General features: G+C 38.4%; 1 protein-coding gene across 1 annotated transcript; it reads left to right on the forward strand.

The window, feature by feature from the left end:
• Positions 1-16,708: 16,708 nt before the first annotated feature.
• On the forward strand, positions 16,709-55,307 carry NOX3 (NADPH oxidase 3). The gene is made up of 13 exons (XM_009570357.2): positions 16,709-16,817; positions 17,482-17,577; positions 17,783-17,893; positions 19,706-19,790; positions 28,306-28,451; positions 31,496-31,677; positions 34,288-34,417; positions 37,569-37,661; positions 38,776-39,029; positions 42,448-42,610; positions 49,762-49,908; positions 52,976-53,100; positions 55,181-55,307. The coding sequence occupies exons 1-13, from the start codon at positions 16,773-16,775 to the stop codon at positions 55,305-55,307; spliced, it is 1,704 nt and encodes a 567-aa protein (XP_009568652.2). The 5' UTR covers positions 16,709-16,772.
• The last annotated feature ends 5,641 nt before the right edge of the window (positions 55,308-60,948 follow it).

Here is a 60,948-nt window from a genome sequence, read left to right on the forward strand (position 1 = left end):
AGTAAAATTTTTAGAGAAAAATGCTGACATGCCCTATCTGTATCACTGATAAGCTGCTGAAGATGCTACCAGCAATTAAGCAATAATTTCCAGTTGTTCTTACTTCGGATTTGTGGAGCTAGAAATAAACTCAAAGAGGACTTGTTTGCCATTACCATTCTTTTTGCCTTTTTTTGTAAAAAAAAAAACCCAAACTGTCATAGGATATGTTATTTGTTTTGTGGTGTGCTCTAGTCTTTAGAATCTCCCAAAGACACATGAAATTTCTGCTGAGATCAAAACTTCACCATGTCTGTAGTAGTTAGCGAGTGTTATATTGATTCAGCTTTCATTTCTAATCAATGGAAGTTCACTGGAGAAGTTGTGCCAAAACAGTATTAATTCCCCCATCAGGCATACTGTCAGAAGGAGATGCTTGCACTTTGTCCTTTAATTGTGCCTGCGGGCTACCCCTGAAGCAGCCCTGAGGATGGGCTGGCAGAGAAATCACTCAGGAGCTTGGGCGGAGACAAGAAGGAACAGCTTCTTTAACAGTCATCACTGAATATGCCAGCAAGCAAAATCCTTGCCTGCGGAAAGTCAGGCAGGTTACACGAAGCAAGAAGTAATACCTTGCCTTGTCCTGTCTTTAATGTCTTAGGTACTTTCAAGACGGAGTGATTTCTGGATCTTTTTTTCTGTTATGTATGTAGGACTATGAATAAGAATCAAGCTGTTTAAGACAAGGAAAAAAAAAAAAAAACTCAAAAATTGGAACAGAGGACAAGGAAAAGGGATTTAAAAATGCCTTGGCTACTTAGGAATCACCATTAAAAAAAAACAAAAGTAAAATAAATAGAAAGATCTGGGACCACTCAGACAAGAAGATAATTGTACATGAACTTAATGACTTTCCTTTGGACATTACATTAGAACACTAAAGATATATCATGGGAAGATATTCATAAAACATAGCTCCATTTTTCCACCCAGCATGGAAAGTTTTACAAAATTACTCTTTGACTAACTTTAGATGTAGAACAAAAATTTAATTTCAAGAGCATCTTGGCAAGTAAACCAAGGTTTCCAAAATGGAGCACAACAATATTAATACGGGGTAAGCTATCAATTTTTCTGCATTAAACTATATGGATGGCAACTAAATTAAGAGAGACCTTTAAAAAGCATGTTTATTGTATTAAGAGCTTTGTGGAAGCCATTAGCAACAACTATTTTCTAAAAGGAGTAAGTACTATTGGGGGAGGGGGCGGCCTGCTTTTTTTTTTAAAAAAAGATATACTAGTATAAAAATTTCAGTTGCTTAGGAATACATTTGTTCCACAGGGATTTTCATTTCAAGTCAGGAAAAAGCAGTGACAGCCGATAAATTCCTATGTGCATATTTTTATGCAAATATCTCTAGTAATCAATAGGGAAAAGTGATAAAAAACATATATGCTCTAGAAACAGAATTATTTCTATATAAAACGTTTTCACAATTTCCCATGAGAAGACAGTAGTTTTAAAAAATAAGTTGCAAATGCCATCCTTAATCTGAAAAAAACCAAATATATCTACAGCAAGTTTTTCATAATGTATTTATGAAAGGCATAGACGTAAGAAGGGTGTGAACTGTCAACTTTGGAAACAGCTCCCATTAATTAAATATGTGCACAATTCTAGCTATTGTGTTGAAAATACGCCTCTGTGAGAGCATCTGGCTTAGAATTCCCTGTCATCTAGTCACCAGATTACCGTCAGGGAGAGCAGCTACCCAAATATTTTCAGCCTTGACTATTTCCAGAGAGCCCAAACACTGTTTGTGTTTTAATGCCCCTGCTCACTCAGTGGATGTTGCTGTGCTGGTTAGCATCCTCCCTTCAAGTTTCCTCTCAAGACAGACTTTGCTTTCCTGTCTTGTTCCTTTCACCCAGTTAATTTATCGATCTTCCACCACAATACAAATTTGTCCTTTCCCATTATTCCTATAAAAACTGCAAGGTGGTTTCCACTTCAGCTCTATAGAAAGCACATAAACATGAGGTGAATGGGGAAATGAAGTAACCAAGTCATTCAAATACAAACTTCCAGAAAACAGTGCCACTTAGGCTACTTTAACTGTCTCTGTGTAACCATTCATGTTTAGGTATACGTACAAGAAATTCATGGCTTGTCTCTCTTGTCTTTGAAAAGACCTGCAGCTTAACAAACACACCACAAAGACAGGTCAAACTGTTACTTTATAGCCTGTTATACAACTTATTTCTCTCTCTCTCTCTCTCTCTCTCTGTCTCACACACACATACACACACACATACTGAAATCTTGAATTCATAGCATCATAGGATGATTTGGGTTGGAAGGGACGTCAAAGATCATCCAGTTCCAATCCCCTGCCATGGGCAGGGACACCTTCCACTAGATCAGGCTGCCCAAGGCCCCATTCACCCTGCCCTTGAACACCTCCAGGGATGGGGCAGCCACAGCTTCCCTGGGCAACCTGTGCCAGTGCCTCACCACTCTCATGGTGAAGAAATTCTTCCTTACTAATCTAAATCTTCCCCCTTCCTATTTAAAGCCATTCTCTCTCATCCTATCACTACAAGACCTTGTAAAAAGTCCTTTCTCAGCTTTCTTGTAGGCCTCCTTCAAGTACTGGAAGGCTGCTATAAGATCTCCTTGGAGCCTTCTCTTCACCAGGCTGAACAACCCCATCTCTCTCAGGCTGTCCTCATAGCTCCAGCTCTCTGGTCATCTCTGTGGCCCTCCACTGGACCTGTTCCAACAGTTCCATATCCTTCTTATGTTGGGGATTCCAGAACTGGACATAATATTCCAGGTGGGGTCTCACGAGAGTGGAGTAGACAGGGAAAATCACCTCCCTCGACCTGCTGGCCATGCTTCTTTTGAGGCAGCTCAGGATACAATAGGCCTTCTAGGTTGCGAGTGCGCATTGCTGGCTCATGTCAAGCTTCTCATTGTTGAGAAACCCCAAGTCCTTCTCCATAATGCTGATCTTAATCACGTTGTCCCCTAGTCTGTATTGAAACCATGGATTGCCTTGACCCAGGTGTAGGACATTGCACTTGGCCTTGTTGAACCTCATGACTTTCACACAGGCTCACTTGCCCAGATCCCTCTGGGTGACATCCGTCCTTCTGGTGTGACAACTGCACCACTCAGCTTGGTGTCACCTGCAAACTTGCTGAGGGCGCATTCCATTTGACTGTCTATATCACCAATGAAAATATTAAATAGCACTGGTCCCAGTATGGACCGCCGACAGTCACCATCTGTCATGGATCTCCATCTGCATATTGAGCTATTGACCACTACTCTCTGAATACGACCATCCAACCAATTTCTTATCCACTGAACAGTCCACCCATCAAATCCATATCTCTCCAATTTAGAGAGAAGAATATTGTAGGGCACTGTGACAAAGGCTTTACAGAATCCAGATGGATTACATCCATTTCTTTTCCCATGTGCACTGATGCAGTCATCCTATCATAGAAAGCCACTAGTCAGGTCAGACAGGACATGCTGTCTGTCTCAAATCACCTCCCCGCCCTCCATGTACTTTAGCACAGCTTCTAGGAGGATCTATTCCATGATCTTCCCAGGCACAGAGGTGAGGCTCACAGGTTGGGAGTTTCCAGGGTCATTTTTTCTACCTTTTTAAAAAATGGGCACAGTGTTGTACTTCTTCCAGTCACCAGGGAATCCCCTTGAGTGCCATGACTTTCCAAATATAGAGGGTGGCTTGGCCATGACATAAGCCAGTTCCCTCAGAACTTTGGGATGCGTTTCATCAGGTCTCATAGACTTATTTATATATGATCAAGTTTTTCAGGTGGTTCTGAACCTGATCTTCCCCTACAGTGGGAGGGACTATATCCCCCGTCTATTGATCCAGGAGAGGTGAGGAGAGTGCTTGCCAGTGAAGACTGAGTCAAAAAAGTTGTCGAGTACCTCAGCCTCCTCCTTGTCTGTTGATATAAGGTCCCCATTTTCATCTATCATAGGGGGTATACTTTCTTTAATCTTCCTTTTCTGGCTGACGTACCTATAGAAGCCCTTCCTGTCATTCTTTGCTTCCCTGGTCAAGTTCAGGGAACTTCCTGTGGAACTTCCTGACCACACCATTTAGTTCTCTTTCTTAATCCAGTCACTTTGAGGCACCTTCCTTTAGAATGGATACAAAAGCACCTTCTTCCATTGCAGAAAGCCAATGGGATACAACCAGCTTTGCCTAAGACATAATGGAGCACTTCCAGCCTACACTGGATACGCACAAAAGGCTATACGTCTGCACAGCAGCTTTAAGACTATTAGCTTCAAAGTAATCCTGAATCTAAGGCAATCCTTTCTGTCCAAAGGAAAGTGTAAAAAAATTGAAATAACTACCTGCCCATTAAAAAATGAAACTGCGTTTGTCCCTCTTTTACACATGTACCTTTCCTGTGCCACTACACCGCCCCTCTTCCCATGCAATCTGACTCCATCTCCTATCATCCTCCAGCAGGCAGCTGCTGGATAAGTAAGAGGCTAAGGAAAATTCATACAACTTGAGTTCCAGCTCTCACTATGACATTTTGGCTCATAGAGAACTTATAAAGACAAATAGCCCTTAGTCTGTTGTCCACAAACACAAAGTGAGCCGTATATTTCCACTCTTCATTCCACAGGACAAAAATCTCACTTTATGTTCAAGTTAATATGTTGAAAATATATAGACAGAGTCTTCAAAATCATTGTCCCAGGCTTATCATCGATCAGGTCAGAATGAGGTCAGATTCACATCCTTCACTGTCCTATTGGCAAAGAATATATCAGGTACAAAACACCTTACTCTCAGTCTGTCTCCAGTGATAATAAAACACCTTCATTTTGTAGTAATTTCCATATGTATTCAGCTAAAATGTACTCTATATCTAATATATACTTGGAAATTATAGATTTCTTCAAAAGAAAGAAAATTTTAAGCATAAACTCTAAGACCAGTTCAATATCAATAGGAATGTAATCAACACTGGGCACCTCTCACCTTGACTTCCTGCATACACTTTTCACATTAAAAAAAAAAATACCGAAGTATTCATAAACTTGTGGGACAAAACGTGAAAGTAATAAGCAAACACGTGGTCATGACTATGGAATCTTTATTGGGTGTGTGCCTGTAAGTATCACACAGTTTTACTGAGATGTGTCACATTTATCAAACTTATCAAATGATCATTCATTCTTTGGACATAAAGAACATTGTTATTCTGAAAAAGAATTTTCAATTCAATGAAAAATCCAGGTTGTGAATTGTTTTCTATTCAAACTTGACTGAAAGAACAGTTTTGATTATACTCATCTCCAAAGGTACTTAGGACAGTTAAACTACTTTGATTATATGAAAAATAAGCAGCTGGGCACGACTATTTTAATGCAATTACTGACATTTTTTTCTTTTCAAAGAGAAAAATAGAAATTGGAAATTCCAAAAATGAAAAATGTTTGTTTAACATGTTTTAAGTATAAAATACCAGTGTAAACTGATATTGCCAAATTTAATATCATAATTTTGACTAAAACAAATTGGAACAAATGGTATTCTGTGATGGAAAATTGACTATCAATAAATATTCTAATGGCTTAGAGGATAAGAAACTGGATGAAAGAGAATAAAAGTATAAAAAAAAATGCACAAATTCACATTCAGTGAATGTTCAGACAGTGTAATTTACATGTATAGGAGACAGAGGGAAGTCATTAAAGGAAAAACAAATTATGGGATAGTATAAGTCAAAATTTGTTTCCTTAGAACTTTAATTAGTCACCCTCATCATTGCTTTTCTCTTATAGGCAATTCTGCCCGATCTCACTCAATCAACACCAGTCTAGTGCAGCACCTAAATTGAGGGATGTATTGCGTGTTTTAATAAGTACACCCATTCTCTGACAGGCTCAGTGTACAGCTTGTCACTCTTTATGATGTTGCTAAAGTTAGGCCAGCTTTGATGGAAGATTTGCTAACTCACTGCAGCCCTGATTTTTCTATCTTGGAAGCATGATCTGAGGCAAGCTCCTTGTGTTTTGTGAGACTTGCAGTGGAAATTTTATGACAGCAAATATGTATTTCAAAGGATTATTTTATTTGATTAAATGTAACATTGCATACTGTTGCAGACAGTATTATTTATGTGGTGTGTCTGATATTACATTTATTTCACACTGTTCACGCCATTTCAGATTTCAATGTACCACAGGCTGTCACTTCCCAGTTCGAGTTAATTGTTCATTCATACCTGTAGGACACTTTATGTTCCTCAATGATCTTCCCATGGTGTCTCTGAGGTCTGGAAAGCATCACTAGATCAGTTTACACTTCATTTATATTTTCAAGACTGTCACCACAAAAACAAGGTCTAGGATGTTGTTTATTATTAGTGGTAGGACTAAGGACAATGGGTATAAACTGGAGAGGGGCAGATTTAGACTAGACATAAGGAAGAATTTCTTCACCACAAGAGTGGTGAGGCACTGGCACAGGTTGCCCAGGGAAGCTGTGGCTGTCCCATCCCTGGAGGTGTTCAAGGCCAGGCTGGATGGGGCCTTGGGCAGCCTGATCCAGTGGGAGGTGTCCCTGCCCATGGCAGGGGATTGGAACTGGATGATCTTTAAGGTCCCTTCCAACCCAAACTATTCCATTACTCTATGATTACTTATTTGTCCACTGAAAGCTGAGATTCTTGAGCGCTGTTCCTGGGCAGAAGGTGAAAAATATTTGAGATTGTGTGCGAAAGTTTTTCAAAGGACAGTATTATCTTCAGCCCTGATCTTTGTGGCCATCTTCTCTATCATTACTGATTTTATGACATAATTTATGACTACCAGCTCTGGATGTATTTTCTTATATTGATTTTACGGAAGTTATAGAGCATGTCATAATCCTACCCCTGCTTAAGACTCCCACAACTGCATAGCCATCTTCTCACTCAGCCAACTCACTGTAAAAGGAATTCAGAAGGAGTCAGTTTTCTGCTGAAAACCTTGAACAATTCTGAATCTGCTTTTTGCCAGGAAACAAACTTGATCTTTTGCATACAATTTTTATTCTTATAGATTAGCATTCAAAATCCATTTCATTTGAAATGGCCAAGACTGCAGGATGAACCTGCAAGTGGACGTGGCTGGTGCATTCTCCTCAAGTCTGGGCAAGGGTTGGAGCTTCTCCCTGCATAGCAGACCCAGCCCCAGGGGCACGTCCCAGTCACCAAAGCCAGCATCAGTCATGACTTTAACACATGGATGCTGGTGCCACAAGGTATGGCAGCAGTTTCCCATTTAGCAAGTATTAACAATATGTGAGGTGAAAAGTCTTTAGAAGACAAATAATGAATTAAGCAATGAATCTGTAGTCACATTGATTTTGCTTCTTGCTGCCATTCTCTCAAGTAATCTATCAAATCACAGTAAAACATTTGGATCCAGTCATCACACATTATCTTTTTCTACACTATAATAACAATTAACAGCGCAGTTTTAATGTCCTCATATATTAAGAATGTTTCAGCATTTTTCAAATCAACAGTAAAAATAGTAAAAGTCTTGTGAACTGCTTATGAGATATAACCTGTTAACAGTTCCTGTGACTCTTTGGCAAGTCACTTAATCTCCCCTTCTGATTTTTCTTTTTATAATAATTTTTCATCATCTTGCGAAGTCTGATGTAGAGACTAAATAGAAATGTTTGAGCGGTACTTTAAGTATGGCAAGAGCTATGAAAAAAAAGAGTGCATTTTTTTAATTAAAACCACATTATTATATAATAAGATTATGGAATTATAAAAGTATATATTTATATAATAAAATATGTATCACACAAATGCATCAAATGATTATTCAAGTAAATTAAACAGAAACTTTTAACTGAATTACTGTTAAAACAATTTAAAAAATAGCATGACTTGTAAATAAGCTTTCCTTAACGTTTCATTTTTAAAAATAAATTATAAAAATGTCTTTTAAATTTTAATTTTTAAAAACTTTAAAATTAATAGCATTTTACTGATAGTCCTTCAAGTGTTTTATAATTTCTTTATTCTTAAGCCATAGGCAGTTGTTACTACTTTTATGAGATTTGAAATGAGCAATATTTGAATATAAAACCACTTTAATCTGTTCTGTTTTAAGGCATTATACTGGCAAAACCTTTAACAAAATTGAATTCATTAAAGTTGTAACTACAACATAAACAGGCATACATTAAATACTATAATTACCACATCCTTGCATTTACCTTTATGCTCATATTTACAATAAGGTAAATTTACAGCTCCACAGAAACTGCAGGCAGCTCAAAGCCTCGAAACACTTTCAATATTAATATAAATTTACAGCAAACTATGTAAGAGGTGACTTAACTGAGCCCTGATGCGGGCTGGTACCTGTGGAGGGCAGGTTTGTCTGGGATAAGGACATGGGACCAGGGCAATGGAGTGGTGCTTGTGGTGGTGACAGGGCAGCAAGGACGTGTCTGGTCACTGCCTGGCTGGAGGAGATGAAGCTGCTTGTGCTGCTTGTGTTGCTTTCTCAAGAAAGCATTGCAGCAGGATACCACCCTGCATATGGTGGGGAGACAAGGAAAAAGTCCCTGCGCCTTGCCCAAAGGATAGGAGAGGTGAGAAAGGAGCATGAGCTCGTCTGCTGCTTTCTTCTCCATGCTCTGACTCATATTCCCATTGATTGAGAATTGCTCCACTACAGTGAGAATGAGTGAACTTAGGATCTTACTAGAAACGAGTCACCGAGGCCTGGGGCAGCCTGATCTAGTGGGAGGTGTCCCTGCCCATGGCAGAGGGGTTAGAAGTAGATGATCTTTAAGGTCCTTTCCAATTCAAACCATTCTACGATTCTATGAATATTTAATTTCAGTTTCAAGAACAAAATCATTACATGTCTTCAACACATGCAACCACTTGGCCTTTTGGGATGGATCCATCCTAAAACTTCATTGCTTTATACATACCACATTAAATCAAATGCGTCACAAACTTTTCACATACTCATACTATTGTCAGGAGATGTTGGAGAAGTCTGACATACAACTAAATATTTTTAGTTCTTAAAAGTTACAGGGCTTTTAGGAAAAGTTTGGGGAGGAGATAAGGATGTTGGGAGAAAGTGCTGAAAGGAGAAATAGATAGAATCATGCATCATTTGGAAATCACAAGGGTGCTATTGCTTAGACTATGAAAACACAGTTTAAATGTCTGCCATCCTCCTACTTTTTTCTTTATTCATTGTTTCTTCACCATTTCTTGGTGCATTCGATCTTTATTCCTCCTCCCCTGCCCTGCCTATACCTCTTCATGGCTTGTTCTCACAAAAGAGAGATACTTTATAGACAGTGCCACTGGTTTATTTGAATTTAAGGTAATGGAGGCAAATAACATTTTAGTGGCAAAGAAATGAGTCCAGAACACTTACAGCTTATGCCTTTATATATTGCTATACTGCAGTGTTAAAAATTATGGCCTGTAATTACTTTAAAATACAATTTCCACTTTGAACGTGCTAGAAAATGCTTTCCACTAGGTGAATTCTTAGCTCTTGACCTCTGTTTTTGTGCACAGTTATGAACAGCCGTCTGGAAAGGCTGTACGTATTGCTACTCTTGCATGTCCATATGATTACTGACACCAAGGACTACATAGAAATGACCCTTTAATGCTCCTGTGGTAGGTAAACTGTATTTCATTTTAATTTAATATGGAATAAGATTCAATAATAATCTCAGAATGAATTTTGGAAGGAATGTAAAGTCTAAATGAGGAGAAATCATTCACCGAAAACCATTCAGATAACATACAGTTTTATCAGCTCTGGCAACTTTACAACTATGCAAATGAGGAATTTGCATGGTGGTGTATTTTTTAGAAAAATTATTTCCAGTTAACAATCTTAAAATCATACCTACATACAAGTCCTTATATTAATTTCAGTAGAGTTTTTATTTATGTCATTGCTACTAATTTTAAGGGTATGTCATTTAAATACCTATATTTCCTTCTTATCATTGCTTTTAGTTGCCTCCAGTGAAAGAATTTGAGACTACGTCAACCAAAATTGCTATAAATTATTACACTGAAAATATTCAATCTAGCACTCAAAAATATTTCATCCTGATAAAAACGGACTGCTAATGAGATCACAAAGTTCTGAGTGAGAGCCAGAAATAAAATCCGACTAATCTAATAACTTCTTCATGAAAATTTTAACAAAAGACAAATTAATTTAGTTAAATTAAGTATGTTCATAGTCTAGGGTAAGAAACTTCAGTGGTCGATTCACTTTTCTCTAGTAAACAAAGTGGAAATCACAGATATCAGAAAATGGCTGAGACTGGAAGGGACTTTGAAGACTGACCAGCCTAACCTCCCTGTTCAGGGCTAGGTCACCTACACCAAGGTGCTCGGGTTTGTGTCCAGATGGGTTTTGAGCATCTCCAAGCAGAGACTCCATATGCCCTCTGGGCAATTTGCACCAGTACTTGGTCATCCTCACAGTAAGAAAGTGTTTCCTGATGTTCAGATAGGAGCTCCTGTGTTTCAGTTTGTGCCCATTGCCTCTGATCCTCTCACTGGGCACCACTGGGAAGAGTTTGGCTCCATCTTCTTTGGACCTTCCCACAGGTATTTATACATAATGGTTAGATCACCCTAAGTCTGCTCTTCTTCAGGCTAAAAGTTTCAGCCATACTGACTGCTTCTGATCATCTTCTTGTCTTTCTGGTGTCTGGAAATCATTTTTCAGGAAGATTTGGCCAATCACATTCCCAGGGATCGAGCTGAGGCTGACCACATAAGGTTTCCCAGATCTTCCTTCTTGCCCTTCTTGAAGGTAGGAATAAAGCTTTCTTTCTTCCAGTCCTCAGGAGGCTTCTCCAACTGCCGTGACCTTTCAAAGATGATTGAGAGTGGCCTCGTGGTGACACGAACCAGGTCAGCATTCATAGGTGTGCCTCATGAGTTCCCATGGATTTGTATATGCCCAATTTGTTTAAATGTTCCCTAACACGATCCTCCTGAACCAATGGTATGTCTTCCTTGCTCCAGACTTTCCTGCTTGCCTCAGGGATCTGGGACAATGGAAGGTCATTCCTTATCAGTAAAGACTGTGGTGAAAAAGGGATTGAATACCTCAGCTTTGCTGTGTCCTTTTTCACCTGATCCCATCCTTGATCCAGTCAGCCCAGGAGAGCCTGGTGAGGATTACATACATGCAACAGTGTGGGGGAATTGGTTGTGTGCTGATGTAATATTTGAACAACCTTTTTATACTCCTATTGAGGCTCTTTCAATGCTTTCTTCATTGTGTCCCTGGCTTTGGTGGAGGTGAAAAGCCAGCTGGCAGACATCCTCTCACTCTGTCACCTCTCATGCCAGGGCACAGCCCTCTCTTCTTGTTTATTGTGGAATATACCCAGCCAGGCAGAGCCTGCTTCCAGAAGGGGCATCCTGTGAGCACTGTCCTGCAAAAAAATTGTTGCAGATTGGTGGACTTCATAATGGCACCCGATACAGGAGATGAAAATTTGGAGGAAGGCAAATGAATGCACAACTTCCTTATGCCATATTAGGAACATATAAGACAGGGCCAGATGAAAAGTATTTAATCTATTACAGGGTTTTTTATCAGGTCTGGCAACACAGAAAAAACATCATGGATGTTATTGTTACCGCTTTTTCCTCCTGCTCCTGTTTTTCCCATTTCTTAGCTCATCTTTAACCTGTTTTCCATGGCTAGCTACCTACAAAACAGCTAAAAGAAAAAGTCCTTTTGGGTAACCTGTGGACACATCTATTTGCAGAGGATTTCAGCTGCTTTGAGGGGTTGTTTTGTTTTATTAAGCTGGAAAACAGCTTGTGTGGGAAAAACAGCATTTAGCCCATGCAATTAGGAAGGTAGGATACTCTGTTTTTGGAGGTGCACAGTCAAGAGCTGGGACATTTGACACTTACTGAAACAAATAGCTTTTGAATGTCTGAAATTGCTCCTGAAGATATTTTGATTACAGTGTGAGCATGGTAATAAAGTCCCCTGAGAGACAAAAGATTTGGATTCAAATATTAATATTGTCTGCCTAGGGACTGATTATTTCCCAAGCTAGAGCTGTTAGTTTTCTCTGGTGATGGAAAGAATCAGAGTTGGAGTTGCCCCCTGCTAACAGGGTGCTAAGCCCTACTTTAGACAGAAACAAGCATTGTTCCCATACTGTTCAATGGCAGTGTCCCTTTTAGCCTCTAATGTGACATTTTATTTTGATCCCAGACCATTTGCATTTCACTATTCTTTCAACTCCTTTTCTTGACTCCTGTAGGTATTGCTGGCATACGCTGTGATTGAGATCCTGGCACTGCCTGACAGTTGAGATATCCTTGATACCGGCAACAGTTCTGCTAACCCAGGGAAAGGAGCTGCTTTATTGCACTGTGTCTGTTTTGTTGCACTGACTTGAGGAGTTCAAGAGGAGCTGGACCTACAACCAGAATACTTTTATTCTTTTTAAAGGAGTGCTGTAACTTTATTCTGCTTTTCTAGATAGAGACAGAAGTCTTTCTGCCCATTTTGTGTCTTGAGGCCAATGACTGGGTTTGTGGACATTGTCAATACTTGCTATATTCTTGCTAATTCTGCCAGCTGCATTACAAGTGTTTTGACAACTGCATTTTTTTTTGTTGCTTAAGCCCACTTCTGGGCCCAAGGTTTTTAATATTTCATTAGCAAATAAATACATTGTTACTGAAAAGAAAACATACATGAGAAGCCAAATGCCCTCGAAATCTCGGTTCTCAGTCAGCACTCTCCTCCAAACTGCACACTCTTGTTTTTGTAATTTCATAAATTTTAGAACAATCTGATGATTTTTAAATCTTTGGCACTGACAAGGTTGATACATTCTTTCAGAACTTTGGGGATTTTTTTAATGTTTTCAAGCTGCAAAACCATTTCTCCATCCATAATGTGAGAACAGTTCATAAAAAAAAAAGATCCATTAACATTAATGAGGTTGTTAAACAAAAAACCCCCAACACTTTAAGAAAATCTCTACAAATTATAAGGCTTTTTTTCTGCTACTAGTCATTCAGAAGCTGTTTACAGAAATTCAATGAGTTTCTTTTACAAAGGTAGAATCCAAGCATTGAAGAACAACTGAAGCTGAACCTTGGCCTCTGTTCTTTCAGAATTGTCTTTAAAAGATAAAGAAGAGGAAAAAAAAGGGAAAAGTTTGCACTCTGATCAGCTTCAGCAGCTTCTCTCTCCACAAAAGTTGAATAGTTTGTCAAATATATTGTGCAGCTTCTTCAGTCACCCAACAGAGACCAATCTCCCTCTCGCTTCTCACATTATCCGGAAACATTGAGAAATAATATAAAAATTAGAGAACACAGTACTGCTACCTTTTTGTATGATATAATACAAAGTGTACACTACGATATAGCCAGCAATTAAATGGCTGTCAGATGATCTGCAAAATTAAAGCACTCTGATCCTCTGAGTCACTTGTTTACCTATATCCGTCTCTAAATGTGGCATAGAAACTTATCAAGTTCATCCAGGTTACTAACAGACATAAAGTCAAGCACACAGGAAAACTGCAAAAGTGCTAGGGTAGAGTTGAGAGTCAACAGAAATCATTTTGCCTTTGAGAAACAAGGCACACATATCTAATAGTAAACTTAGGATAGCCTAGCAAAATGAAATATATATGTATATGTATACAGTCTCATGCTAATAATTAATTTGTCTTGTAAAGGGTAAGCATTGTTGAAAGTACTTTAAAAAATTACTGACAACCTCAGATATAGGTTGCTGTCAAATAAAATAGAACTAACTGCGACTGAGATCTGTAGCAGTAATTGATACAAACATTGACATTAATGCTGAGATACTTACATGGAAGAATTCAGCACCTCATAAACCTCTTTCCATGCAAAAATTGACCTTTTAAGCTAATGACAGGGTTGCCTGTCTCTTGCATGTGAACTCAGCATGCCCATCACTGCTTTTTCCCCAACTGCCAGAACAAATCCCCTTTCATCCTTATTCTATATCCTTTTTAGGATAGTTGCAGCTCATGATAATGAAGAAACAATAGCAAAATGGAATACAGTTAGTTCTTTAATCAATAAAACGTCCTTTTCTGAGTCTTGTCTGAATAGTTTGTGCTAGAAATTGGCTGAGATCACTGCGAATCAGTGTAATAAAATGATGACGACCAGTTCCTTTACAGAAAATGAAGCAATAAAAAGCTTTTGTGTTAGCTTTATGTTTTTATTGATAGATACCGTACTGGAGACCACACACATTACCATTATATATGAGAAAGAAACATAGCTGATTCAACAGACAAAAAATAAAGTGCTGTTGATTCGTTGGCTCCTTTAAGAGCTCTGGCATCTGGACTACATGCACTTCAAAGTCAAATGCTGTATTGAGATGTGCTGCTTTGAAGTACAGCTGCTGATCCAGACAAATTTTGGAGCCTAAACCAGCATATGAATCTGCTGTACTCTAAAAAAAAATTCTATTTCAGGTGCCAGTTTTGACTCATTTTAGAAAATTGCTGTCTGGATCAGCTGAACTTCAAAGCAGAACACTGCAGCGCAGCATTTCTCTTTGAAGTGCAGCTAATCCAGATAGTGGGTTTTCTCTCTCTCCCTTTTTTTAAGTAGTTAAAATTGGCATCTGACCTTACCAGTATTTCCCCTCACCCTCTGCACATTCTCCTTCCTTTTTCCCTTATTTCCTCTTCTTATGACCTCTCTGAAAACTACAGCAAAACTGACTGTCTTATTAGTTCCTGCATTACGAAAGCTATTAAGATGGTGGTTGTAAAAATAACCCATATCAAGTCACATAATAGACAGTGGCCAGTTACTGCAAGTGGCTTGTCATAAAGTTTATTAATAAATGTTTAATTCTACCATCCAAGAAAAATAAAGCTCAAAATAAATCCCTTGTATAAGTTTGTATTCAGAGTATTCATAGCTACATTTCCATGATTCTGCTAATTCATATTAATGGTCATTAGCACCAGTTTAAAAGGTAGCTGAGCTTAATAGCATTTCTACTTTAAGAAATAACTACTTTGACATCGAAAGGTATCCTATGCATCCAAGTAAAGAAGGTCTTGAGAAAATTGTTTTGCTGTGGGAGGAATGAAATTACTACAGGAAGATTTTGTGTGACTCCTGGAAATGGGAGGCAAGGGTAAATGTAGTGCACTCACCAGGACAGGACAAAAGAAGAGCTAAGAACTCGTTGGCCAGGAGGACCTTCCTGCAGTGGAGTTGACCATGCTTCAAAGCAAGCCTTACCCCAATTGTTGTCAGTTCCACTACCTAAGGGAGGGCAAGGGCAAAGGATTTCCCTATGGAGAAGTAAAAAAAAAAAATCAATAGATTATTGTTCTCTTTTAGTAAAGGCAAATAAGAAAATGTGCTCTTCATGTTTAATATGATCATGGTGCTGGTTGCTCAAATAACCACCTACTAAAGAAAAGTCTTGAACAGACTAACAGCATGTTACACTAGCCTATCCAAAGATTTTGATCTTGCTGAGAGTTACTGAAACCTGCTGACTCATTTTGTAAATGGCTTGTTAGATCCTCACAGGACTAAACTTCCAAGGAGAAGCAAGCAGGCTGAACAGTGCTCCGGACAAACTTGGAGGAATAGGAACATTTAGTTTTACAAACAAAAACAAATCCTGAAAAAAAAAATGGGTAAGCTCTAGCCCTGGAGAGTGTTTGCAGATTGCATTTGGAAGATGTTTTTATTTCCTGAGTACTTTAGTCCTGCCAAAGCAATGTCATTGCGGAGAGAAAAAATGTGTGAGCAGGGTCCAGAGCACAGAGGGAGCCACAGCATCTGCCAGGCTGCTCAAGCCACACATACAAATAAAGGATGTGGTTTTTCCTAACCCTTCTGTGTTCAGGCCTCTGAAACAGGCACCCTCTCTTCACCTCACAGGTCATGGGTGAAGGCAGTTGATGTTTGTGAGGCTTGACAGAGAAGCCCAGGAGAAAATTAATTGTTATTTCTCTCCTCCTAGCAGAAAGAGAAGGAAGGATTCATGTCCTTGGACTGAACGTTGTGAATAGGAGAAAGAAAAAATAATTGCTTATTTTATAACTGTGGCCAAATTCTGTGGCCAAATTTCATTCAAAAACTCATGCTTTTTAACATTGTCACAATCTATATGTGCAAGAAATCCAGACAAATGTTAGAGGGGCACCTTTATTCTGAAAATTCCCAACTTCTGCCTGAGTGATTTTGCCACTCCCAATTTTTTTTAGCAATGCTCCCGTCTTACACACACATAAGGGGTGCCTCTATTTGCTACTAAATTAAAAGACAAATCATGAAATGTTGCACTCTGTTCAAACAGAGTTTTTTGCAGAGAAGCAAAAAACCCCACTCAGATACGTGCAAGAGGACAATTTAATGACAGCATCTCTCATTTGCTGAGAAATAACTCCAGAGAGAAAAAGGACAGGACAATGACCAGCATTTTATTTACACAGGTCATGAGACATGTCACTGGGGTGATCTGTTCTTGTCAGGCAGTCCTTAATTAGAAAATTCCTAGAGAAACCTCCTGCTCCCACTAGCTGCTTATTAAAATCTAAAGACAAAAGGAGTTAGTAGAAAAGCCTGAGGAATGGATGGAGAACTTGAGTTACACTGGAAGGCAAGAGTCAGCTGCTGCTAGCACAGGGAGAGGCACTCAGAATGGGATGGTGGATTTTGAATGAAAAACTCTCAGTGCTGTTATTAGTGAGTATTTTTAGCATTAAAAAATCTAATTGGATATATATAAATATTTTAAGCTTGTTTAAAAGACATTTTATGGTTTGCTTACAGTAATACTCCCAAGCTTAATGTAAAACTTGCCATAAAATATTCAGCAGCCTTTTCATAACTAGTCTTAAAAACAATTTAAATTCTTACTGTTTTATTTTTAATTATTTTTAACTCCATGTACTTTAGTCCTTAGATTAAGGGAACAGGGTTTTGCAATTGTAAGTGAAATTATATTCCGAATTATTATCAGAGGTTTGGGTGAACTGTGTATGGCGGGCAGAGAAAGACATTTCCTAAGCACCTATTTTCCTCCATTCCTACAATTCATTAATTTTGGGGTTTATTGCCTTTTTGGAAACCAGGCTAAGCTGTGTGTTTAAGATCAAGTTTACTATCACGCTGTAAATGTCATCTATAGCCTCTGCTGGGTGGGCATAGGACTGTAATCCTGCATTTGCTAAAAGATAACCTTATTCCAGCAGGCATTTGTGATTTCTATCATCAGTGATCAAGAACTGCATTGCACACTGATTTTGAAGTATCTCTCAGATACTTTTATAAGTATAATCATAACCAGTTTTATAAAGATTGAAAAATACAGTAAGTGTCACTAATCTGTAGCCTGTCTGCCTTGTAGCTGGCATGGCTGGGACTGAATTTCTATTTGTTTATTGATACCTTCCACTGGTATGAAGATGAAGATGCTTACATCTATACACGGATTATGCTGGGAGTAAGTATGAGTTAGACTGTTAAAGGGCTCCACAACAAGAGTGCATGCATAGTCTAATTTTATTTATATTCTTTATAATAATATTTTTGATGCTTCAAAAGTAATTTTCCCATATAAGAGTATTATGTTAATATAGTATTTTCTTTCTTTTGCTCTTCCTATAGCAAGCTTGTAATTTAATTTCTTTATGCTGTTATATGTACAGTCAACCCTGGCTTGGGCAAGAGCTTCTGCAGCATGCCTTAATTTTAACTGCATGCTAATCCTGTTACCAGTCACTAGAAACCTTATTTCATTCCTAAGAGGAGCAAGCAATGTAAGTACCATTTCTCAAATAGCCACATTATCCTCCCTTTTTTATTTCTGTAGTTCAGCAGTATTATCCATATCAAACATTTTCCAAGGAATTTTAATTTTTGATGGAGAAGTCTGTACACTATTGCCTAGTTATTACCATTTAAATTGTCAGTATTCATGACTGAAGAGAAACAAATGGCTTGTTTAACACAGTGCTCTAAATGCAACACTGATTTTGGCAGCCACTGTAGAGCATAAAGTAGAAAGTGAGGAGCCAGAAAAAAAGGGATATAATAATGCAACTTGGCCAAATGGAGAAAATACATATCCATAACGTGTATCCTGTGTAGTTGCAAAGTAAAAACTGGAGAGAGAAAACAGAGAGAGAGATAAAAGTCTCATAAAGATAATAGGGAACATGTTTAAACCCTTCTCTCGGAGTGGTCACCATTCAAGTATTTTCTTACAAACGTGGTTTTGTAATGGAGAGGTCGTCTGCTCAGAGGCATTTACATTAACCTCAGCATCACACATAGGAAGTACTTAAGGCTTTAGCTCTACTAGATATAGCTTCAACTTGCAGTGAATTATTAGAGTCAGTGCAATTTCAATATCACAAGTTTGGGTAAAAAATTACTGCTCACTACATGACTCCAAAGACAATAGGAACTTAGAAATTGTAACACTATTTTATTTTATTATAAGCTGGTTCTTATTTTGATTCTGCCTTGGGTTTTTTTCCTCAGAGTCAGAGCTACATTTTGAGCAGTCTTTAGGCTGGGAATCAACATTGTTTTATAATTGTTGGAATCAGGGAGCTAAGCATTTAAGAAAAATGTTGTCTTGGACTCCTGAATCAGTTTGTGAATTAACGTACCATATATGCATGCCCACTTAGATGCTGAGTAAGAACTCAGAGAACTGGAACTCTTCTCACAAATAATCAATATTTTGTTCTTCTGAAAATATTCTGCCCTTGAGGAGCACGATGCAGTGCAACTTGAATGGCTATAAGCACAGTCAACACAGGGCTGGATCCAGTGACTCTCCAGGGAGGTGCTGTGTCTTGGCACTACACCCCATGGTGCTCCAGGTTTTTGGAAGATTTATTAGCTGGGAAACAACATAGACAAACACCGGGATCTTTGGCATGGCACTATGCCACGTCAAGCGAACAATCCAGACACCTACAACACCATTTGGAGCCTGAATTAGGTCTATGAGGACTGTCTGGTTTCCAGCAGAGCGTTATTTTTGGCTCACTGCAGCTCATCCTGGCCCCAGGCTGGCTCTGAGCAGAGACACCCAGCTGGCCATGAGAACGTCACCATCAAGCACTTCCAATAATGGGAAGACAGCTCAGTAACACATAAGCATGAAGCCACCTGAGGTCTAGACAACCTCACCCTCCCAGGGTGTGCATTTCGTGAAAGCAGTAAAAATGTTTCCATTGCAAGCTGCCTTTGCCAGCGGTTCAGCTGTGTTCATGCAGCTAAAACTGAGCTTGCAAAGCAATGGTGGCCCAGCCTGGTGTCCTTATACCAGCAAATCTGTTAATGAGCCCAGGCAAATCACTCACAAATCACAGCTGAATGTGTAGAGTTTTATCAAACCTCTTTTTGAGCCCCGACTAAAGCCGAATAACTTAAGAAATCCTGGAGCGTTACTATGCCAAAAACAGTTACCTGTGTGCCAAAGTTAAGGTTAACCCAAAATTTCCACTGAATTCCTTCAATATTCCATTTTTAAATGTACTGAACTCGTCTCTCCAAAATGTCAGTTGTAAATAGTAATAGGAATTATATAAAACAAGTTCTGCTTTTTCACCAAGTGCTGTGGAGGAGCACTGAGGAGACAGCTTGACAAAAACATCACATTTCACAAGATGGTTGCCTATGGAATAGCTGTAAATACAAGTAAGCGCTTTCTTTTTTTCCCTTCTTTGCCACTGACCTGTTTTGAATTTCACGGTGATTCTGCCTATTGCTGTAATCCCCATCAGCTCTGAGATGTGATATTTTAGTGCAATCATTTGGTGACTGCAGCTTTAAATAGGTGGTGGAGTCCCATCTGATTAACCATTTGTAAGCTTTGTTGCTTGAAAAAAGGTCAACTGTTAATTTTCAACCTGGAGAATAACTACTAGTTGCCATTTAGTTAATGTGACTGGCTTTTGTGCTCTAAATATTTAGTGTAAATAACTTCTATTAAATCCCTGAGAGTAGATGTCTGGGGAGATGACATAGCATTACAGCCTGATTTCCTAAGGAAACAGTGCTTATGAATCACACAGCTCATCTGTCCACTGCTGCATCTTCTTCAACAATTTTCCAACTAGGTAATAAATTTAATCTGAATTTGAGACAAACAGCTGTCTTGAAAATATTAAATTCCTATTTATTTTTTTTGTAAATAGATGATGGGTACTGGGAACTAATAGGCCCCTTGAGGAAAAGATTGCATCTTGGGATCAAAAGTTATCTGTTCTGCTGGTCCTAGTGATTTACTGAGGTATAGGCGTTCATTTACCTGGCTGAGAAGAAGACACGGAACCTTCCTGTTCCCAAAGTGGTTAAACAACCTGGAGAAGTCTGAAGCTTGTAGAATTCAGAGGGCATGGGGTGAACAGGACATAGCATGGAGAAAAGGGAAGGAATAATGAAAGGCAATAGGAGGAAGACATAAGCACATAGCAGTGGAGAGGTAGCTGTGGCAGATAGTTATCTTAGGAAGCAAGAAGGAGACACAGGATTAATCAGGGTTATTTGCAAGCATAAGACATTTTAGGGTAATACTTCAATCCCCAGGCTAACAGAGTGGATCCTGATTTCAATACTTTTTTTTTCATCTACAAGAGGCTTCTGAGTGTATAGGCTGTTAATTTCCTCATGCAGTGAGATAATAATTTGAAGTCAGGATTGCCATCAGGAACCAACAGCTGAAATTTGTCCTTTGTATGTAGTGCCACAGAATCCAGGGAGGAAGCTGGGGATGAAAATGTACATCTTACAGTGTAGTACGATGATTTACTTATCTGTCGTGTCCATTCATTTATCAGAATTCAGTTTCAGCATAAAGCAGATTCCTACAGAACGCAACATTGCTTCTTTAATTAACAAATCAACCCAGGAATGTAAATTAACCAACTTCTACTTGGTGTATAATTTGTCATGCTTCAAAAAGAAAGCAAAACTGCACAGTCAAACCTTTTATGTTTTTGTTTTTTACATTCATATAAAAATGTTTGCGAGTGCATTAAGGTGGACAGCTTGGGAAGTGCAATTCTATCAGAAAAGTGATTACTTTATGGCTTCAGTAATTCCTAGGAAAAAGACACACGAGTTGATCTGAAATGACAGAAAGCACCATTATTTAATTCTATCACTCTCTAGGGAGAAAATGAGGTTTGTTCTTGGGTTGTTATTTGGGTTGGATGTTTTTCCAGAATATAAAATGGAAAAATAGTTGATGAGGTATTTGAGGAGGAAACCAAAATCCAGGGAAGTCTAACGATAAAAACATGACAAGTTATGATCTCATGCTTCCCTAACAGACAAGTGAGAAACAACTATCATATTTGGGAAACACTACATCACCGTAGAGTAAGATTTGGGTAAATAATGGCCAGCAACTCAGTTGCCTGAAATTAAATTTCAAATTCATAAAAAAAAAATACAATCTACAGCACATATTGTGACAGAAAAGCAGCACTTCAGAGTAAAGAGGAACACACAAGTATATTGAGTCCCTTTTTATAAAATCTAACAGTGTTAAAATGTGTAAATAGATGCCATTTTCCTCTCAACTGACATATTATTTATCCAAGCATTGTACTACTTATATTATCTTTTGTTACACAAAAGCACAGTCAACTCATATTAGTCTATTGCAATTTAGTAATCTTAGTTAAATGAATGTTCTCCCCTGAATGATCAATAGCCTAAATGTGGCAGCAAGAAGTTAAGCCAATTTGCAGATGAGATCAGTAAGCTTAGCCTCACAATAGAAAATTGTAGACTCCTTTACTATTAAAGTAACATGTATTCATCTCAGCTTGCCAGGTGGTGTTATTCCAGCATATTTATTTAATAGTGTGCTAAAAATAGTCAATGCAACACTAGTATTGTCTGGCTTCTACCATGCAGCCAGCTCAGCTAAGGTGCGCGTGGCCTTGGAAAAAATACATCTGTACCTTTAATTTTTCATCAGCTCTAATACAAATTCAAGAGCAGGCTTTAATTGTTCAGGTCATAAAGGGATATAATCAGAGTCTAGTGGAAAAGGGAAGTTGGAGGAAAGAGAAAGAGTAAACAATGCTATCTATAATCAAGGGCATCATTGAAAATTCAGTAAAGGGAATTCTGCTTAGTTTGGCTTCCTGCTTTCTGCATGCCTGTCTGTGATAAGAGCTGTCTGGGAGTTATTCACCCACTAATAAATCTTCCTTATAGACCTGTAACTCTGCTAGAATAGAATCATAGTTTCATGTGTTCTCAGTTTGATCAGTGCAAATCATTCTATGCTTCCTAATGCAAAGAGACTTTTGAGTTGAAAGGCAGTTGTCTGAAACCTAAAGCTATCTACAAAAGATAGTAAATAATGTGTTTTTACAACTCCTCCCTCTTACTGCATTGTTTCTACCTTCTTAAGAGGGTATATTCATACATTTTCTGAAGTGGGGAGTGCTGGGGGGATATATGGGGTTTTTTACTTTGACATACAGCACATGTTTTGAAGAACAAACAACTTCTTGTGTTGTTTTGATCTTTCCAGGGAGGTTATAAAGATATATTGCTCCAATAGCCTTTGACTTGTGATATGAATAAAGCTTAAGCAATTAAGGGAAAGTACAGGAACGATAGAGAGATTCTTTGTAGGTAGACTGTTTGAAATGGTGGTTCCTGCTCCATAAAAATTCCAGCAGTTCAATTTTCTCTTAGAACATGCAAACTGACACAAAGTATAGTCGTGCCAGGTATGTTAAGCTTCTGACAAGCACTGAAAAATCTATAGTTAAAAATACTATAAAACCTTTCCATTTTCAATCACATTTTTGATAGTGTTGGCTGTATGAAGGGTTTTGGTGATCTGAGTCACATTTTTGTGTAAGCAATGAAGTTTTCAGGGAAGCAGATGTTTATCTTCAAAAGAGGTTTAACTGATATCGGGGTTGTACTTCTAGAAATTTCAGAAAATCAAATTTCCACTAAACCGCATTTTTTCAGATTGTTTAAATCCAGACTTAGTGCAAGCACTAGGAATGAGTCTACATTAAATTAAAAATTATAAGCTTCCAGCTGGGATAAAAAATGGTCCAAGTCATGTTCTTCTTGAATGTTTATAACCATTCTCAAAAAAAAAAAAAAAACAAATGAGCAAGTATGTGTGTAGTCACTAATTTTTACACAACCTGCACTCTTTTAGTCCACAAAGACGGCATTGAAGCTGAATTAAGGGTTCTGTGTAACTAGAAATGGCACAAGGTGATGGGGTGATGGGATGGGCTGAAGCCTGGGTTAGCTGCTTGCAAAGCCATTCTCTTCATTGCAGGCAGAAAGGCCAGGATTTGACTCTGATTTTATCTTGATGGGTTGGTTAACCAAAACATTTAACTGCTAGGAGCAAGCTCTAATTTGATTATTATCCTATATAGGCATGCAGAAAAAAAAGAGAGAGTGAAATCTTGTCCTCAGATAAACACATGCAATTTCTATTTAGTTCAATGAGAGTTGTGCATGCTTCACTGAAGGCACAATTGGCTGAATAAGACTAGCTAAATTGACCAGACTTTCAAGATAATTTAATTACACCTCTTTGTATTTAAGAATATGTACAGTAGATACGGTGTTCTATTAGCAACCCTTTTTTTCCTTCCCTTCTTCTAACAAAGCTTTTTATTTGATCTCGGAGGTGGACTAAATAGAACATCTTGGGGTCAAATACAAATTAATATATGTTAAGTTCTTCAGAGGTTCCAGATGTCATTAAAACAATAGTCAAAATCCTTCAGTCTTTATGCATGGTAATAAATATAACTTTTTTAAAAAAGATTGCATGATTGATTACATTCTTAATATTTAGACATGCAGAATGAGGAAAAAAATTGAACTGAAAATCCTGGGATGTAGTACCTTAAACTTCGCCTTCATGGTTTACTTATCTAAGTGGTGCAGGGGAAAAAAATCTGTTGTAAGATCAGATTTCGGAAATCTGCATATTAATTTTGGAATTACTTAGCAAATTCTACACCCTATCAAAACCTTAAGAAAATGCACTTTAGGGATGTAAAATATCTAATGCTAAAGACAATGTATCCAGTGCCAGACTTCTTAGCCTGCTACAACTATTGTACGTTAAATGAACCACACTGAAAATGGAATTAAATCTTTGCATTATCTTACCATCCAGCTATAATTCATTTTTAGATGGCATCATTTTTTTTCCTAGCAGCACACAAAAAAAATCAGAAAGATTAATCTAATAATGCTCTAGGCAACATCTAAAATCATAGGAGACTCAGGTAAACCAACATATTCAGTACATCATTAGCTTGAATGTTAATATTTTCCAGTGTATCATTATGGCCTGTACATTAACAGCTACCACAGAATAGCTTGCAGGAAATAAAAACCTCTCCTGTTCATTCTGGAAGTCTTCTACGCCTGCAATATCCCCCTACCTGTTAGATGAGAGCTGGAGGGAACATCACCCAGAAAGAAAGATATGGTAAATCTCAGGCAAGAAGGTATGATAATGTTTCCATTGATAGTAACACTTACAGTAAAGCAGAACAATATGTAGATGGACAAAACGGTATCCTTCAGTAGCCTGCAGAAAAATCTTATTAGATTAAGTTGCAGAAAGGGAATCTCTTCTTCCAGGGAAAAGTTGCAACATGACTACTCTTCATTAACCCTTAGACTTGAGACTTTCTTTCAACTCATTTTTCTTTTTTAAGAAATGTGGACCTCTGTTTCTCTGGAATAAACTATCACCTCATTTCACTCTCAACACTGAGGAGATGCCAGATAGCGCTAAGTTTCCTGTCACTGCTGACATGACTAGAATTTGCACAACCCTGTATTTTGAGGAAAGTGCAATATTCCATACCCTTCTGAACAACAAAAATGTCATTATTTCATGTGAAGTCTTCACAATCTGCAGTAACACTTTAAAAAAAATCATTGTATTCTGAAAGTGAAAGAGAGAAAGTGTATTACACTATGAATACAGATCCAAACCTCTAGCTCCAGTCAATGCTGCTAGTTTAAGTGAGCAAGAATAATCCAAAACCTGCAGTTTATGCTACACGGAAACTTCGGCAAAACAACACCATGGATCACAACTGTGTGAAACTCACATGGTCGCAAGGCTATGGTGACTATTGCATCGTATGAGAGTTATAAAGAATAACAAATAATATAAAGGACAGAAGGCCCAAGTACCATTATGGGTTGTAGTAATGACTAGCAGATGCCAAGATATAACTGCTTAGTATAAATCCACTCAGAGATTCATTGTCAGGCCTTTCCACTCTTTGGAAGTTTTATCTCCTGTTACCCTTAGTTCAGTACAGGATTATGTGCAGCATGTTGCTCCACAACCTACCGCAGAGAGTGCTCTGTTACTCCACACCTCCACACTCCCAGTGAGCTCTTTCAGATGTCAGAGAAACCAGGTCCTCATCAAGCAATGACTTGGTTCCCTTCCAGCTGGATCTGATAAGGTCCTTACCAGGCCAAAACATCTGTTCTGAAAGGAGCCCCTTGTAGGAAAAGTTCCTCTGCTTCCCACTCAGCACTCTAACATGCTGTTACACTTAAATACATAAACAGTGTTTATAGACTGCTTATACAACAGTTGTACCCTGGGGAACAGATTGCCACAGCCCCCACACAGCTGCCACCTAAACCCTGCAATTCAGAGCCCCTCAGGCTTTTGGATTTTGACAGTCTGAATCCACACATCTTAATCACTGCTTATGGTCTCGTGTAACCTTCCTTTCTGTGTCCCAGTGCTGCTGAGGTGCTAGGAGGAACATCTCGCACACAAGCTCCAGGGAACATCTCCTGCCTGATGGTGGTCAAGTTGTATCACATGCAGCACCTAATCCATAACAACGTACACAGGACATGCTGGGTCATCAAGTCCAATACCTTCTAATACTCACAGTCACATCATATATGCTATTTCATAAAATGACCAACCTTCAGCCGAAAGCTGCTTAGATTGCTTGATCCCATTATCCCATTTATTGAAAGGTTATTCCTTTGATGGCTTGAATCTGTCTTCTAATTTCCAGGCTCATTTTATCTCTGTGCAGTTCATATCCATTTGGATTCAGTCTCCATCCCACTGAAGCTACTGAAGCTATTCTGGCACATATAAATTATTTCTTATTCATTGGGACAAAGATTCAGAAAAAATGGGAGCTTGATTTTGAGTTTGGGTGCTCAGGATATTCACTTGGGATGCCTGTGTCAATAAATATTTGATTATTTGTGTTGAGGATTTCCTCAGGAGACAGCTCACCAGTCAGCCCAATGACTAGGATATGTGATTTGGTTTAAAGCCCTACTTTAAATTTAATGTAACAAGGATTTTAAAATAGGTCTTTCATCTTCCAGTAAGTATCTAAGCATGGGGCAATGAGGTGAAGCAGGTGTTAAAGAGTGACGAGGGAGAGCCCCTAAGTTAACATGTTTTGAGTGAAGTACAACCTGACAGCCCACCAACTACAGCATATCTATTGCTCTAGAAGGATCACCTTGGAAGAACAGAGTGAAAATAAACTCTCCAGCATGAAGGCATGGGCTACTCTAGTACTGAGGAGATGAGTGCAATCTTCTATCTTTTTGCACTGGCTGCTTTAAGCATTTCTGTACTAAGCATCCTACCTTAACTCATATTCCCATGCCCACAGCTCTCCCCAGGGGCTGGAACAAGTTGCCCAGGGGAGATGTGGATGCCCCATCCCTGGAAGAGTTCAGGGCCAGATTGGATGATGTTTTGAGTAATCTGATCTAGTGGAATGTGTCCCTGCCCATGGCAGGGGGGGTCGGAATAAGACAATCTTTAAAGTGCCTTTGAACCCAAATCGTTTTATGAATCTATGATTGTATGTGGAGTGAGGGAGCTCACTAAGTGGATAGGCACTTAAAAGCAATACCGAAGTCCTTATGCATTTAATTCCATGTTTTCATCTGTGATCACACAATGATTATCAGAGGGAGACATCATTTTTGTGCAAATAGTTACAATTAAAAGGGGGGGGGGGAGAAGAGAGAAGGAAAAATAGGAGAGAAGAGAAAAGAAGAAAAATTAAAAGAGGAAAAGAAAACAAAAAAGTAAAAGGAAAAATGAACCTTCTTTGGAGACAATATCCTTCAGGGAAGCAGATTATATTTGGTTTACAACAAATACTGCCTTTTAGAAGGGTTTCTTAAATGGTCAGGGACAGGAACAGATATACACTGAAGGAAAGATGATAATGGGAAGCTAATTATAAAAGTATTGTATCCTAATAGCTTTAACTGTAAACACGTAATTGTTTTTCATTGTCATTGTTTTATCCTTTGGCATTTAATATTTTGCATTAATTACAACTTTTCTATAATGGATTTCAGAATCTCTCATACTGAAAACTGAAACTGCACCTAGCATGATTACGACTTTATCTATGTTAGCCAATAATAAAACCAAGTACTTCCTTTTACCCTCTTTTGAAATTATCCTCTTTCAACTCAAGAAAAGAATTATAGGGGAATTCTTACTTCTTACTTTTCTAAACTGACCCTCTCGTATACTTCTTGGGAGCAGGCCAGAAACAGAGGTGATACATGATACTCAAGGCAAATAAGATCTAACACTGTGTTTCAGGTTTCTCCCTTACAATCACAGTTACTATGCCTTTCCCAGGCTCTACCGGCAAAACTAATGCTATAGCTACTTCTTAATAGGGGACATTGGATGCATGTCTTAAGTATTCCTGGTGCAAATTGCAAACTGGTCTATGCCTAAAACAGAGAAGTTAATGTCTTACATAGCAATATTAGATCATTGCACATCCTAGTATATTAATTAAAAAAATAGGTATTTCAATCAGTTTACCTGATTTTGAACAATTTAAAATCAGAGACAAACACCTTTATATCATGTCCCAAGAGGTCCTCCTTTAATGACATAGAAGACTGCAGGGCACTTGACTGTAAACATGGGAGGTGACCCCGGAACTTTTCCACATCAATGTGAAACAGTAGCTTCATATTAGGCACATATTTGATAAAATTTGCTTTTTATTGTCAGCTTAAACTATACAAATTATGTGCAAGCTTTTCAAATAGCTTGTAGTTTGCTTAATGAAGTTCCTCCTGGCACTGTGGACACATACAAGTGTGTCTATAATTTCACACCACTCTGCCTCTCATGCAGCCATCCATATTGTTGCCCACTTCATCAACATTGAGCGGTATCATATCAGCCAGTCAAAGGAAGCTGGGGAGTTACGGAATAAACTTTCTGGCCTTGGCAAGAACCCAAATGAAAGCTACTTGAACCCAATCAGGACCTATGAAACGGTAAGCTGTCACTTTTTGGGTTTCCTCATCTAAAAAGTTTTCCTCTGTGGATTCTATTGTCAGTAAAACTGTATTTCAAAGCCTTTTAACTAGAGCGAGAAGGTGCTGCCAAAGGTTAACCTCAATTTCAGCTGAAAACACTTACTCAGAGCTGCAATTTTCAGGTTACTAAGCTCAAAGAAATGTCTACAGTATTTTAATGAGTTTGTCAGGAGACAGTTGAGGGAGGGATAAAGAGTATTGTGAATAGCAGACAATGAAACGAACCTGCAAAGAATTTTAAAAAACTACACTAAAGGATCAATATATGGAACAAACACAATTTCTTTCCAGAAGTAAAAAAAAAACCCAGTATCGCATAACAACATTTCCTCCACAGTTGCTACTTGTCTTTCCCCATGGTTGTGCAGTATCTATCCAGTCTGGGAATTGATTTTGCTTTGTAACATGTCAAGGGTGGCTGCCCAGGGAAGAGCACGTGCAAAACCACCCGGAGGATTGCTACATGTAGGAGTCAGTGCACGGGGAGCGTAGTGCTGGTGTGTGCTCTTCAGGGACAAGCAGGCCTATGCGTGCCTCAGCCCTGCAAATAAACGGTTCTGTTTGCTTTAGGGAAGAAAAGTGACTGTGTTTTCTTGGCTATCACAAAAAAACACGGGTAAAGAAACCATTCTTTTTAATATTCATAAAGAAGAACAGATCCTTTCTGCAATACATGTATGTAAAACATGCAAAGATTAATCAGCTTCTTTCTTTATTCCATCATACTATATATCACATAGATGTTATTTGCTAGCTTGTATATACTGTTGTAGACTCTTGTAGACTCCAGGGTTAAAATCATCCTGGTGAGACTCCCACACATGTTGTTTCTGCTCTTTAGAAATTTCCCACATAAGCAGCACGCAATAAGGGCTGCATGAAAATGGTGTGGGGCTCTTCCAGATAGTGGTGTGTTCCACTGAAAGACGAAACAAAGTGAGAAGATGGCTGGACAACCATCAGCAAGATACAATAGTACTTTTCAGTTACAAGGCATTTTGTCCTAATTTTTCTCAGTTCCTTTCCAGTTTAGACAATGTAATTTTTGCATCTTTCAAAACAAACTAGTAAACAATTCTCAAGTTTTAAGAAAACCAAGCAAATGAATAGTCTCAATGGTGCGAACACAAAAGTCTTAATGTCAGCGTTGACAAAGTAGTTTATCACAATAAGACAGTGAGCATGGACTAAGCAGACCTGGTACCCACTCTCACAACAAGCACGTGAGGTGTTCCCCAAGAACAGAACAGAGGTCACAGCTCTGAACAGGAACCTACTATCTCTCAGCACACATTTTTTTTCTCCCCTAAGCCTTCCCGTAACGATATAATTGTGAAGTAGGCTTCTAATTAACATTAAGAACTTAAATACCCTTGAGGAGAAAGGCTAGCATTTTCTGAGAACGTTTCACAAATTTCTCACAGTAATACACCCCACAATTACCAGTCTAGATTTTACTCTAACCTCCAGTATTTATATATCTTTTATAGCCCACTTGTGTCTCAGAAGCTACATTCAGAATTAATAAATCATAAAGGAAAGTAAATAAAAGATTGCTCCTAACTTCAGAGAAGTTAGTTTTCTGAGAGCAACAGCTCAAGTATTCTTTTCAGTTTCTTTCTACCCCTGTAGTAGCAACACACTAAGTGGCTTTGACATTTTCCCTTGTTTCATCACAACAGTCAAACTAACCATTGTAATGGAAATGTTCAAAATATCACCTATATCAATCCTGTTAATATATAATAGGATCTGAACATACTCTTCATAGGCACCAATTTGAAAGTGTACTGTGTGCTGCCAAGAGTGAACATTTGAAAGAATGATTTTACTGTAGAAAGCAACTGCAAAAATGGCATTGTGAAATTCTATTATCTCTAGGGTTTCCATATCAAATGAATGCACTTTACACGTACAGTGTAGCTTCTTTTTTTCTAGTATACTAAGCTGTAGACCCAACTCAGGATCCAGAAGACATGCTGAGCACCTTCATTCCTGCACATCAGCATCAGGAAAACAGACGTATATATGCCTTGCAGGCCAAGTAGGGACTTCATTAACACTCTACTGGCATATTAAGCTTGAGTCTCATCTCGTGTGTCAGATTTTCACTGCTGTTCTTCACCATTTGCTCTTTATAAGTTAGATCAGCATCTGACTCCAGTGTTCAGAATCTTCATTCTCACTTCAGTTTATTTTAGTGAGTTTAGACAGATGTAGCAAACCTGTGCTGACATCTGTGAGTTATGAACACGAAGGAACATGTTCATGCCCAGCATACTAATGTTTAATCATTGACAAGCAGAAAAATATAAATATAAACATGTCTTTTTAAACATAAAACCAAGTATAATCCAATGTATCTCCAGGCAAATGTAAGGAATACGTAAATGAGATATGTTGTTTAGGTAAATGAGAACGTGCCTTTTTTATACACCATTTCAGGGCTGCTGAAAACCCAAAAACTTTGAAATAAAATAAGCACAAATAAAGCCACACACCTTTATGGTTGCAGATGTCTTAGCACTTCATTTTATCACACTTACATAAATAAACTGTTTTCTATTGCTTTTTTGCTTATTACATCTCTAAGTTTAATCTTCTCTTTTCTCTAATCAGTTTCCTTTTTTTCTGAGATACTTTTACATAAACAAAATAGATAAAAGTACTAATGAGACTGTTGAATTCCCTCCTTTCAATTCCTGAAGCAAATAAGTGGCAGCAAACATTTACAAATCTGTCTCAGATAAGCTTGAGTGGAAATAGAATACAGGGATGTTTTTCCATGCTCTTCTGTGGCAAAATGGAAGTTGTCTTGCCTCCATGCCTTCTTCTGGTTTTGCTCTTACGTTGAAAATACATCTTAGATTTTGGTTTCATATGTAATAGCAGCAACAGTAACAATAGTAAAAGTAACAGAAGTAGCAATAAAAATAACAATTACAACAATGACTGCTAATACTAATTTTATTGCTAATGCTAATAATGTATTCTTATTCTAGAATACGCTAGGAGAGATACTAGCCACTATAGCTGGAGTAACTGGAGTTGTGATAACAGTGGCCTTAATTCTGATTATGACTTCGTCCACTGAACTCATCAGAAGGTCATGCTACGAGGTGTTCTGGTTTGCCCATCATCTCTTCGTGGTTTTCTTTATTGGTTTAATAATCCATGGTATGGGGTAAGTGTTTGCATAAACTATGTGGGGCACATGTACACAGCTGGAGATGAAACATGATCCAAACCTATAAGCCTGTGCTTTTCTATTAACTAGCTGCTGGGATCTTTGCTTGGAGACAGATTGCAGACTGAAAGCATTTTGAAATTAAACCACTTTTCTGAGGACTAAAAGTCTTGTTTAGTGTTTTCAACCAGTCCTATACCATCTTACAATCTGCACCTTCTCAATGCATCACTACAAATAAATTGCCATCCTTGAGAACTGGGGACACTGCAAATTAGGAATCAGACCTTTGTGGGTCCGAAGTAATAAAGGATAGACCTTATGCTCATAGCTCTTGTAAGGCATTTTGTGAGCAACCTTGTACAAGCTTGACAAGCTTTCAGGATGTCAGCTACCTGATGGTGAATGTCTTTGTGCCCATTCTTCGCTACATTCCTAAACGTGAAGTGGTTTTGCACTACTTTCTCTGTAGCAAAAAGAACCCCAGGTTTACTCACCATAGAGAAACAGGCATTATACTACGAACTAGGTTTAAATTACTACAGTAAGAAACAACTCAAGTTTATGATTAGCTGAGTCTGGTGGTATTTACAGAGAAGCATGACTGGCAGGTCACTTATTGTCTCTCTGTTCCTCAGCATAAGAGGAAGGTCTATGCTGTTGATGGTGGTTATTACACTGGGGGACAGCAGGGCTGGGGGAGCCTTCTCGAGAAGCTCAAGGAATGATAAATCCACTCTTGATGCAGAATGACAGCAAAAAGGTGCCTACTGCTGAAAACATTTCCATCTTCTGTTTCTAGATACCATGACATCTTCTGCTTCTTCTCCCTTGTGTGCTTCCCCTTTTCTAGTTTGCAATAGCTCCCACATTGGAGCATCTACACTCACATTTTAATTCAGGTAGGGAGTGCAGTTTTGATGCAAATTTTGTGGTCCTCCTCACCTCCTGTGTTTTGGTTAATACCATGACACGATCTTGGGATGCATAACACAGTGTTTGGGGATGAAATTACACTGACAGGAACACATCTTTGTATGCCAAGCACTAACAAGTGATCAATTCACAGTACCAAGCCAGACCTAGTCCTAAGCCTAGGTAACCCTCAAACATCTACAATGCAAGACTCTCAACGAAGACTGCTTTGCTCTGTAGATCTTTGCCTGCTGACTATCTAGCATACACACGGCTTCAAGCAATTGTAAAGCTTCTCAGATCTAAGGACAGAGTCACAATACAGTTCTTGTTTCTGTTTCTTAGAACATTCAAATGTTGTTGATGACCACTAAAGTATATTCAGACCACTGCTCTTTGACACAAGGAACTTCCTAGCCCACAGCCATATGTGCCTGTTCCCTAGAAGTATATGGCATCACCATGGGGCAGGGAACATGCCTGTGCAATGTTTTGTTGTGTGTTACTCTTCTCACCTTTCTCCTTGCCGCATTCAGTTTGGCTTTGAGTGTTCCTAAAATTGGCCCAATTAATTAGTCCCAAGTTTCAGAGACACAGCTGCAAACAAATGCTGTAAACTATATCCTGACCTAATTAAAATTGCCCCCTTCCCCTCTTTCTCTCTGGCGAATCTTTTAGAATCCAATTTCAAACAACTATAATGAACCCTTTAAACCTTTAGCTTTATAAGCTCTGTCTGCCTAGCCAACTGATCAACTCTCCTCAGCAAGAGACTTCTCTGAAAAGGGGACACTTATTTAATAGCCCTATGGATAGAATTCAATGAGCATGCTCCTTACTCCAGGCTGTGAGCGTGGTGCAACAGACCAGCTCTCTGCTGCGCCAACACATCCCTGCTACTACCCCATAAAATTCACTCCAGTCTACCACCTTTTCTATCTTTCTATCTGAACTGTTGTCATCCAATGTCACTGCCACATAGAAAAAGGCAGCACTTCTTATCTCTTTAGGTCTTATTAAAGTAGCAGGCAAGACAGGCTAATGTTGTAGAGCCAAGAGAAAATTCAGAGAAACAATGAAAGAAAAAGGATTTCCCCATAAAAATCTTTTTTCTCTACCCATAATCAACAGCAGCTGAAACCCATTTAAACTGAATAGTCAAGAGTGATATGTTTGGGAAAATATACATCATTAACATTCTCTGAAGTAAAGAAGCTAGAATTTGATACGTTTAGAGAGTACACATCTAATTACAGTCCTCCAACTTTATTTGCACCTTTTAAAAATGCATTTAGAAAGCAGCAAAGGAAAGAGGTCTGTCACTATTAAATTTTATTATTATTCTTCTAAACAAAACCAGATGCTTATATACAGAGGTCAAAGTGTCTGCTCCAAAGAACTTAGAAATCATTCTAATTTTGTCACAAACAGCAAAATGTCTATTTTCTATGCAAGGACTCTCCACCCTTCAGCTGCATTGATATATACCAATAGTATAACACATTTCTTGCATTTGGTCATGGCAAAGCTAGAGGGAAGGTAATTTGAACAAGTGAGCAGAACAGAGTTGAAACAGCCAGTTCTTGGACTTGCAGTTACCCCCAAATCTGCATTCAACTACTAGCGCAAAACGTACAGACCCACAGAAACGTTGCAATGAAGTACATCACTGATGAACGCTTTTGTTTTAAGTCAGCTTGTCCGAGGTCAGACGCCCCAGAGCCTGCAGCTTCACAATGTCACCTACTGTAAAGATCACTACTTGGAATGGGAGAATGCCACTCAGTGCCCCTTGCCTCAGTTTTCTGGCAACAAACCTGTGGTAAGAGTGATGCTCGTATTCTGTTTTTAACTTTACGACCTTCCTTGGGAGGCCAAATGTCTTACAGAACAGTGGGCTGGAGTGTACACTAGTGACCGGTACTTCATGTCATATTTAGAGAGTAGCTTCACATTTCTGTTTCTCTCCCTGTGCATTAAGATAGTGATCACAACCTCCCACATAATTAGTATAGACAGAGACAGATAAGAAGTGATGTATAAAATTTTGGTGTCATTAATAATAATTTTTATTTCTGGAAGATCCTTTAGTTAGGCAACACTCTCTTTGAAGAGTATAGATTTCAGAAATGTAGTCTGTTTAAATCCATTGTGTACATTTATTTTTAATTATTCAGTATCACCAATCTCCTTTTTATATTTGTTGCCCAAACAAAGACTCTAAGTGAAAACCTTACAAGGGTAGAGATACAGAAACTACAATGTAAAGCTAGGGGTGCAAATTAATATTATTATTTTAACTAATAGTACTTTAATATGGATGGTCTAAATACCAAGGGAGAGTAAGTTGGAGATAAAATTATGTCCTTGCTTCAGGGCACATGCCTCATACTGTCCAGCCTTGATGTCTTAAGTCAGGTAAAAAGGAGAGAATTTGAAACAATGAATTATGAACGGGCAGGCAAAAGGCAGGAAAAATGTTCCACGGAAAGGTGGTTTCGCTACAACAAGATTGCAAATCCACAGGGGGTAATTAAGTAGCAGACTTGTACAGTATGTCAGATGTCTAGCATCCAAACAAAATCATTTAACATTTACAGCTCGAGATTTAGCTTGCTCATATGCAAGTTCTAGTTATTTCTTCCAGAAAGAGAAAAAATACCACAAGAAATCTTAAAATAAAGGATAAAAAACTACCATTCAGTGTCTTGTAGCTCTGCTAGTGGCTGACATAGATTTTTCTTAAACTAAACTATTGTTAGCCACTATCCAACCTGCATATTAATGAGAAAATGAATGCCTCTAAAAATTTCAGCTACAATGTTGCCATAAAAATCAATACACGGCTACACACCATGAATACAGACACAAGCTTGCTTACAATAATATGTCTTGACATTCATTATCATAAAGCTAACTGGAGAGAACTTCCACTTCTCTGTGTTAAGCCTATTTTGCCACAGTTTCCTGCACACCCAAGGCCACGCTTGTGAAGTCACATTACTTTAAATGAATTGTGATAATACTATATGGCATATAGATCATATATAAGAACAGTGCTTTGCTGGATGGATAATGTTCTATGGTGTGATACCTGCTAGATATCACAGTTAGCACAAATACATTCAGGGACTAAAAAGCCATGGAGGGGTTTACACAGCTCTGGCAGAGGAATATGTGGATGTGACTGAGCAGGGAAGGGACCGCCTTGTGCACAGCTGGGATTGCATGAAGTGACAGCAGAGTGCACACCCTTCTGGCCATGGTTCCTAGGGGAGGCTACCAGGGCAGAGTCCCTCTCTCACTCATGCCACATCTGCATCTCTGCTCCATATTTCAGCAGGCAGGAGCCTGATCTGGCTCTTACTGAGGATGATGAAGCACTTCTGATACACCTGGGTCATCCACTTTTAGCCTCACAGCCTCTCCGGAGCCATTGGTGCCCCATCTCAGTTCATTCTCATTACAGAAGGAAACACCACCTAGGCAAGAATATAGATGCCCTGATTAGCTGGCCAGGAGCCGTGTTGCCTAGCAGACCATCCCTCCTGGTAGATGTCCTGTGTCCCAACCCAGCCAAAAGATATTTTGTATTGAATGCTCTGTTGCACTGAAGCGATGGCACGTCTAAAATCTCAGCTGAACTCTTGCACAGGGTAGCTTGCAATATTAACATTCCTGTCACGTGCTTTTATTTACAGATAGCACAAATGGAAGGGAGGAAAAACAGGTCTCATCATTATTGTGGCTTGATATATGCAAATATATGCGAGCCATGTGAGATTACCCACTGTGCAGAGACACCTGTAGTATTTAGGGACAACGGATGTGTTGAGTTTCTGCTTTAACTAAGAATCTTCTGGCTTAGGCTGTTTCTTCCTATTATTAAATCATGCATTTTTTTAATCTAATTTTCAAGACTTAACCTTGGGAAATTGCCTCTCTATCCTCTTAGCACTTTCTAAGGAAGCCACATAATTTTATGGCTTACTTCTCATAAAAGATACTTTATAACCCCTGCTACCCAGTTTGTGGCCAAAGTCAGTGTTTCAGCAAGTAAAGTTACTCTGTGGAGATTTTTAAAGCCACATAATTATGGAGTATTCAGTTTGTAGAATAAGCTGTGTAATTAACAAAACTGGAAATAAAATAGGATCTTCTACAGAAAAAGAAAAGGGTTGGTTGGCTTTTTTTTTTTTTCAATCATGAAGATTCAATTACATCTAATTATCTTGGCTATCAGTGCAACTCAGTAAAATCATCAGCTAGTATACTTGAATAACCAAGTATCTTTGATTGTTATAGTGATCAGTACATATGATTAGCAAGTACAAGCACAGCAATCATCTTCAATACTTGAAGTATGACCAGCTTAGTATCCTAGATCAAAAAAACCCATTTTTATTGATACAGATCTGACTAATGGATTAAATGGAAATAGATGCCATTTCTCTAATTGAATATTTTGGACTTAATGTTTTCTCATGTAGTATCAGAAAGCTCACAGCAGACAATAAGAGCTACTCCTATCTGACCCTTCTGAAATATTTTAGACTTTGAAAAGAAAAAATAAATATTGTTATGGATAATATTATAATGGATAATATTATATAAATGTATGCGTCTATACGCCTTCAGGTCCAATGACATCTATACTTAACACCTAAACAGATTAATCCTTTTGCCTTTTAGTAGAAAAAGATTTTAAAGGACTCTTCTTGGCCAGAATACAGATAGATATTAGTATCACTTTTGGAGTGTATCTGTGAAGGACTCCCATATGTTTGTTCCACAAGAAAGCCAGAACTGCTACAGTAGCAACAGAATTACTTTCTTGAGAAAGGGAAACCAAAAATCACAGAAGAGAAATAAGCAATTTCATTTTTGGCCACCTGCTTATTTAAACCAGAAATGCAAAATATTTTTCTGGAAATTAAAATAAATGTTGTTTTTTAATATGCAACTTTCTACAGGCTTGGAAGTGGGTTTTAAGTCCCATGGTGCTGTATATCTGTGAAAGAATTGTTAGATTTTGGAGATGTCAGCAGGAGGTGGTTGTTACTAAGGTATGTCACATAGCTTGCATGTCTGTGTAAAAAAAAATTAGGTTGATGACATATTTATCCTTCTATAGATAACTCATTTATATTATGGCCTCATTTTTCACTCCTAGCTTTAGCAGGTCTTCCACCATTACCATGGTTTCAATCAAGTATTGATTTTAGGTCTTGTTTTTATTCCAATGGCAAGTCTATAAGAATGTTCCATATGGGGACAAACTTGATTAAGGAGGATCTGCTTAGAGGATCTCTCCTTTTACTGAACTAAAAGTTCCATTGCAGTAAATGGCAGAGATGTGTCTTTGTAGGACTTTACTTCAGTAGGACATGGTATTTACTTTCAAATCTGGAGGCTCTCAATGAGATTAAGGGTTATTTTATCAGTTAGCATAAATAGTCAAAGCTTCATTAATACCATTGCAACAATTTATCACAGCTGTAAATATCTCTGTGTGCTAAGAGCCTATTTAACTCAAGCAGAATGGATGGGGAATGCTGCTATTGGAGCAGCTGAGTCCACACATATCAAGCCCACAATCAGAAACAGGCTTATCTTGTGTGAAGGGAAAAAGCATGTTAGATAAGTCTTGCTGCTGATTTCACAGAGTGGCTGTGATCTGAGAATCTCAGTATACTATGTGTGACATATAAAACTAGCTGCTTGACTGAGATTACCTCTTAATAAAAGTATATTAGAACTGAGCTCCCTGGGTTTTTTGTCTTATTGCCAAATCAACAATAATCCAAATAATTGTGTTATGTGAGAATAAAACTGGGAAATTATTCCAGTATATTAAGGAATAGTTCAGCATAGGCTCTACTAAGATAGAAAATTGACAAATTGTTGAGCTGTTACAGTCTTTCCTCTGCCTCTTAGATTCATGAAGCAAGCTGCCTCACAATACGCACTGTACTCACTCTCAAGCTGTTGGGTGCAAACAGCACTGCAACATGAAGTTTAGGCCATAATCTACAAGACTTTTTAAAATTACTGTGCATCCCAGTTTGCATTAACTTGTGGTTGAGCTCAAGCAGGAATGATTGCAAAGCCAAGTGTTACCTAATGGAAACAAACAGTCTTCTGAAGGAAAATAAAATAGGTCCCTTTATTATTGTTTAGGTGGTGACTCATTCCTCTGGAGTCCTGGAGATCCATATGAAGAAACGTGGCTTTAAAATGGAACCTGGTCAATACGTATTTCTACAATGCCCATCTGTCTCACAGCTGGAGTGGCATCCTTTCACCCTTACCTCAGCCCCTGAGGAGGACTTCTTCAGTGTTCACATACGGGTCATTGGGGATTGGACAGCAGCCCTCTTCAAGGCCTTTGGAGCTGAGGAAAACACTTTCAAGGAATTGTGGATGTTACCAAGGTTTGAGTATCAAACACTATATTTTGAAATGTTAATTCTACACTTTAAAATAAATGTTTACATTTTAACTTTAATTAATTTTGCGTGTGTCCTTTATGATACAGTATTAGGCCATGGCTCTGGATCCACAAACATGCCATTAGACTAAAAAATCCGCAAATAAACACAGTCATGAGCTTCGGCCAACAGCTACCAAGAAGGTGTGATGACTAATCCAAGATTTAAAGTCCATACCAATATCTATATATCTGTTGCTGTCGTCTAAATCTCTAACATCCATATCTACACCCAAAGACAGCCATTTTGACAGATAGAGTCTTCAGAAGCTACCTGCTAGCTTTGTGCCTGTATACTTATACTCCGATGGCACCCATCACCTGCTATCCAAACTTCCAGCTCTTTCCTTTCAGTTAATCAGATATTTTGTGGCCCCAGAAACTTCTTCCTGCACCTTATTACATTTCAGCAATCTCCCTTAACTCTGTTTCTGATGTCTAAACCCTCCTCCACTTTATAAAGGTTATTGGTCTTCAAATTCTTTATCTGTGGCATCTTAAGCCAAGCAAAAGTAGGTGCTTCATTGTCGTAAGTCAGCAGGGCTCTGCTGAAGTTAATGGGGCCACCCAGGCTTACACCAGGTAAGCATCTCACTCTATATGTAATGGATTCAAACCATGCAGCTCCTTGCAGACATAGTGGAGATTTTCAGCAAAGAAGAGCCTGGCATGGTATTTTTTTTCAGTTCTGGTGGAGTGTGAAGGGCCTGGGGCTGAAGGGACAAATCTACCCCAGGAAAATTGCTTTTGATGAGGGCATTCTAGTAAAACAGAACAGCAAAAAGCACATTTTAAACTACATTTATATAATTTAATTGGACTTGGATGCTAAAGAAGGTTCTCCTAAAAAGCTTACAGGACACCATCTAGCTACAAAGACAAGCTAGAAGGTGGGGGCAGGGAAGAAAGTCTGGTCCAGTCTTTGCATTCTATCAGTTAATAAGAGTTAGAAATGAAACCCATGCCTTTGTTAAAGGCAACTGGAATGAGAAGTATGCCATTTCAGAAGAACTGGAGCTAAAATGGTCCAAAGTGATTGACAGCCTGTGTAAAGAATGAGAGAGAGAAAAATGTTATCAAACATTGTTTGCCACAATGTGGGGTTGAAATTAACAGCACTGTCATATATAAAGACTATTTTTTTAATCTTGTTAGGGTGCCTAATGCCATCATTCAGTTGCTTTCTTGCAGTATATTAAAAAGACTATTTCAATAGTTTAGCAATAAAGCAAAAAAATAGTCTTTTTCACAGGTTTCAATATCTAAAGATAAACACCAAATTGGTGACTATATTAAAAAATAACATATAGCAGAAACTGAGTAGAAGACAGAAGCCATGTAGCAACTGAATGATAAGGTAAAGTTCTACAAATAAAATACATATATTGAAATTATTAAAGGGAGACTAAAATGAAATGTACATGCATTTATACAGGTAACAAATACAGTTAGTAGTGATTTATGGACAATTTGAGAGATAAGACAATAGAATAGACTATTCTTGTGAAAATAACCAAGTTCCATATTATGCCTCTTTGGGATTTTGGCTCACAATCGCTGTTTTAGCACATTGTCCCAAAATCTAACTTCTCTTACAGTCAGGAGTACTACATAATCATGCTGATCAGCAAACGCTGAAATTCAAAAAATAATACAAGAATCTGCTAATGTTACTTTTCCAAAACTAAATACTTCCCCTGCCATCCCCAAAGTATAATGCTTCTTTCTAATGAAACTGTGTAGATTGACAAAAAAGAACAGGCACAATGCGAGTCACAGGCAGAAACAGCCTACAGCCCTATTTTCTACTCCTCTCTTGGCAAATGCAGATGTAATATTTTTTGTCACTTTCTTTACTATCTTTCTACATTATCGAATCCTCTCTAGATGAAATAAAGGGGTTATATAACGCAGCTTCTCTTTCTCCACTTTCTCCTCCCTACATCTCTGAGACTTTTGCTAAGCTCTCCAGCTATGGCTGAGTATGGCATTCAGACCAATGATGGCCTCTCTCTCATCTGAGGATTTAGGACATGTGCACGTATTTACATACATACCCTAAATTAACCATATTTTGCAGGAACTTTTGAGTGCTCAAGAAGTATAGGGCTGGGCAATAATCTGCATAAAACCCTTATATTTTTTTTAATGTTTATTTTATTTATGTCTGAGGCTAGGTTTCCAAAAGGTATCTCTGAATAGCAGTTTCATTTGCTATTACATTTGTAGAGCGTTTGGAATACCGAAATAAAAATGAACCATGTGACAAGTACAAATGAAGGGGGAAATGCTTGTTAGGACTTCAGGTACACTTTAAGAAGCAACAATAGGAATTCAGATATGTTGTGTCCCTATATTTATGTGTACCATTGCTTGGTGATCCCCTTTACTTTTGCCATTAAAACGTTTCATTCTTCCTATGTCTACATACTTCTTTGTAGTATTTAAGCTGAATTTTAAAGATAGATCACGCAATGAGGAGCACAAACCAACAGAAAATCTGAAATAAGGAAAAAGTTCATTTTTCCCGAGGATTGGATGTTAGATAGTGAAACCACCTTCCAGAGCACTTACGTTATTTACAGACAGGCTGGACAGAGCACTCTAAAGCACTGTGTGTACTTACATTACATGTTGCTAGAGGAATGAATCTGATTACTCAATAATCTTCTTCATCTCTATTTTTGACCAAAATGAATGCCTCAGTATCAGCAACATTGATTATAGGAGGCAGTAACATAAACAAGTGTTTCTCCTTACACATTTTGCCTTTATTGCAGATAGTAAGTACAGTATTATTGCCAAAAATATTTTTCTGAAATACTGTTTTTTCAGACAGAGCTGAGAAAACAGTAGTTTCCTTGCATGTTATGACTTCTTCTTTGCTTTCTCTTTTATTACTTTAACGCATCCAGTGAACTTTTATAAATGATTAATATAATCTGTTCCTCTTTACTTTGATATATACAATACAGAAAATAAAGCTCTAAATCAGGATGCTTTTCAGTAATTCATAATTAAATATGCAAATTCCACAGCTAAATTTGGACATGCAATTATATGACTAATCACATTTCAGAAAGCCAGAAAATTGCAATTGCATGCTTAAATAGATGGCCAGGTCCCAAACTCACATGGGTATTCTTGTCCTCTCATTTCAGAAATAACAGTGGCTTTGCCACTAAATGGCACTCACTGAAAATTAAATATGTTCGCATGGCTAATTAGTGTACAGCTTAGACATGATTATTGTCTTTTATTTTAACAGAAGTTCAGTTTTGGAAATTGTAGCCCAAAAAAAATTTAACCTTTCTGACATTTTATATATTACTGACCCTTGAACAAATGTCTCGCTGCTGTAGACTGGCCGTGGATGGACCATACGGTTCTGCAACTACAGACGTCTTTCACTACAAAGTGAGTGTGTGCATTGCAGCAGGAATTGGAGCCACACCGTTTGCCTCTATTTTAAAATCCGTTTGGTACAAATGCTGCAACCCTAACACAGTTCTGGTGCTACAGAAGGTAGGTGGGAAAGTTTATCACTCTATCAAAAAGCTCCACAAATGAGCCTAGTTTTCCACATTAGAGAGACAATTTAGAACTAGAGCCTCACTTGAGTGCTTTAACTCCCTTTCAGAAGCAGTCACTTGCTTTTCAGTTAACTCATGAGTTGTTGTAGGATCGAGTCTCTTGAATTCACTGTCATTTCCAGAGGAAAAAGGTATCCGTAGCTGCAGTGCTTTTGGTAAAAGCTGAAGACTCAATTTTCAATAACAATTGGAGATAAATGTGGAATGTCTCTCATAGCTAGACAGATAGTTAGAGAGCTGGAAGAGAAATGAGTCCTCTTCCTTACAAAAAAAAAATTAAAAAAAAAAGCAAGATCATCTCAGACAGAAATGAAAGGCAGCACTTCGCTTCTTGCCCAGCTGCAGGTCTCATAAGGTCCCTTTGGCTGCCTGTCCTGGTCCAGAGTGCTGCATTCAGCAACCATTAGCTGCTTTTCTCACCTTGCAAAACCAGGATACCAGCCAGCATAGAAGGAATTAAGAAAGACATTTAAGGTCTGGATGAGATGCATATATCAAGATGCATATTACTGCCTCAAATCACTTTAATTATTTTGTTGAAAAAATATACTGAGATCTGTAAGGCATGGATGGCATCAATTAAGATAAAACACTTCTGATTTACCAAGCTGTCACACATCTACTAAGAATAGGTGAGGCAGCACTGGGAGAGGATAGATGCAGAAGAGATAATGTACGAACTAGGGTGAGGGGTAAAAAGGTAACAGGAAAAAAATCATCATTAAATATTCTCTTTCTTGTCCATCATGGCAAGTGGTAGCTTGTGGACTTCACAGCTTCTTTTAGCTCATTTTGCAATGTAAAAGTTGAATCAGGAACTATTTAACATTTCACATTTAAGGATAGATGTTGAAATTGCATCAGAGTGGACAGGTCTCTGAGAGGGTCAGTACACATGAAGCTGACTGCAGGACCAAGGGGCTGATCTTTTTAAATGAAAGGCTGTTAAAACTGGCATCTTAACGACAAGCTGACGCTGAATAAGCAGCTGGGATCTTAGTAACTGAGGAGTTGAGTACAGGTTCAAATTGCCAGGAGGGATCTCTGAGGCAGAAAAAGCACTGAGAAGGGAGGGAAATGAAAATGAGAACATGTGCTAGACCTGAAAACAAGTGTATTTGCAAACACTACCATTGTACCAGAATGGTCTTTTCCACTGGAAGGAGAGCTACGACTATCTATATACATGTTATATATTTACACCATGAATACTCTATATTTATACAAGTAAAATTGTTTATTACTGTCATTGCTGTTGTTATCTTAGGGGGAAATGAAAGCAATTTAATTATACATTGAGAGCATAGTATACCTCACGTGTTCATCCACAGCTTAGCCTGAATCTTGGGTAAGGGTTCCTGCAAAGGCACCTGCATGGTGCCTTCTGCCGTGGTTTTCTGCTACAGAGTTCAATTTTTCTGAATTCCTGTGAAATACAAAAATATTGTGATTTCTATGACTTTTCTCTATAACTTGTCTTCCTTACTAGTGCAGTGGGAATAGTGATGCTTATTTTTCTCACATGTTATGAGGCTAAATTTCATTGGTGTTCATAAAATATTGTGAAAGTCTGGATGAAAGGTGCTAGTGAAGTTCACAGCATTACTTAAAAAATTTTGCAGTCATCTTAGTGAGAATGATTACTCTCAGAGTAGCTCCACATTTTTTTTCCATTGGTTAAAAGCTTCCACTTGTGGTATAATTACAAATAATTTAATCTTCCTCAAAGTATTCAGCACTCTCTCTGTGCCATGATGAGTACCATAGAAATGTCTATTAAGGAAATAAATAAGAGGTTTTTCTTTTTTTAACAACTTCGTTTTGATTTGAGTACAGCTATCATTACGCTTATTGAACTAGTATTTCTTAGTGTTGCCCACATATGGTTGAGATACAAATACTCATAGCTTCCATAATGTCTGCAGCTGTATAATTTTAAAAACCCAGGAAATCAAAAGGAGCCCACATTTAGCTAATTGATTCTTTACAATTAGATAGCCTTAGAGCCTTCTTCTCCCTATAATTATTTTTGCGATGAGGAAGGGCACTACTACTAGTCATGGCTGGAAAGTTTCTGCTGGCTTTAGTTAAGCATAAAATTATCTTTTTTCATGTTAGTAATCTCATTTTTCTGATCAATTGCTTCTGAAATTGATAAAATTGGACTGATCCATCAGATGATAATATTAGCAAACATCCACTTTCTCTTTTATCCTACATAAGGACATAAAAAAGGTTCTATTGAGTGTCACCAAAGATCCATCTAGCCTAACATTCTGTCTCCAACGGTGGTTCTTAATGAACGCCTAGGGAAAAGTATACAGACTAGAAAATCACACAGCAATATGTCTTTAGTGGACACCTTCTTGCCTTTGAGCAACTCGCAGTTCAGTAATGTCTTGATCCAAGAACTGCATCTCGGTAGGTAATATCTCTTAGCAGACTTTTCTTCCATGGATTTGTCTAATTGCTTTTTGAACTCCTGTAGACCTTTTACAGCCACAGAAAGTTGTGGCAGTAAGTTCAGCTACATATAGTGAGGAAAACAAAGACATCGTCTTTCATTTGCTAAGTTCAGCTACATATAGTGAGGAAAACAAAAACATCCTCTTTCATTTGCTTTGAGACCAACCATCCCTCTACCCCAGCCTACAGCCTTCACCACAAAGAATCTTTTCCCAAAGACCTAAAACATTAGGCTTTTTTTGCTGTCAAAAGTAACCATCTTTCTGAACTGTGTTTGAGAACAATTTAGGACTCTTGCTTCCAGCTTAGGGGTATGAATTCAGGCCTTGTTCTGCATTTATAGGAAAGACTGCTTGCTGCCACCCTAGCTCTAAGCCAGTGCCTCATGCAGGCTGCCAAACTCCAGTCCTCTGCATGCCCTGGGCTGCAGGTACAGCTGCAACTTACCTGTGATGGCCCACTGGATCAATTAATTCATCCAAGAAAGATCTCTGATCTATTTTGGTACACTGTAGCCCAAGGGTGGTGTGGTATACTAAGGAACAGGAAGGGTTTTGCAGGGAGCTTCCCAACCACAGGTGTAAAAGGGTTTTGCAGGGATGAGTCACGTCTAAGACGGAGTAGCAAGAGTCAAGGATGAAGGTGCCTTCCTGGGTGTCCCCTGCTTCACTGCTTTTTTTACAACCTTTTGGTGAAAAGCTGGCTTGTCCCAGAGCTGCAACTCTACCTTTGTCTTCAAGGAGCAGGGAGAAACAGATGGATGGTCATCAACAGATAATTATGAATTACTTTCCACATGATGGAAGCTGATTCACAAAGTATACTCTTTAACCTTACAGGAAAGAGGTATCAGAACGTTTGCTCTTGTCTGTTTTGCAAAGTTCAGGACGTGGGAAACCGAATATAAATACGCATGCATTGCAAGGGAGCAGAGTATTACAGAAATAAGCAACTACTCAAGACCTTGCACTACAGATCCAATTAATAGCAGTACTGCATCTAACTCAATCTGTAAAAAGATCACTTGAAAAATTTAAGACAGTTTACTTGGGCAAGCCATCAAGCTGATGAATGCAGTCAGTGCAAGTAGGGTAGGTGGAGACTAATGAAACATAAATCTGAAACAGATTTTTAAGGGCCGTAAATAACTGCTGTCAGTTAATAGTATGAGACTTACAAGAAAAAAAGATAGGATTCAGAATAATTGTTTAATTATAGAAATGCACTGATGCTGGCTTTATTCTATAGTTTTAATAGGCATTGATTTTATTGTGCATTTATTGTATTTTAATTATACATGTAATATGTTGTTGTATGCTATGGGCAGCCAGTGTAAAGAAAGAAGACTTCTTTGTAAACACTATTTACTTTAACATATTATATTATAAGTCCACGTTGATCTAAGGGAAAAAAAGACCTTTTACCCATAGGCCATCTTTCTTCACTACCTCTTTTCTTTCTAAGATTATAATCCAAAAAGATTTCTTATAATGACAGTCTTTCAAAATATTTGCCACTTCTAACATACAAAACTTAGAGGCAATGCAATGGGTACCACTTCAGCAGAACCACACCAGGGATGAGTTTAAAAAATTTCTGCAGCTTCAGAAAGCAACATCCTTTCTCAAAAGGACTGTCCCAGAAGTAGTTTGACCCTACTCAGTTGGACTGGCTGTTACGGTGACAGCTAGGTCTGCAACCAGCTAAAAGCACTCCTTCAAGCTCCATAGCCTGATATTCTGGAAACCACTCTCCCATTTCCAAGACCACACCATCTCAACTCATCAGCTTGCTTTGCTTCCCCCTTCCCTGAATGCATTTGGCTCCCAGTCCTGCCCACACGCTCCCAGTTGATACCACATGAACAATTCATTATTCATTTAGATGCACTCGCCTCCTCTCCACACACGTGTACTAAATATACATTTCCATAAAATGAATTGCCGAAAAGACTTGAGAAATAAGATGATCAAGTAGAGGCTAGAGAAAGAAATTTCTCACTACAGATCAACAGCCGTGGCATAATACAGATTGACAGCACTCAGTGGCCTGATTTTGAGGTGCTGAGAATCTGAAACTTGTGAGGACTTCAGGATTCAGACACAAAAAAACTTATAAAAGGTTAGGGCTATAAATCCAGTTTCAGTAATTCAAAAGAATGCTGTTGTTGGTCACAGAAATTAAATGCTATAAAGTCAGTGGGCTTGCTTTTTCCTCATAACCTATGACAGTGTAAATCAGCAGCAACCCCCCTGTAAAGCAATGAGGTTATATTTAAGGTAAAACATTTAAACAGAAGGGGAAAAAGAAAACAGCCAAGATGTCTGGTACTAAAGTTCTGCAGACAGTCCTATTCCTAGGCTGTAAAAATACCCTACTTAACCCTGAACGCTTTATCTCTGTTTCCTGGGATCGTACTTCATTTGTATTTCTTACAGAAACCACAGATGGTCCCTTACAGTACACTCAGATCTAGGAAACATCTCAAATTACTGTTAGTCTCTTTCACCAAATCTCCAGTGAAGCATGCTGTTACCACATTTTTCTCCCACCATCTTAACAGAATATTAATTATTAACAGTATATTAACTCTTCACAAAATCTCTTTATAGCTTTCTGGTTTCTTCTCTTATTTTTCACTTTGTAAGTGTCTAATGTGCATCTTTATCACATTGATCCTAAGGAAAAGGGCTACAATTCCCATACCATTCCACCTCCCACAGTGGTTGCCTTGGGGACAGACCTTCCAGTTTACCTTTGATACTGAGGTATAACAAAAGACAGAGGGACTGGTGAGCACAAAGAGAAATGGGTTGGAGGACACTAAGTGATTTTGCAACAAGATAAAAATCTCAGCCACAATAAAACAAGTTTCAACCATCGTTTTGTTTAAGCTAATATATTCTCTTACATGATATTCTTTTTTCATATGAAACTGTGTATTTTTAGGATTCTTCGATGTTTGTGATTTTTTTCTTTTGGAAAAAAGCTACACTCAAAATTACATTTCACACTCGAGGTCTGGTGCTCTCTGTTCAAAAGTAATGATGGGTCGTGTGGCAAGAGCTATAGAACTGGAGTTACAAGACTTGAAATCAGATTTGTCTTATAACTGCAGTTCAGCTGAACATCAGGGTAGTGCCTCAGCAGACACCCAGACAGCTTCAAACACTCATTCCCTGAGTAGTGCAGAAGCTCCCAGTCTAGTCACCTACACAGCTGGACCAGCCCAAGACAAGGGACTGAGCTGAAGCCAAGGAGTGGGGCTGTACTCCCAACCTCCTTTGCAGTTCAGCATTGATGGAGGAGATTTCTAGGTGGGAATTTCCAACTGTCCTGAGGACTCCCTAAGGCAGCTCGTCATCTGTCTAGGACAACTCTATGTCACAATGTGTTAATTAGAATCCTGGGAGGGGAATCTCACCAGTCTTGAGACTCCGCAGGCAGTTCCTTCTGCAAAATCAACTAACTTATACATGGAATAGACATTTGCAAACGGCCAGCGGAAAGTCTCACCTGAAAGTCCAGTTGAAGGTGCCACAGCAAGGACTCTTGAAATAGAGACTCTCATCATCATATAGAGAGCGACTAACCATCTTGTTTGAAAGATTTTATTCCTCATGCAAGCATTACCCTATGCCAGGAATCTAATAAATTACCTTTAAAAAAAAAAAACAAAACCAAACCCAAACAGCTCCAAACTGCTCCATTTATGACTGACAGCAGTAGAGGAAGAATAATAGTTAGAAATAGGCCATAGGAATGATGAAAGGATGGAAAATTAGCTTCTCAGTGACAGATCTCAGAAATTTGGTTTACCATAGAGAGGATTATAGGATGACTTGATGCCAGCCTCTAATTTCTACCTAGAGAACAAAATTTTAATAACAGGCTCTCCAATCCAACAGACGACTAAAACAAGATCCAGCACATGGAAGATGAAGTTAGAGAAATCTGGATGAGAAAACCTGTAAATTTTTCATAGAGAAGAAGTTTTCAACCAAGCAACAACCAGTCATGGGGTAGTGGTTAATTTTACGCCTTTGGCAACTTTAAAATTACAGTTTCATATTTCTCTAGAAATTATATGCTCCAATGCAAGAAAAACATTAAAAAAGAAGTAGGGGTGATCTGTAGCATGTTTTATACAGGGTATCTGACTTTAAGAATGCATTTATATCTTTTGACTACATCAACTGTTAACCTATGACATACAGTCTTGAGAAACAGGAATTCCTTTCTTCAGTGCCAAATGAAACTGAAATTCCATTTAAAACAACTGAAAAAAACAAACCCCAAATTCAAACAATATTCACGTTATTTGCAAGAAATGCAGGGTTAGGTATTACAAGTCAAAGCTGAGACGCACTGGCAGATGGAGATGGGAAACTTGTACACTGCCAGTCTTCACTAGCACATTAATATATTCCCCCATTGTTTAAGAAGAAAATGAAATTTTTTAAAGATAGAAACTACACCATCAAAATGATATGTAATTATGTTTAAGATTACAGTGGAGAAGAATCACATACTATGTGGTTAATGAGTTGAGCCACTCATTTGGAAGTTTTATTGAAAGTTTGCTTCTTGTTAAATCTCTCTACTTTTATCTGACAGGTTTATTTTTACTGGATTTGTCGAGACCCATCAGCATTTGAGTGGTTTGCTGATCTTCTGTTCTATTTGGAAACAAAAATGGCTGAAAAAGGGAAAAATGATTTTCTAAGTTATCATATATTCCTTACTGGCTGGAATGAAAGTCAGGTAATGATGAAACTCTTACGAGTCTGAGTTAATGTACCTTGCCTTTCCAGTATGGTAACATATGGAACAGGAACATAATAAATGATGGATGAAGCAGAGAGACAAAGAACCGTAAATATAAAGACACCAAGCTACCTGTTTCCATTTCACATTTAGGAAAACAGGAATGGAGAAATTAAACCAGTAATCCTTTCAGTCCTACATCTTGTCTTGGGTAGTGCTGAGTGCCAGTTGTTTTGCAGAAAAGTGCTGAGAATCTTTCAGGAGCTTGGGAAGGGACATTTTTGTCCATGTCTTTGAAATGGAGGGTTGTATAAAAAGTGTTTGTTTAGTTTACACTTATTATGTAGTATAAATTTTGTTGTTCAAACATATGCCCATACACTTTTGAATCCTGCTGTGTTGCCTTTTGGCAACAAAGTCTATGGACTAATTCATACTGCTTGAAAATATATTTTCAAATCTGCCATCTTACAATTTCATTGGATCATCCCAACTCGAGGCACTTGATCCTTAGACTGGGTCAATTCTATTCAACTTCTCTAGTTCAGATGAGTTGATTTTCTCTCCCTCTTATTTTTAATGGTTCACTCAGATGATGCTGCAATCAGTTAGGTACCTGCCAGGAAAACTCTCACAGGAAACTTTTTGCTCTACTGTTTTATTTCCTGCTGTCTCCGTTGAATGAAGGAATGTTTGGTAATGATTAAAAAAATAGATTTCATAGAGGTGTTCCCTTCCTGCCTCTGCTGCCACAAAAAAAAATTGTTTCTTTCCACTTTCCTTAGGGCTTCAGTCGAGTAATGAGGTTATATGCACAAAGCTGTATTCAGAAAAATCTACTCCCACCATGAGGTATATGGCAGTCGTAAAAACCACCACTGTGCAGTAGCAGTGTCACGGGGCAGTACCCAAAACCAGTTCTGACAGAAGCTATTGAGGAACCTAACAAAACACAAAGGTGCCTTCATCTCTCAATTGTCATTATCCCACTTTCCTCTTGGGCAAACATCAAGCCAAAAGTCAGGTAGGGAGACATCTACTCTTGCTGGGATGTCTGACTCTTCACTCACGTGCCCTGCACTTTTCTGAGGTGTCTCCTTCTTCTCTACAAATGCCATGATCCAGTCTTGTGTTAGCACTGCCTTGTTATCCTGTGCAGTCAGTTAGGTGACACTGCAGCATACCTGGAGCTGTGCTGCCTCCCTGCCTGCACTGGTACTGCTCTTGCTTCTGGAGCACCCCAGTATTCCACCTCTAAAGGACTATGGGGGAAGAGGAATGCTTTTCAGTGCCTGCTTCTCCTACTCTGACCAAGCCCAGGAAACTGTGCTGGGTAACAGCTCAACTGTCTTCAGACATCCACAAAGCTCTCTCATCTTAGAGGTATTACTTATCTTTAGTAAATTCCAGTTCATCAGTCCTCAAAATTTGAGCTTGAGCACCAGTAATATTTAGACGATGTTTCTCTCCTTCTTCTGTAGCAAACAACAAAACCAACTTTCTCCTCGTTCTCTCCTTGTCTCACCATACAAATGACCAGTAGTCAGGTGAAGCTAAACCCAAGAAGGATGGGCAACTTACAGCTTCTAGTGCACCCTCCACTGCCTGCAGGTGTTTACTCCCCAGACATAATGTTTGTTTAATGCTTTGAGCTCTTTGTAGATTCCATATTGGCATCAGATGTCAAAGAGATATGGCATGTCTGCCACTGCTTGAACAAGAAATCATGTTTCAGCCTATTTCTCCTCGCAGTCCCCGAGATTCCTAGGCAACTTCATATATAATACTGTGAACTATTACAAGGGCTGACACCAAAAATTCCACTTAATGTGAACAGAAATAGCCCATCTGCTCAGTGGCACAATTTTACTGTAAACAATAAAAAAATCTTGTAGTTCTTAACCTCCCATTCTCACCACTTTCAGTTTTTTTCTTAGGTTATTCCAAGTCCTCAATGACATTGGCTCAAACTAACAAGAATAACCTTTTAGAATGACCTCTTGTGACAATGGTGCTTGACCAGAATAACTCTGGTGTTAGGCAACATGGAAGAATCATTAGCACAAGAAACATACAATATTCCCAGGAAATGGATCTAAATTTCAGCAAACACTTCTGCAAGAGATGATAATGATGCCTAGTTCATGCTAGGGCCTAAACTAAATGCAAATCCCATTTTTTAACTTGGCTTTCCTCAAGTAATTTCTTGACACTGATAGTAATGAAGATAGTCTGTAGTGAAAACAAGCATATTACTTCTACACAATAGCAGCACAATTAAGAGAGACAGTTGTTTTGTTTTTAAATGCACCTGGGATATACTCAGACAGCATAGTAATGAGTGTAGCATAAGAGCTGAGAGACAGTAAATGCCCATGAAAATCAGGGTTTGTTTTCTTGGCACCAGGAGGTGTGCAGCTCACTTAGTTCAGTGCTTCACCTAAGCTGATCCACTTTCTGCACCTTCCCCATCTGAAGAGAAGAGTCAAATCATTCAGGGTCTTACCTCTGCCAAGCTCATACATCCACTGTCTTTTCTATTTGGACTTACTTAAGGTGCATCTAATTGCTAATATTTAATGTCAAACCATTACAGTACACTTCATTCCCTTTCCTAAACTCCAGCTTAGGCTTTAAAACAGTGACTGCTACTTCAAGATCTGCAGTCAAGAAGATAGGGTGAGATATTCAAAGGCTGACAAAAGATTTAGGAATCTAAGAACTGCCTGTAAAAGCCACAGAGGCACTTATGCCCAGGCCAGTAAAGACAGGTAATTAATTCAAACTAATTTCAAACATTTTATCTCACAAAGGTGAACTCCTTTGCAGTCTTGGGCACTTTTGGAAATGCTTTTTACACTTCTAGTCATTTTGTGAACTCTTGAGTACATCTCGTCTCACCTCTCCTGTCCTCTCCTCTCCTCCTTCCATTTGATAATTACACAGTTTCCTTTCCCTTGTTAATAATTCTGTTTTTCACCGTGAAGTAGCATTATTGCTTTCCCTCTTATTTGAAGTATACATCGTTGACTCTAAAATTATTATCTTGTAAATTTGCCTTTAGGCTACTCACATAGCCCTACATTATGATGATAAGATGGATGCAATTACTGGTTTGAGACAGAAGACCTACTATGGAAGGCCAAACTGGGACAATGAGTTCAAGCAACTAGCCGAAAACCATCCTAGGTAAGGCAGGTTGGTTTCTGACCTTGCTAGGTAACTATTCACTCAGCATAAACAGTGGGAGAAGGGGAGGGCAAACCTTTCTAAATGACCCTTTTAAAATAATTCAGGTTTTTTGCCGTGTGGAAGGAAGATTTAAGCTTAATGAAGCTTTTAATGAAGAAATCTCGGAAAGAGAATGCCAATAAAATCTAATTTTTGGACAAGAAAATCTAATATTTAGAAGTATTTCAATATCCTGGCCTTTGTCCAGATATAATTGAAACACACAATCCAATTACTGTTCTGCACAAAGGACAAAGTAGCATTAATTTCCCTTGAAGATGGTTATTAAAGAGATAAACTGTGATTTTTTTCTTATGATGTCAAGGATATGTTTGTTCCCCTAACATATTTGGCTACTCTTGCAAGACTATGCTGTTCTGTTATTAGTTCATCTCTGCTGGCAAAGACAGTTCATTTGAACTTGGTGGATTCGTTAGTGGTCTGAGAAAAGCTTCTTTGTTCCTGAAAGCCTTTGAAGCAAGAATTTGAAATGTTTTGTATTCAGCAGTAGAAAATTCCAGAATCTTTGTGAGTCTTTATGATTTATAAACACTTACCTGCTAATGCAAAATAAAGGCTTGCAATTGGGAGATGGAGATACAAAAAGAAAAATATGAAAACTCTATTTAAACATAAAAAAAGACCCAAGAAAAAAGTTGAAAGGGAGAAAATCAAAGAGAATACAGTAAACTATAAATATACCATAAAATTGCAAAAATAACACTTGATGGAGGTCAAAATAAATAACAATATGAAAGATTAAAAATAGTAAAAGGCCAAGAGCAGAAAACATGTTTTTTGAAAGACCTTTTATAATGATTCAACTGCTAAACAGAGTTTTTAACGTTATAGTTGGAACATTACTTTGAAGGAAATGGGTATTAACTTTCTATACTGGATTGTGTGGCATTTCCTCAGAAAGCCAGTGCTAAAGTGACAGAAAAAAAAGTCAATGTTGAACTTTTTAAAGAAAACATATGAAATCAACATTCCTTATGAGAAAGAAATATGCTATCTTGCTTGCTCTGAGTTACAGAAGGGTCAAGAGGAAAAGAAACTTAAGAGTTTTTATTGTGTGAAGAAACAATCAGCTCTTACAAACCGACCAGATTTTGGGTCCCTGCACTTAGGTTCATAGACCTTCCTGTGGCTGCAACAGTGTCTTTCAGCGACTGGAATATACCACTCCAAATTAAACCTAGTACAATTGAGCACCGGAGCAACATGGGCACTACTTCTGGAAATGATGCCTTGAGCACCCAAATAATATCTACACCCCCTCTTTTATAGGAGCAAACTTTTTGAAACTCATGCCATCAGTTGTCATTTCCACTGCATTTGCGTAGATTGAGTTTTCCGCAGCAGCACAGTATACGTGTGTATCTGTCTGTACACACATATGTTTTAAAGCAATATGTGCTGCGTACTTAGATGCAAACCCTTCAAGGCACTTGCAGCAAGTAACCAGGTTTCCAGCTCTCTGTAACAGACTTGTGTGCTCATGAACACTACCCTTTGTAACACCGACCATGTTCTTACTTTCTAAGAACTACCTATTTATAAATTTAATTATTAAATAAGCTATTTAAAAATTTTGCATAGGCAGAATAGTGTTAAAATGAGGTGGGGAGGCGGGGAGAGGGAGAGGAAAAAAACCCTGAAGTAACTGAGAATTTTGTGTGTTTTTTAGAAAAAAAATATTTAACTTGGCTGGAGAAAAAGTACTGAAAATTTTCAGCCCAAGAAAAGGGTTTGCTTCTCTGATTAAAGAGCCCGATGAAGATCGAACTGAAAGAACTACCATTTAAAATATTTTGTGACCTCTAATATAGTAATCCAAAAAAATAACGTAACAAGATATAATAAACACTAAAGTATTAAAAAATTACATTGTAACACTTTATGACAGTCACACAATTTTTTTTCACATGTACTTCTCAAAAAAACATTTCAAAAGATGCAAAACTGGTGACAGACAAAACGTACAAGTTTATCCCTTTATTCTGCTACCCTCATGTTTTTGTTATTGCAATTACAGCAACAGTATTGGAGTATTCTTCTGCGGACCAAAGACTCTCTCTAAGATCCTTCAAAAGGCATGCAACTCATATTCATCAGTTGATCCAAGAGGAGTTCAGTTTCACTATAACAAAGAAAGCTTCTAAGCTGCACTTCTTAACACTAGAATAGGTATTACTAAATTGTGTATTTTTCCTCACCTTCTACCATCCTTTACACTGCAGCATTTGAGTCAGATATTAGGTTTACATTGAAGTAGCTGCACTGACTTCAGTAGAAAAATGCCATTCTATAATAACTAATCATTTGGACCTCATCCTTAGCCTTTCTTTTAAAGAACTGAAGGGGTGATTCTTCATAGCCTAATTAATGATGCTGTGAATTCATCTAAATCTGCGTGAAAACAAGCACAAACCACTAACCTTCGAAGAAAAAGGCAGGAGTAAAATGGACATTTAGAGCTGTACTTCACTGTTGTGTATGATCAAACTACTACTGCAGGCAATACTCGTATTCCTGCTGTTTAAATCGTGGTCAAACGTTCAAAGTATTTTCTTTCCTGGTGTTCTGATCTTGCACTTCTTATAGGCTCCCACTGCGCAGACATCCACATCAACATCACCCTTTGTGCTGTAACAATACTGTTAATATACACACTGTCCAACAAATTCCTTTTGCCCTACCAAACCATGCATCATTTAAATATGCCATTTCCACAGCAACTGGTGACTGTGCATTCCATAAGCTCATGTTCTCAGGGTTAATATGTTAAGGAGATGCCAGAAACTTTTGCATTCAGCAAATCAATCTCCTGAAACAGGCAACTAAAACTGTGGAAAAAAGTTTCAGGTGTACTTTAAATGTCACAGGGCTTCATGGGCACTGAAGAACAGGCTTTAAAAGATAGGGAGTCACAGATATGTGTCAGAGTGACTGAGGTGGGAAGGCACGCCCAGAGATCAGATACTCCAAAACCCTTGCTCAGAGTTGATTCTGTGAAGATAGGAGTGACATTTGAATTCTTCCTGTCCTCAGGAACTTCCTCCCATCACCATGGGCTTTGGCTTCCCTAACTCCACCCCTGCACGCTCAGTGTTCTCTGTATTTCTCCTGCATCACCTGTCCCTACTTCTACCTCTTCTATGCCATCTTTTGTACTTGAGTTTTGTCAGGAGGAATTTGTCTTCCATGCACGTCTCCTACCACCTTTGCTTGACTTACTCCACAGCAAGAGGGATCATGTTTTCACTTGGATGAGACGTTTCTTGAAAAACATCCAGTTCTCCTGAATCTGTCTTCTTTCTAGGACCATATTGCATGTGATACTTTCAAGCATAGAGCCCTCCTGTGTGCTTCCCATGCCACATGCCGTAGTGCACAGGCACATCAATGAAGCATCCAGTCATTTAGGTTTTCCAGAAGAGCTCAGAACTCTCCTACAGGCACATGCTTATTTGTGTGCATTTGCAGGCCAGAAAGCTGACCGTATTCTGGGCTACAGAGATGGGACCCCTTCTGCTCTGTTTTGTTTGTCTCTCCCGTTCACATCACCCTGCACACTTTGCTTGTCACCTCAGTCCACCATTTCTTCACTTGATTGTTGGTCATCCATTGTCTTCCCATCATTCCTAATTTAAAGCACTTGTCATGGTCTTGCCAGACTTTGCCCCACTGCAGTCAACCCTATCTCTTCCTAAAAGTCTTCAGTCCTCAGAGCGGGTCTGCTGGTTGTAAATGCCAGATCCCTGTTGTGAACACCAGCTGCACAACCAGTTGTTGACTTGCAGGATCCATGCCCACCAAGTTCCCCATCATATTGAAAAGCTTTTTGTTTAGTTGACTGTTCAATAATCTCTGTCAATGCAGCAAGAACTGTGTTTGCCTGCCATTTTGTCATATGCAAGCAGACAGCCTCCAGAACAGTGTCTGGGTGTAAAAATGGACTGTCTCCATCTGGTTACGTCAGCCACCACTGCAGCACCTTGTATATCAAAGCAATGAAACAACAGCCTTCATGGAACCCAAATCTTTAGTCTTCTTCTCATAGCTCTCACTGGCACTAGAGCTGCCATGGCTATAGGTTCTAGTCCCTAACACAGTCCTTCCCTCACAGCTTTGTGTTACTCATCTTTGACCTCTGAGTATATCATTGTCACCTACACAGACCTGATGTTGTCTTCCACCTTCAAGTATCTTCAAGTATTAGCTTTGTGACTTTAGCACTGTTAAGTATGTGGAACACAGGATAATTCCAGAATGAGGGAGAACTAAAACAAAAAATAAGGGAATGTTTTAACTATAAAAGTGGGAAAAAATATTTCCCCATTCCCCAGCACAGAAAGTTAAAGAAAAACAGCATTATAATTGGACTGAGGTGTAACCAAGTTCACTGGGATCGCAGAATCCCAGAATGGTTTGGGTCAGAAAGGACCATAAAGATCATCTAGTTCCAACCTGTCTGCCATGGGCAGGGACAACCCCACTAGACCAGGCTGCTCCAAGCATCATCCAACCTGGCCTTGAACACTACCAGGCAGGGGGCATTGACAACTTTCCTGGGCAACCTGTGCCAGTGCCTCACCACCCTCATAGTAAAGGTTTTCTTCCTAATGTCTTATGAAAATCTTCCTCCTTCCAATTTAAAGCCATTCCCTCCTGCATGCACTTCCTGACAAAGACTCATCCCCAGCTTTCCCTTAGGCCCCCTTAAGTACTGGAAGGTCACTATAAGGTCTCCCCAGAGCCTTCTCTTATCCAGGCTGAACAATCCCAACTCTCTCAGCCTGTCTTCATATACAGGAGGTGCTCCAGCTCTCTGATCATCTTTGTGTTGTCCCTCCTCTGGACTTGCTCTAACAGATCCATTTCCTTCTAGTGTTGAGGATTCCAGAACTGAACTCAGTACTCCAGATGAGGTCTCACAAGAGCAGAGAGATTCTCTCTAGGGGAAGAATTACCTCTCTCAACAAGCTGGTCACACTTTTTATTCAGCCCAGGATATGTTCAGCTTTCTGGCCTGCAAGTACACATTGCTGGCTCATGTTGAGCTCATCCACCAGGATCCCCAAGTCCTCCTTTTAAGGGCTACTCTTTACATACCATATAGCACATTTACACAGCCACACAATAAAAATAGGACATAGAAAATACCCTGCATGTGTGAGCACTCAAATAAGACAAATATTATGTATGTATATAGACCCACAAAAATGTCCACTAGAGGAGAGGTAACAGTAGAAACAAAGACACAGAATAGTAAAAATTATGTCACTGAAGATGCCAGTATTATTTTATACCTCTTCTACAAGGAGATACAGTATGTGTGAACTGAGATTGTTCTACAAGATACAGTTGCATTATTATTTAGTTTAGGGCTATACATCTTTGTTTTAAAATTGTTGAAGTTTTTTTTTAAATGCCTGCCTATGTGAAATGATTAATGCGGTGCATACTGTGTAGCAGTAGAGTAAGTGGAGAATTAGAGCCTCTGCCAGCTCACCTAGAGGCATTTATCTTTTTTTTTTTTCCCCTGGTGCCCGTGCTGAGCCTCAGGGTAAGCTGACACATTTTTTAATATAAATTAAGCTTCTTTTTTTAATGTGCGTTGAAAATCTTGAAGGAAATGAGAAATGTGTGTAGGCACCAGTACCAGCTGCCATTGCATGAAAGAAATAGGTGACAATTTCCTGCAGATTCTGAATGCTTGTTTTAATGGGGTTGGATCGGAGGTAACAAGCACAAAGATACTGCACTGCCAGAAAAACAGGATTTGTTCTCCCCCTAGCCTCATGCAACAAGATGTAACATTTAGCTTCTGGCTCAATATGGCATTTCTTCACTGCTTTGATTTATTCCCAGTTTTGCAAATCACTGTGGTATGCTACAGGAGATGCATTTAGAGCCCTTGTTATAGTTCATTGAGTAGCACTGCTGTTATCACCACCAGAGGAGAATTTCACTTGTATCAGGACTGAGTGACCTAGAATAAAGGAAAAATAATAATAATGAAGAAAAAGAGGTGGGGAGGTTTGTTGGACTAGGATGAGACTGCATTTAGGTTGAATGAAAATCCCTTTATTACAAATACAATTTAAATCAAAATGGGAACTAGGAAGATTTGGCTTCCTGCCTTGTTTTGTATAACACTGAGCACACAGCAGCTAAGATAATGTGAGCGCATATGTAATGACTCTATTATTATATTTATATATGGAAACATCACTCACTGTCAGGGAAAATGAAAGATATCTTCATGGATTTGTCCATTCAGCTCCTTCAGCAGGAAGTGTTCAGCACTGCATAGGAAAACATTAGTAAATAAAATATAGTCATAAGCGTATAGAATCACTACATCCTATGACAGAAAACTAATCACAGACAGGGATCGTAAATATACAGATTAATTACTTTGGCTCTTACAATAAAAAGAGTGCTATTATAATGACTGAAGTTGTGTAATGATAATTGAAGCTTATTCACTAGTAAGTGTAAATTGAAATATGTGAGCTTATATGTTCTGGGCTTCCACTCTCTCCCCCTCCTCCCAAATTATGCATGTAGTAGAAATCAGCCAATTAAGTTTGCTCATTAGTTTACACTGAAAAATTAAACAGGAACTGCCACTCTTAACAGAATGTCCATTTTATGTACCATATTATCATCATTATAAGGACTCTCCCGCTTCCTTCCTTGTTTCAGATATAATAAAATTGTTAAGAGGAAATACTGTTAACTGCAAAAAAAAGTGATAAACTTTTCATACATTTCAGTACTCCTGATTAACAGGAGATTTTAAAAGAATTGCCTTGAAGGCAGCTCAGTAGATACAGAAAAGTAATAAACTAAATTACATGGTAGATTTATAATCTCAACTGGTCAACAATTTCCGTGATTTTTTTTTTTTTTTTTGAGGGAATATCACCTGAGTTTCTTCAAGAAGAGAGAAAAGGAAAAGAAAAATGTGGCAATGCTTCCATCCAGCTTGCCCTATGAAGACCAAAAGCTTAAATGAAACATGCATAGTCACTAAAGTAATGAAGAATGCAAACCCATTATGGTCAAAACAGCGTAGCAGTTGAAAGACTGGGAAGTGCATCACTCTGTGCAGCAGAGGTGAATTGTCTCTAGGACTTCCATCTCTTCTTCTGACACTTTTCAGACAACCAGATACTAGGCATGAAGCCACCTTGGTGACTATTTACACAGTGAAGGGCACCCTATCACGGACTGGCTGGCCCAAACCTTCTGAGGTTTTCTCACCCCAGCCAGGGTACCCATTCTGCAGCAGCAGCTCCGTGTGTGAGATCCCTTTATCATCTCAGAAATTCTGCATTTTGATGGAATCAAATCAGGCACCCATTTCATTAAAGCTGCAATCACAACAATTATAATTTTCCAGAAGTTTCTACTTTCATGTTACTGAACGTGTTTGAATGAGAGTGGACCGACAATCCACATTCTAAAACTCTAACCGTTTAAGTGTATTTAACAGGAGTCTTCTTGATCTTCAACAAATTGTGTTTTATGGTGAAAAAAAAATTCGTTTACACAATGGTCTCAGTATATATGAACAAATGTGTCAGTTGACATGGAAACACACTTTTTCTCCTTTCAAAAGCAAGAAAGGGTAAAAAGGCTTAAACTCTCTAAAAGATATATTAATATCCTTCCAGAATACATATAAACAAACAAAAGTTGTATAGTATAATGAACCACTCAAGCCAGAATATTTCAAAGGCTATCGGCTTCAAATATTTGCAACTATTATTTCTAAACAATAATGACTTC

Source organism: Cuculus canorus, chromosome 3 (genome assembly GCF_017976375.1).
Source record: "Cuculus canorus isolate bCucCan1 chromosome 3, bCucCan1.pri, whole genome shotgun sequence".
NCBI lineage: Eukaryota > Metazoa > Chordata > Aves > Cuculiformes > Cuculidae > Cuculus > Cuculus canorus.

Coding starts and splice junctions, on each gene's coding strand:
- NOX3 (XM_009570357.2), top strand. CDS start 16,773: ATGGGATGGTGGATTTTGAATGAAAAACTCTCAGTGCTGTTATTA. Junction 34,418..37,568: donor TTTCTGGCAACAAACCTGTG/GTAAGAGTGATG, acceptor AACTTTCTACAG/GCTTGGAAGTGGGTTTTAAG. Junction 37,662..38,775: donor AGGAGGTGGTTGTTACTAAG/GTATGTCACATA, acceptor ATTATTGTTTAG/GTGGTGACTCATTCCTCTGG.